This window comes from Manis pentadactyla, chromosome 1 (genome assembly GCF_030020395.1).
Source record: "Manis pentadactyla isolate mManPen7 chromosome 1, mManPen7.hap1, whole genome shotgun sequence".
NCBI lineage: Eukaryota > Metazoa > Chordata > Mammalia > Pholidota > Manidae > Manis > Manis pentadactyla.
Genome location: NC_080019.1, coordinates 168,733,489 through 168,805,577, shown reverse-complemented (window position 1 = coordinate 168,805,577; position 72,089 = coordinate 168,733,489). Strand labels below are relative to the sequence as shown.

At 40.9% G+C, this 72,089-nt stretch overlaps 1 protein-coding gene across 1 annotated transcript; it reads left to right on the top strand.

Moving 5' to 3' along the window:
- Nucleotides 1-34,620: 34,620 nt before the first annotated feature.
- On the top strand, nucleotides 34,621-70,020 carry CCDC80 (coiled-coil domain containing 80). Its single transcript, XM_036929600.2, has 8 exons — nucleotides 34,621-35,641; nucleotides 36,061-37,949; nucleotides 45,883-46,039; nucleotides 56,500-56,636; nucleotides 58,282-58,430; nucleotides 65,864-65,967; nucleotides 68,367-68,447; nucleotides 69,523-70,020. The coding sequence occupies exons 2-8, from the start codon at nucleotides 36,072-36,074 to the stop codon at nucleotides 69,870-69,872; spliced, it is 2,856 nt and encodes a 951-aa protein (XP_036785495.2). The 5' UTR covers nucleotides 34,621-35,641; nucleotides 36,061-36,071; the 3' UTR covers nucleotides 69,873-70,020.
- The last annotated feature ends 2,069 nt before the right edge of the window (nucleotides 70,021-72,089 follow it).

Here is a 72,089-nt window from a genome sequence, read left to right as displayed (position 1 = left end):
TGCTATTCAGTGGGCTAGCAGTTACCACATTCGTTCATTCATTCATCAACAAGATGTATTTTCAGCAATAAGTGCCTGGTAATCTTTTTCCAGAGAATTCTTAACAATTTTGTGTTTTTTTCCCTTATTTCCAGAAAGCTGTAAACAATTACAAATGGAGACTTCAGTATGAGTACTTTAAATAAATGTCACTCATTCTGAGATAAGGAGAGGACGAGAGAGGGGCATTCTCCACATTTTTGCTTTGCTCTTGGGGGAAGCGAGCTACATAAAAGGGTTTCTTCTGGGCAGTTTGAAAGATCATAACTTCTGACTCATCCTTCCCTTGGCCATGCCTGTCCTGGGCTCAAATTATTAGTGAAAAGGCATTTCTCTCACTCCCATCATGAACCTCTTCCCCACTTTATCCTGATGACTTGAGGCTTAAGTCTGGGAGACCCATGCTCACTAAATTGGACTCAGAAATATGTAAGTTGTCAAAGGCCTGTAGGTGAATGGCATGATACGGAAAGCTTTTCAAAATGCTAAAATACTCAGAGTAGGGGGAAAAAATGTAAGGAAACAAAACCTCAAAACATATGTGAAGATTTCGTTTGATGTCCTTTGAATTGGAGCTGGAGGAAGAAAGAAGACAGAGAGAATTGGCCTTTCCCCTAGGACATGAATTTAGGGGAGGGAGGAGAACTCAGAGATCTCAGATGGCAACTAATTTTTTTTTCTTGTCAAGAAGCTCTTCTGCTGGAGTTGACGATTTGGAGTCTCTTCAAATGAGAGCATCGTTTTGCTAACAAATTCTGGGGTGGGAAAGAGTTCTGTGGATTTGTTCCAGAATAGATAGTGTCAGTTTAACTAAGGCTCACTCTTTGATTATAGTTTCCCCTCAACCTGAAACAAAACCAGCTTCCCTGTTCTACCATGTCCTCTTGTCCTCTCCTCTAACTAGAAGCAGGGTGTGTGGCCAGCGATGAGGAAGGGAGCCAGCTCAGGGCTCCCACCCACATGGAGCCCTAAGGAGCAGGGAGTGGGCCTGTTCGGGATCATTGTCATGCCTGCTATCTCTACCTGTGTAGAAAGAGCAAGAAACCTGGTGCCAGGGAGAGGGATAAATTAAGAGGCCAAACATAAAAAAAAATTCATAAATGTTTTTTAATTAAAATTAAAGCTTACACACAGATTGCTTCTATAAAGACAAATGCTAAAGAAATTCTAGCTTAGTATATTTTCACTTTGCAGGCTACATTAGTGCCTTTTTTTTTGTAGTTACTCAATGTACCACTTGTTAGGCTGGAGGAAGGAAAAACAAGAACATGCAAACAGAACAGAGAGATGCCACAGGGGGAGAACAGACCAGACCCCAAGGTCCATGCCTTATATGGAAAGGGGACAGCTCTTCCTGAATTCCAACCTTCTGATATGCCAACTAAGACCCGGATGTCAGCCTCCTCCCTCTTAGAAGGAAAAAAAGTTTCTAGTTGTCTATTATGTCACCTTTAGCCAATCATACCTCTCCACACCCCCCTAGGATAGCTTGCCCACTCCTCCCCCTCCTAATCCCTTATAAGCCCCCACCTCCCTGACCGGGTGTGACTTCCCCGGCCTGTAGTACCCAGACCACAGAACATCACCCGGGAGTGGCATTCAAATAAACTACCTGGCCCTTTGTTGCCTCTCTTTGCCTGCTTATTTAGGCTAAAATTTACCTTACAACACTTCTCCAATTTCCCATTCAATTCCAATACTACTGCAGCCTGAGATTAAGATTTTACTACTTGAGTTTTGACTTTTGAAATTAGACATGTTTTTAAATATAAAATAAATGGACTTTTACCATCCAGGAGTAGGTGATACTGAGAATATGAGGGTTTCTGGGGCACCTCTGAATATGCCTCTGCTCTCTTCAGATTTTGCCCTCAGACCCATGGATGTTCTTGCCCACCTCTACTCTTGCCTGCTGCCCCTGGATGAAGCCTGACTGCTGTTGACACATTATACGATGGGTAGTGGAATAGTAAGACCACATTCGGAAGGCTTACTGCCTGAGTTTACATCATGGCTTGTCACTTCTTGGCTGTGTGACTTTGGGCAAGTCACTTAATCTCTCTGTGCTAGATTTGTCTCATCTTTCATATTGGGGATAATTTAGTACTTACTTCACAAAAATATTGTGAGGAATAAAATAAATTTCTATGTGTAAAGTGCCTAAACAGGGCCTGACAACAGTATGCCAATGTTAGGTATTGTTATTCACATTATTCTTCTGGGAGCCCCTGCTGGGTTGCTCCTTTCTGTGATAATCTAAACCCTTCCTGTGCCTTTTAACCTATGCTAAATCTCCCTTCCCTGTGAAACCATTGTCTGTACCATATATTTAATACACAGCATGTCCTACCTCATTAGTAAGGTATTTGGCCTTGTGTACCTCTTACTGCTTCCGTTGGAATGAAGTCCTCTAGGACAATAGTGCTGTGTGATGTCTTTTGGTATCTGCTGCGCCCTCTATGGGGTTTTACATAGGTCTTCAAGTCGTTCCTGTTATTGTGAAAACAATGACAGTGCAAAATTTGGAAAGAAGAACATGACAGAAAGAATAGAGAAACTCTATTTTGGGTATATTTGTTCCTAGGCTTAACACCAAAAAGGCAGAATTGTCATTTTTCTGGTCTGGAGAGCTGGGATGATCACAGTTTCCTTTGTTGATACCATGTGGGTTTTATTTGAAATGTCATCTCTGTGAACCACATGGGGATTTTCATTTATCCTCCAATTTGTCTGATAAGGGAAGGATGTTGGCACGCATTAGCCAATGCAATTCCAGTCCAGCATTTCTCTCACCACAGTCTGCAGGTCCCCCTGCAGAAAGCTCTGCAGGGCTCCAGCACGGGGTTGTTTAGCCCTTTGTCACCACATATGATTATCTAGAAGGCAGGGACTCTACATGGCCCAGTATGATGGGTGTTCCTGCTCAGATTCCAGTGGCAAGATGGCTGCACAAGGTAGGTGCAGGGGGAGGACAGAGGGACACGTGCATGAGGTGGCCTCACACTCTCTGCTGCTCAGGTGGAAGCCAGTCTAGTCTGGCTTCACTTAGAGGATGTGGGTTTGTCCTGGGGTGAACTTGGTGGGATGGTTACTCTAGTTCTGAGCTCAGTTCTTGGAAACTTATGCCAAGTTAATGTCGGTTGAATAAAGAAATGAGTCAGTGAGGGAGGGAGTGGCCTTTGGAAATCTGGGTTTGGTTCTCAACTCAAAAAATCAAAAAAGACTAGCCTGGTCCGTGTGTCTGTGCCTATGCCTCTGGCCCCTGGTGTCTCCCAAGTTTTAGAAAAAATGGCATCATTAACTCATTCAACCCACCCACTGCCTTAAACAGCCTCAAATCCTTTTTTAGTGTTATTTAAGATGCAAATGTGATCACATCACACTCACTCCATCAATGGCTTTTTGTCACACTGAGAAAAAGTCCAAAACCCTAGGACATCACGCACAGTGATCCATATTCTCCGCTTTGCCTTTTCGTCCCATCTCGTCTCTTACTGTGTCTCCATCCAGTATTCAAAATTCCATTTCTTGTCCTGCTACTATGGGAAGCTATATGCTGTCCTCCAGTGAGCCAGATGCTCCCGAACCTCCTCACCTTTCATAAGTGGTTCCTCTTCCAGGCATGCCCACCAGCCTTTTCTCCCCAGCTAACATCTACTTATTCTCCAAGAATTAATTCAAGTGATCCCTCCTGGATGCAGCTTTTTCTGATCCCTTTCTAGGCAGAGTTAGGGACCTTCTTTTCCAACTTCTTCCAACAACTTTTTCCAATTTCTACTGTCACACACTTTCTAGCTTTCCAAACACAGTGACCTAATTGAGGAAAAATATTGCATCATACCACTGAGCATAATTCTGGTAGAGAACTATTGTTGCCCATAAATAGAAAAGAATGGAATTGTAATATAGTATAATGATTATTTTATGGATATGGAAGTCAGTCTTGCCTGAGTTTGCATCATAGAACCTCTGTTTTCTGAACTGTGCCAGTTTGATAATCTCTCTCAGCCTCCATTTCTCCATCTGTAAAATGGAGATAATAATCATAGGCACCCCTTTGTTTTGTATGAGTATTAAATGAAATACTAACTGCAATGGTCTTAGCAGAGTGCCTCGAATACATTGTGTTTTCAAGATTATTGTGCAGTCACAGCATGCAACGGAGGGTGGTTTTGTTTTCTCTATTTCAACAAGAACCTGGAAAAACACTTCAGACTCCCTGAGGCCAGCCTTTCTTAGCTGGAGGTTGAGATGATGTTCTGTAGAATCACTGCAGGTGGATACCATTAGAAAGTGACTGCCTCATTATCTGGGGGCAAAAGGATGGAATAAGACTCCTTGAAGACTTTTTTTTGGAATGCCAAACCCTGAGCTAGAAGGAAGAAGAGAGGGTAGGGTTCTGGGTCGTTGCACAGGCAGGCTGCTGAGGCAAACCTAACTCTGTGCTCTGGGTCTGACTTGTGGGTAGATTCAGGGTGCACCTATCAAATGAGAAACACTGATGGAAGAATGCTGGAATTGAGAACTGGCCTGCAACAGAGTCCTGGGTTCAAGTATCTCAGCCAGTTTCTTGGGAGCTTCCAGTGCCTCAGCACCCAGAGCAGTGCGGCAAAGTGGAAGGGTGCTGGGCTACAACAGCCATGCCAGCTGGGGGCCTCTTATACTGGAACCAAATAGAGAGTTCGGGGTCTTGAATTGGCTTCCATTATGGGCAGGTAGAAGGATGTTCATCAGTTCTCACAGTTTGACTAGGTGATGTTAGCTGCACAAGAAAACTTTGGAAGGTGTTAAGTGTCCCCACATTACAATGTAGGCATTAGCTGTTGAGTGAATGGATGTTGTAAGATGGGGTTGAATTTGAGTTCCTTAGTGGTGTCCATAATGGCACAGATACACTACAAGGCTGTATAAGACAGTCCACTGAAGTATGGCAAGAAAATACTACAATTCTGTTTGTAATATTTTAATATATATAAGCCAAAGAAGTAGCTCTTTCCTCCTATTGAGTGCACAGATTGACACGGACTCCCTCAATATGTCTGATTGTTCGATGGGCATATGTCACAGTCTTATGTGAGCTATTCCAGTGGAAGGATGAGACCTCACACCCTGGGGAACTGACATAGGCACCACGCTGATTTGCTTGCTTCCAGAGGATTGTAATGTACTGTGGTTTGTGTGTGCCTGGCTGAGTGTATTTCTAGAATACAGTGTTTGGTTTGACCTAGAGAAGCCTCACAAAATGGTAAGTGGCATAAGAAACATTTCTGAAAAAAAAAAAAACCCAAAAGCCACAAAACAAACACTCTACATTTTGAAGCTAATACTGACAGCAGAATCACAAGGAAAGAAATGTTAAAATTGACACTTTTCTTACTTTTAGTTGTTCATAGGTAAACTGGGTCATGTTTAAGTTTTGAGTTTATTTGAGCAACAGTTGATTTGAATTGGGCAGCCTCCAACCTTGCAGATGACAGGAGCTCCAAGGAGCTGTACCAAATGAAAGGATTTTATATGCAGAAAGGAGTGGGAACAAGGAAATTACACTGGGCAAAAAAGTAGGTTGTTGGCTGCAAGGTTCCTTTCCTTTAGGGGATGGCAGGGGCCTGCCAAGCAGGGGATCTGGCGAAGGCTGGGCTAGAGATTCCTGACTGACTCCAAGAGTCCACTTCTGGGAGAGCCAGAACTGTAATTAGGTCTCAATTTGGTGACTTGGGGCTTAGCATGAGTGACTCCATTTGGGGCCTGCTGTCTTGTTTTTTAACATAATACAAACTCTTTGTCAACCACGAAATGATGTAAAAACAACGATGATTGAAGCAGATCTGATAGTATGCTACATTGCAGGTACTTTTTTCAAAAGTAAATTCAGTATTTTCTTTTCAGATAAAGAAAGTATGTTAATAATGAGTGATAAAATAAATACTTTTCAAAAGAAACTTTGTGAAAAGGCTTTGTGAAAATGATGCTTCCATTAGTCAGTGATTTTGTCATGGAAAAGTTCATGCTATTAGGTATTACTCTCTATATATATGCACACAGAATTTGAAAACAGAACTTTCTGAACTATTTTTAAAACTTCTGAGAAGATTCAGTGTCTTTTTGACCCATTTGCTTAAAATACATAAAAGTGCAACACTGCAATTCACTTGCAAGAATGAATGACATCAGGACAGGTGTTATTTTACTAGCTAATTTCACTAAAAGCTTTTGCTTAATTTTTGGTAATTTTATTATTTATTAAAATTTTAGCAGCAAAGAAGAGTAAATGGAGGTACCCTTCACTTCACTGCCTTTTTATTATTAAACACCTTTCAGTGAAGCAAAACAGAGTCTATCTCTCAATTGGAAGAAAATTTTGCTACTCCATCAAATAATTTTTTCCTTTTATTTTCTCCAAAATCATACATTTTTATTACTGTTCTCTGACACTAGTCAGATGTAAGCCACAAAGGAAGTATGACCACAGCTGATCATACTCTTTGCTCCCTAACAGGAAGTGTAGGTCACAATTGTGTGAATACTTTTCCTGCTGGGACTCCAAGTTGCTGGGGGAATTTGCCTTCAGAATAAAGGACCAGCCAACATTCAGTTAAAATTGAGCACATACCCAGAGGCTCAGGTATTAGGACTTCCTGTGGGTTAATCACTTACATTAAAAATATTAACACTGAAATTTCATTTAATCTTCACAAGAAAGTCAGAATTGTAGCATATCCAAAATTATACACACCCAAAATTATACACACTTTTGGAATTAAGAAAAGAAAGTAAATTTTACATCTATATATTTTACTACATATTTTATTTAATAGGGTAACAGGCCAATCCAGCAAGTGATCCAGAACCCAATTCCGTTTGTAGATAAACTGCTTCTTGTCCACCTTTTCTCTGGAAAATCATGCCTACAGGTTGCAGCTGTAATGAATGCCAAATCTTTTGAAGTTTACATGGGCTGTCCTAATTACTGGGCCACATACCTCCAACTTTCCCCCAAGCCCAACACCACATTACAGCAGAGTACTGGTGAGGGGAGAACAAAATATATCAGTTAGGATTACATTCATCTGAGGATAACATGGATCAGTCCTTCCCCTCCCTCTCCCACACAGAGTGCCCTAAAAAAAGAGAGCAGTGTCATTCCTGCATGTAAAATAATTTCAGAGATAGAAAGCCCAGGAATGATGGCAACCTCACAATCATCAGAGAATCATTCATTCTCCAAGGTTGTGCTCCAACATGCTTAGGGGGTGGTCCTTGTTCTTATGGCTCAAGATGGTTTCAGCAGCTCCAATCATCACATCAGAGGGAGGAAGGGAGGGAAAGGGAGGGGTTTTCATTTCAGGAAAACTAAAGTGTCTCACAATACTTCCCCTGTGCTACAAAGGCCAAAATAAATCACATGGTCAGTCTTAGCTGAAAGTGAGTTTTAAGCATATATATATATATATTTTTTGCTACATTCTAAGTTAAAATATGGCTTTCTTATTGCTACAGAAGGTGAAAAAGAATATTTTCTATTACCAAGGAAGAGGAAATGAAAAACAACTGTTAGTCTCTGCCATTCCTCTCATTCCCCCCTTTAATTATTTCATATTTTAGAAAAATAGAAAAACCTATCTCAGTTACATAAAGGGGAGCTTTTGGTACTAGGAATGTAATTGCTTTTGTCCCATTTCCCAAAGATTTTGATTTACTGACCCAGAAACCAAACTCCAGAAAGCTAAACTTCCATGGGAGGTGACCTCAGGGAGACCCATATCTTGGCTCCAGTCCAAAGGTCAGTGATTCCTCTAACAATTTTGGGTGTTGATTTTACTTCCTCATCATGTCATTAATAGCCACAGAAACTGTGATAATAGTTGAATATTCTTAAATATATTCAGATTCACAATTTTTTTTTTGTAGATAATTATTTTTTATTGAAGGGTAGTTGACACACAGTATTACATTAGTTTCAGGTGTACAACACAGTGATTCAACATTTATATACAAGATAATTCTATCAGCTATCACGATACCAAGTTGTTACAATATTTTGACTATATTCCTTATGCTATACATTACATCCCAGTTACTTCTTTATTTTACAACTGGAAGTGTGTACTTTTTTTTTTTTTGTGAGGGCAACACTCATATTTATTGATCAAATGGTTGTTAACAACAATAAAATTCTGTATAAGGGAGTCAATGCTCAATGCACAATCATTAATCCACCCCAAGCCTAATTTTCGTCAGTCTCCAAACTTCTGAAGCATAACGAACAAGTTCTTACATGGAGAACAAATTCTTACATAGTGAATAAGTTACATGGTGAACAGTACAAGGGCAGTCATCACAGAAACCTTTGGTTTTGCTCATGCATTATGAACTATAAACAGTCAGTTCAAATATGAATATTCATTTGATTTTTATACTTGATTTAGATGTGGATACCACATTTCTCTCTTTGCTATTATTGTTTTTAATAAAATGCTGAAGTGGTAGGTAGGTACAAGATAAAGGTAGAAAACATAGTTTAGTGTTATAATAGAGCAAATGTAGATGATCGGGTGTGTGTCTGTAGACTATGTGTTAATCCAAGCTAGACAAGGGCAATAAAACATCCACATATGCAGAAGATTTCTCTCAGAACAAGGGGGGGTGAGGTTCTAAGCCTCAACTCTGTTGATCCCCAATTTCTCACCTGATGGCCCCCCTGCGACTGTGCCTGTCTTAGGTTGTTCCTCCCTTGAGGAATCTTACCCGTCTCTGGCTAACCAGTCATCTTCCAGGGCCATACAGGGAAATGTAAAGTTGGTAAGTGAGAGAGAAGCCTTATTGTTTGAAAAGGTTAGCTTTTTACTTCTTTGCATATTTATGCCCTGTGGCTTCTATGCCCAGCATTTGTCTTGAGGTATCTTTACCACTTGGAAGAATTATGATACTCGGTAAATTCTATATGAGGCACGAATTCTATTTAAGGGTTGTAATTAGGAAGGAAGAAGAAAAGCTATAGAAGTAGCAGGCAGCAGAAAACATGGGAAGATTGATTATTTCTTTGACATATCTTCTTGTAGAGTAACTTCAGCATGTATAGGTTTTAAGCTACTACTTAAATTGTGCACACACATTAACATAATAGGAGTATAGTTACATAACCAAAGCATATCTGTAATTACCAGCCATCTCCAGTGAAACCAAGAAAACCAGTTAGGCACCTTAGGCATTTGTGAAAACTTATCTATGATATGGTGGATATTGTCCCACTGAACTTGAACAGTCTGAGAGAAATCAGACAATTTAAAACAACCCTTTCCTGGGGACTGTTCACATCCCATATGTTCTTTTAACAGTAAATAGTCCGTAGTTGTAAGATTTTGGAGCGCTACAATTTGCACTTCTCCTAATTCTTGGTTGAGTTCCAACAGTATAGATCCAGTCAAATTTGTTGTTTTATTGTATGCACAGGCCAGCTTAGATATCTCCTTCCTCATTCCCATGGCAAGTCCAGGAACTGGTGGGATGAGTGCATCTACAGCTGTAGCAGTGCGTGGATCTTTGTTGGGGTTTTTTGATGATCATCTTCTGGCATGAATCTTCCAGAGAGTGCTGATGTTGGAAGTTCTTTTTCATATTGTATCTTAGTTCATTTTCGGGGAAGCCAAATTAGGCTTTGATCCTCTGTATAAACACAAACAGACCCTTTCCCTACACTTTTAATGCCCTTTATACCCTTGTGTAGAACTCATTGGAGGTCACCACACAGGAACTCCTTTTTTTTTTTTTTTGTTATCATTAATCTATACTTACATGATGAATATTATGTTTACTAGGCTCTCCCCTATACCAGGTCCCCCCTATAAACCCCTTTACAGTCACTGTCCATCAGCATAGCAAAATGCTGTAGAATCACTACTTGTCTTCTCTGTGTTGTACAGCTCTCCCCTTTCTCCCATCCCCCATTGCATGCTAATCTTAATACCCCCCTTCTTCTTCCCCCCCTTATCCCTCCCTACCCACCCATCCTCCCCAGTCCCTTTCCCTTTGGTACCTGTTAGTCCTTTCTTGAATTCTGTGATTCTGCTCCTGTTTTGTTCCTTCAGTTTTTCCTTTGTTCTTATATTCCACAGATGAGTGAAATCATTTGGTATTTCTCTTTCTCCACTTGGCTTGTTTCACTGAGCATAATACCCTCCAGCTCCATCCATGTTGCTGCAAATGGCAGGATTTGCCCTTTTCCTATGGCTGACTAGTATTCCATTGTGTATATGTACCACATCTTCTTTATCTATTCATCTATCGATGGACATTTAGGTTGCTTCCAATTCTTGGCTATTGTAAATAGTGCTGCAATAAACATAGGGGTGCACTGGTCTTTCTCATACTTGATTGCTGCATTCTTAGGGTAGATTCCTAGGAGTGCAATTCCTGGGTCAAATGGTAAGTCTGTTTTGAGCATTTTGATGTACCTCCATACTGCTTTCCACAATGGTTGAACTAATTTGCATTCCCACCAGCAGTGTAGGAGGGTTCCCCCTTCTCCACAGCCTCGCGAACATTTGTTGTTGTTTGTCTTTTGGATGGCAGCCATCCTTACTGGTGTGAGGTGATATCTCATTGTAGTTTTAATTTGCATCTCTCTGATAATTAGCGATGTGGAGCATCTTTTCATGTGTCTGTTGGCCATCTGTATTTCCTTTTTGGAGAACTGTCTGTTCAGTTCCTCTGCCAATTTTTTGATTGGGTTATTTGTTTTTTGCTTGTTGAGGCATGTGAGCTCTTTATATATTCTGGACGTTAAGCCTTTATTGGATGTGTCATTTTCAAATATATTCTCCCATACTGTAGGGTTCCTTTTTGTTCTATTGATGGTGTCTTTTGCTGTACAGAAGCTTTCCGCTTAATATGGTCCCACTTTCATTTTTGTGTTGTTTTCCTTGCCCGGGGAGATATGTTCAAGAAGAGGTCACTCATGTTTATGTCTAAGAGTTTTTGCCTATGATTTTTCCAAGAGTTTAATGGTTTCTTGACTTACATTCAGGTCTTTGATCCATTTTGAGTTTACTTTTGTATATGAGGTTAGACAATGGTCCAGTTTCATTCGCCTACATGTAGCTGTCCAGTTTTGCCAGCACCGTCTGTTGAAGAGACTGTCATTTCACCATTGTATGTCCATGGCTCCTTTATCAAATATTAATTGACCATATATGTCTAGGTTACTGTCTGGATTCTCTAGTCTGTTCCATTGGTCTGTGGCTCTGCTCTTGTGCCAGTACCAAATTGTCTTGATTACTGTGGCTTTATAGTAGAGCTTGAAGTTGGGGTGTGAGATCCCCCCTACTTTATTCTTCTTTCTCAGGATTGCTTTGGCTATTCGGGGTCTTTGGAGTTTCCATATGAATTTTTGAATTATTTGTTCCAGTTCATTGAAGAATGTTGCTGGTAATTTCATAGGGATTGCTTCAAATCTGTATATTGCTTTGGGCAGGATGGCCATTTTGACGATATTAATTCTTCCAAGCCATGAGGATGGGATGAGTTTCCATCTGTTGGTGTCCCCTTTAATTTCTCTTAAGAATGACTTGTAGTTTTCAGAGTATAAGTCTTTCAGTTCTTTGGTTAGGTTTATTCCTAGGTATTTTATTTTTTTTGATGCAATTGTGAATGGAGTTGTTTTCCTGATTTCTCTTTCTGTTGGTTCATTGTTAGTGTATAGGAAAGCCACAGATTTCTGTGTGTTGATTTTGTATCCTGCAACATTGCTGTATTCCAATATCAGTTCTAGTTGTTTTGGGGTGGAGTCTTTAGGGTATTTTATGTACAGTATCATGTCATCTGCAAATAGTGACAGTTTAACTTCTTCTTTACCAATCTGGATTCCTTGTATTTTTTTGTTTTGTCTGATTGCCGTGGCTAGGACCTCCAGTATTATGTTAAGTACCAGTGGGGAGAGTGGGTGTCCCTGTCTAGTTCCCGATCTCAGAGGAAAAACTTTCAGCTTCTTGCTGTTCAATATAATGTTGGCTGTGGGTTTATCATAGATGGCCTCTATTATGTTGAGGTGCCTGCCCTCTATTCCCATTTTGCTGAGAGTTTTTATCATGAATGGATGTTGAACTTTGTCAAATGCTTTTTCAGCATCTCTGGAGATGATGATGTGGTTTTTATCTTTCTTTTTGTTGATGTTGTGGATGATGTTGATGGACTTTCGAATGTTGTACCATCCTTGCATTCCTGGGATGAATCCCACTTGGTCATGGTGTATAATCCTTTTGATGTATTTTTGAATTCGGTTTGCTAATATTTTGTTGAGTATTTTTGTATCTATGTTCATTAGGGATATTGGTCTGTAGTTTTCTTGTTTGGTGGGGTCTTTGCCTGGTTTTGGTATTAGGGTGATGTTGGCTTCATAGAATGAGTTTGGGAGTATCCCCTCCTCTTCTATTTTTTGGAAAACTTTAAGGAGAATGGGTATTATGTCTTCCCTGTATGTCTGATAAAATTCCGAGGTAAATCCATCTGGCCCGGGGGTTTTGTTCTTTGGTAGTTTTTTGATTACCGCTTCAATTTCGTTGCTGGTAATTGGTCTGTTTAGATTTTCTGTTTCTTTCTGGGTCAGTCTTGTAAGGTTGTATTTTTCTTGGAAGTTGTCCATTTCTCCTAGGCTTCCCAGCTTGTTAGCATATAGGTTTTCACAGTATTCTCTAATAATTCTTTGTATTTCTGTGGGGTCCGTTGTGATTTTTCCTTTCTCATTTCTGATACTGTTGATTTGTGTTGACTCTCTTTTCCTCTTAATTAGTCTGGCTAGAGGCTTATCTATTTTGTTTATTTTCTTGAAGAACCAGCTCTTGGTTTCATTGATTTTTGCTATTGTTTTATTCTTCTCAATTTTATTTATTTCTTTTCTGATCTTTATTATGTCCCTCCTTCTGCTGACCTTAGGCCTCATTTGTTCTTCTTTTTCCAATTTTGATAATTGTGACATTAGACCTTTCATTTGGGAGTATTCTTCCTTTTTTAAATATGCTTGGATTGCTATATACTTTCCTCTTAAGACTGCTTTTGCTGTGTCCCACAGAAGTTGGGGCTTAGTGTTGTTGTTGTTATTCCATATATTGGTGGATCTCCATTTTGATTTGGTCATTGATCCATTGACTATTTAGGAGCGTGTTGTTAATCCTCCATGTGTTTGTGAGCCTTTTTGCTTTCTTTGTACAGTTTATTTCTAGTTTTATGCCTTTGTGGTCTGAAAAGTTGGTTGGTAGGATTTCAATCTTTTTGAACTTACTGATGCTCTTTTTGTGGCCTAGTAGGTTGTCTATTCTGGAGAATGTTCCATGTGCACTTGAGAAGAATGTGTATCCTGTTGCTTTTGGATGTAGAGTTCTGTAGATGTCTATTAGGTCCATCTGTTCTACTGTGTTGTTCAGTGCCTCTGTGTCCTTACTTATTTTCTGTCTGGTGCATCTGTCCTTTGGAGTGAGTGGTGTGTTGAAGTCTCCTAGAATGAATGCATTGCATTCTATTTCCTCCTTTAGTTCTGTTAGTATTTGTTTCAGGTATGTTGGTGCTCCTGTATTGGGTGCATATATATTTATAATGGTTATATCCTCTTGATGGACTGAGCCCTTTATCATTATGTAATGTCCTTCTTTGTCTTTTGTTACTTTCTTTATTTTGAAGTCTGTTTTGTCTGATACCAGAATTGCAACACCTGCTTTCTTCTCTCTGTTGTTTGCATGAAATATCTTTTTCCATCCCTTGACTTTAAGTCTGTGCATGTCTTTGGGTTTGAGGTGAGTCTCTTGTAAGCAGCATATGGATGGATCTTGCTTTTTTATCCATTCTATTACTCTGTGTCTTTTGATTGGTGCATTCAGTCCATTTACATTTAGGTTGATTATAGAAAGGTATGAACTTATTGCCATTGCAGGCTTTAAGTTTGTGGTTACCAAAGGTTCAGGGTTAGCTTCTTTACTATCTTACTGTCTAACTTAACTCACTTGTTGAGCTATTATAAACGTGATCTGATGATTCTTTATTTCTCTCCCTTCTTATTCCTCCTCTTCCCTTCTTCATATGTTGGGTGTTTTGTTCTGTGCTCTTTTTAGGAGTGCTCCCATCTAGAGCAGTCCCTGTAGGATGCCCTGTAGAGGTGGTTTGTGGGAGGCAAATTGCCTCAACTTTTGCTTGTCTGGGAATTGTTTAATCCCTCCTACATATTTAAATGATATTCATGCTGGATACAGTAGTCTTGGTTCGAGGCCCTTCTGTTTCATTGCATTAAATATATCATGCCATTCTCTTCTGGCCTGTATGGTTTCTGTTGAGAAGTCTGATGATAGCCTGATAGGTTTTCCTTTGTAGGTAACCTTTTTTTTCTCTCTGGCTGCCTTTAATACTTTGTCCTTGTCTTTGATCTTTGCCTTTTTAATTATTATGTGTCTTGGTGTTGCCCTCCTTGGATCCCTTGTCATGGGATTTCTTTGTACCTCTGTGGTCTGAGAGGCCATTTCTTCCCCTAGTTTGGGGAAGTTTTCAGCAATTATTTCTCCAAAGACACTTTCTATCCCTTTTTCTCTCTCTTCTTCTTCTGGTACCCCTATAATGCAAATATTGTTCCATTCTGATTGGTCTCTCAGCTCTCTTAAAATTCTTTCATTCCTGGAGATCCTTTTATCTCTCTCTGCATCAGCTTCTCTGCATTCCTGTTCTCTGTTTTCTATTCCATTAATGGTCTCTTGCATCTCTTCCATTCTGTTTTGTAGTCCTTCCAGAGCTTGTTTTATTTCTGTATTCTCCTTCCTTAGTTCTTGCATATTTCTCTGCAAGTCCATCAGCATTGTTATGACTTTTGTTTTGAATTCTTTTTCAGGAAGACTGGTTAAATCTATCTCCCCAGGTTCCTTCTCAGGGGAAGATGTAGCAGATGCCGACGCTGTCTGGGTTAGTCTTGTCTGGATCATATTTTTTTGCCTTTTCATGTTGACAGGTGCTATTGACTGTCAGCTGGGAGGGCCAACCTTTTCACTTGCTACTGGCCTTTCTTTACTGGGACAACTGCGATCCCTAGTGGCTTGTGTTGGGTAATTGCGTGTAGGCTGGGTCTTTGTGTCTTGCCCGGATGATATGGATGGATCTCCCTTTCTGTGGGTGGGGTTTGCCTTGGGCTCTTTCTCTGCTTTCGCAGCGCCCGGAGGGGTAATGGACGGGGGAGCTGTTTGGTTGTTTACCTCCGTGAGGGATCTCAGAGCTGTTGCCCAGGGGGTTAGTGCACCCGGTTTTCCCTGTAATTTTCAGCCACTGGGCTGTGGCCTGTGTTATTTCTGTCTAGCTGTTAAGTCCCTGTCCGTTTAAGACTTTCAGAAAGCACTCACTTTTCTTTGTCACAGGGGCATCAGCTTCGGAACACACTCAGAGGTCTTGCTGCCCTATTTCCCTATTTTCCAGCCCTCCACGCATGCACTGTGTCTGTGCTCTGGTACGGGTGGCTGGGCTGGGTGTTTAGCAGTCCCGGGCTCCCTCTCCCTCCCGCCGGGAGCTGGGGGGAGGTGTGCTTGGTTCCCGTTGGGCCGGGGCTTGTATCTTACCCCTTTCACCAGGCGCTGGGCTCTCACACGTGTGGATGTAGTCAGGCTGTTGTCCTGTGTCTTCTGTTCTCTCTTTTAGGATTAGTTGTATTTGTTGTATTTTCAAAAATATATATGTTTTTGGGAGGAGATTCCCACTGTCCTACTCACGTTGCCATGTTGGCTCCGCCCTCCAGATTCACAATTTTTACTCAGAAGTCTGGAAGTCTAAGTGGTGCTACTCAAAGTGTGAATTATTGTTTCTTTTTTTTTTAAATGAAATTATAAGGCCTCCTCCTAGAGCCTCGGGTTTGTATACGGATATAGGGGCCTATCAAAGAAGAGACTACTTACTTCCCTATCTTAAGAAGAAGACCTTCTGTTGCTACTTAAATTGATGCAATTATTTAGAAAACTCTACTTAAAAGGGGTACATTTTTGTTTTTTTACATTCGGCATTTCAATATCTCTAACTCTCTGTGCAGATGTCTCTTTCAAGGGGCCCTTTGCTGTAAAAGTGCCTGGCAACTTTTATGGTGAGACTGTGAAGAAGGGGCAAGAAGACATGAGGTGGTATCTTTTCAAGAGTTTTTTTTTTTTGTACTGCAAGAGTAGTTACGGGAACAGAAATTTCTGCAAAAGATTTTGTGTGATGTCACTTTTGGATCACAGTTTGAGAGTCATGGTTGTATCCAAGGCTATGTTTTTAAAAGCTTTCTTAAAATCCATATTGTAAGGATAGGAAAATGCTGTGGATACCAAGCTAGACTTATGGGAATGCATTAGAGTACAGAGATTTGGCCTTAAGATCTTTTGTTTTGATCCAGTACACTTTGTAATGACTAACTGCTTACCAGTAGTTTAATAACTGAGGTCTACACAGAAACATAGAAAAGTGCATTGTCACTAAGGCACAGTAAATACTAAAGATGCAAATTAGGTGATGGGTAGTAAAGGTGGAATAAGGTAGATTTGTAAAAATGAGTACATTGAACTCCCTCATAGAAATCATATGAACCATATTACCTTTCAAAGGAAATAGTTTCAGACTTGGCTTCCCAAATGGATGTTGCAATGAAGTCAATTGATCCAATTATAAAAAGAAAACCAACTCTTTAAATAAAAATAATCTGTAATCAGATACTATTTGACTCTCACTTTTGCATGTTGTGTTAACCAAACACAAAGTTTCAAGCCCAGTGACTTGACCACCAAACACAGTGTGCAAACACCATGGAAGAAAGCTCAGAAAATTGCCAAGTTAGTTTTCCCCTTTGACTTTAGATATGAAGAATGTTAAATCAGAAGAAAATCTTTCCCCAAATTTCACATTAAGAGAAAGCAGATTTGGACAACTCAAGGATAAATTCAATTTTTCATTTGAATTTCAATAGATATAGAAATAAACCATTCTTAGAATAAAAGCAATAATGTCTTCCTTTATCAAACAGCGGTACTAAGAATACTTACCTCATCAAGCTATTCACCTAAATAAAGTCCTGGCGTGAAAATAATGCTCAACATATGTTTTCTTTATTCAAAGATAAGGATCAGAATGTAACTACAAATGTTCCTCTGAATCACTTAAGACAAAGTAAATTGTGATAGTAATTTAATTATTTTCACTCTTAGATCAAAACTCTCTTTCAATCTTAGTTCATTCTTTTCAAAGAAAGCGAGAGCTACAATAGACGTAGAGCAATCTTTAGAAAATTATTTCCTCCCTTCCAAGAGTGCACACCCCTCTACCCTCACACAGTGATGCTACTGGACTTTGCAATTGCGACTAATACCTGCTCCACTATTCTGTAACTCTGATGCCTGTAATTAACAGAGATAAATATTTAGGAGTTAAGGTAACTCTTGAAAAATGTCTTTATAAAGGGTACAAAGAGTAACAAAAGAAAGACAACTTAAAAGCACTTCCTGGAAGGCTGGTGGTAGGATGGAAAACACATTCTATAATCATGAGATTGGGGTTTCAGCTTCAGCTGCAAACACAAGCACTGTGTGCACTGGAGATTATATTTCCTTGCCTGTGAAATGGGGATGGTACCTGCTGTGAGGTTAAAATAGTGTATATGGAATATTCAGCCCGTGGCTTATCTTACAGTATTCATTCATTTGTTCATTCACTCAGCAATGTTTAATGTGTTTTTGCACTATGTCTGGCAACTTGCTATGCACTGGAGGACAACAGTGAAAAAACAGACATGGGTCTTGTTCTAAGAGGGCTTAACAATATGACTGAAGGGGCAGACATTAAGAATGACACAAATACTAGTTTGATTAATAAGTACAAGTTAATTCTGACTAAAATTTAGTTTCCCTTCTCATTTGTAATAAACAGAACACTTGCTCTTTGTATTCTCACTTATGATACTTAAGTTAAATTAATGAATGTGAATCAATAAATGCTAAAGCCCTCCACAAATGTCCATTGTTACATTGGTAACAAAATTTGATCAACCACATGCTATTATCTGCAATATTCTAGGGGAAGAACAAAGATTGACTGTATACCAGTTCTGCCTACTGATGAAGACTGGAAGGAGATCTGGCCACAGAGAGCTGTAATTGCAGTCAGTAAGTGCACGTGTATCTCAGATATGACATTCCAGTCAAAGCTTTGGTACTAAGACAAGTGTTTTAATTGGTTCTGTCACAAGGAGAGCCGATTCTTATTGAACTAATGCAAATAAAAATATTGCCATAAAATGTAAAAGTAGTGAGAGTTTCTAAATTCTGGAGGGATTAGGTAGAGAGGAAAAGATATATGCTTCAATTTTGTTTATAAAGGTATAATTTACTAAACTATTGTATGCTAGCTTAAGGGAAAAAGTTTAAAACAGACACTTCATTTTCTGTTTAAGATCACAAATACTTTAAACAATATCATAAAAATTAAAATCATCCTCTTTACTTAATCTTATGTAATTAATTATTGCTTTGCATGAATCTAGGTTTTTTACTAGTTCTGGAATAAAACAGCATCTATAAATGACAAAAGGCTTAGAAATGGCAATGGTTAAAGATCTGATGAGAGCTTATCATAACACAATTGATAAGAAAATGTGGTTATTTCTGTAACATGACAGTTTAATAATCTAAAGTTTAGCATTATTCATTTGGCAATGCTTCCCAAGTAATTGTATATCAAATCTACAAGCCAAATTAGCTAAAAAGTTCTCCTGTATGAGGAGAAAATCTTCTGACCTCTGGAAAATCTCATAGTTAGCCAGAGGTAAAAGTATCTTTTGAACTTGATTTTGGGAAGAAAGAAACTTGCTTAAATAAGATTATAAGTTACTAAGAAATAATATTTAGTTATTCATTTCACCAAAGTGATAATTAGATATTTTAAAGAGACACAGAAGGTTACATAGTTGTTGGCAATCCTTGGCTCTTAATTATTTTGTTTTCTTAAGCACTCGAACACCTTACTGAGACATTAAGCACAGGAGTAAACTATTGTAAACTTACGCTAACATTCTTTAGCTTTGTCTTTTTTGCACAAGAGGAAGAGGTTCTTTCCCACAGAGCATCTTTGTCATTATAATTTCAGTTAGGATCTACTGAAGGAACAGCAGTCTCTCTAATGGGAAACTTAGTATCAGACAAGTGAAAGCTGCTAGGAAACTTACAAGCCTCTTTAATAAATCTTTTGCTCAGCTAAGGTCAGCTTTAAGCTAACATTGGGGCAGAAGTAAAGTAGGGAGAGGAGTAAAGAGAGGGCTGTATCAAGTTTGCAAGCTTGGCAGAGTTCTTTTGGCTTCTGAGATAAAAGGAAGCCTGAATGTAAGGGACTTCTGCCCAATTGCCCAGTGCTTACAGTTTGACTCTCAGGGTCTATTGGGATCAGTGGGAGAGAAGGCAGCCCAATGGTATGGCCCATCTAGGAAGGAAGAGGTTAGAGGGCTTGGCATCCTAAGACATGAAACTTAACTCTTTCTGTCCCAGACATCTGGGACAGCAGGACAAAAGGCAATAATCCTGAGGAATGGGTTTGAGAGCCAGTATCCCAGGGCCTATCCCAGAGGTCTTGGCAAAGCCAGCTGCCCAGGACCTTAACGCATCCTGCCTCAGATGTCCCAAGTGCAATATTGTGGACTAGAGTCTTGTAGCTTCCTAGTGAAGGTTTAAAGGGGGCTTACTGTGGTGGTCCCATGAGACATGCAGGTGATGACAAAGGCTGACAGGAAAGTCCTTAAGGGAGCCTGAAGGAGGCTCAACCAAGCCAGGCAAATAGCTAGAAAGCCGAAGGGCAGGTGAAAGATGTGCTAAACTTAGGAATCCCAGGATACTGGCTTCTATTACGAGCATCTCAGAAGTTTAGAAACTTCTCTTCCAGTTCTGTTTCTCTGTCCAGAAGTGTGCATGCCATGGAGAGACAGCAAAGGAGAAAGAGGGGAGTCAGGCAATGGCACCTTAGTCTGGGGTGAAAAGGGAGATAAGGATTGAAGTATGAAAAAATACTTGAGTGGACTTGTAATAAGCAGGTGAGGGGGAAAGGCTTATGAGAGGGGGACAGTGAAGGAAGTGCAAGTTCAGAGGAAATGGGAGAATAGGATTCTAGGGGAGAGATCTTCAAGGAAACTTGGTCTTTATACTTTCTGGGTCTCATATGGTGAAGGTTTTGGCAGGAATTACAGGTGCCAGGGTAAAGGTGGAAGAAGAAGAAGGAAGGGGCTCTCAACTGAGCTCTTAGAGTCAGCAAAAGGCATAAAGGGAGTGTTCTGGCCAGGCAGGCCTCCTGGAGATCCGAGAGCCTTGCCAGAGGAAAATAGGAAGTCAAGGTTGCTGGAGAGACTACCGAACTAGTTAGGAAAGATCATCTCTGGTTGCCTAGGTTGCCTAGGATGAGGCAGTCAGCTGTGAGTAAAAGAGTACTGCTGTGCTGAGGACGAGGTTTTGGCTATGGCTGTGGTGCTCTTGCAGGCTGCCTGCTAGGCAGGAGAGGTGGGTTCTCAGTGGGAGCTCAGAGTTAAGTCAGACTTGCAGATCCCACCAGAGTAAAAGTCTCTGTTTCCCTCTAAATGGGGAAAAAAAAAAACAAATAGAGCAGACACGATGATAGAAAGAACTCAGTACAAAAAAGACAAAGGGTCATAGAATCAAGGTAAGAAAAGGGCTCTTAGCTCCTGCAGGGAGCCACTGGAGAAGAAGAGAGTAAAGGGAGAAATCTCCTGGCTGCTCTGGCTGACATTCCCTAGGACCCAATCATGGCTCGCCTCTGAGGGAGGAGTTCCCCAGCAAGGCGAGCACAAGTGGGTGCTGCATCCAGCTGAGTCTGTTGGAAATGAGATGAGGGTCTCTGGGGATCGCCCCAATTAGCTGACCAGAAGATAACACAAAAAGCTTAGAGGAGGGAAGAAAAGAAATGCAGCAAGCAAGAGAAATCTGAGAACACAGAGAAGGAAGTCTCTGCAAGGACATATTCAACTGTTTTTCGTCCATAGTAGACAGAGAAGAAGGGAAGGATACCCAGAGAAGAGGTAGATAGTGAGTGACAGCCTCCAGCCAGAGGCGAGGCACAGGCTTACCAGGAGTGGAAATCCGAGTCACAGCATCAAATATGTTAGGGGGTGATTGTTTATTTTCTTCCATTCTTGTCCCCTCCACAACAAAGAATTGAAGGGCAGAAACACAGTAATGAAGCAGAGTGAAAGTTTTATTTAAAGTCATGCACTTAAAGAGAGAGGAAGTGTAGGCATCCTCAGAGAGGAGGAGAAGCCCTGAAATGTTGAAGTTTTATTTAAAGTTGTTGGAATGAATTCAGTTTGTAGATGCAGGGAAGTCAGAGCATAAGGTGAGGAAGGAATTCATTCAGGGAATGACAGAACAGAGTGATAAAGAACGTTAATTGAACTGTAACTCAGCATGGGGCACAGCCCCTGCTAACTCCTTAAGCCAGTGTTGCCTGGCATCCAGTGTCTGCTTGGATCTGCATGATGTGGAACTGAGTCCCTACCACCCCAGGATTTTGGGGGGAGCACAGAGCACTGAATGGAGTGAGGTTATATTCTGTGAACTTCCTAGAAGCAAAGAAAGGAGACTTTTAGGCAGGCCACTATAGACTGTATAGCTGCATTTCCTGTCCAGCTCACCCAAGTGATGGTAATTTTAGCCCACATCTGAGCTCTCAGTAGCTCCTCCCTACTTATCTGAAACAGGGCAGAGAGAGTGAAGATTTGAGCTTAAATCCAGAGGATTAGAATGAAATAGCAAAGTAGCAAAGACACTTATCACTGGAAAAATGCAGAGACAAAACATTAGAAGTTAAGCGGTAAGAAGTTTATTTAAGGCAAAAAGGTGCACACTCAAAGAAAGGGGAGTGTAGGCAACCTCAAGAGAAGAGGCATTCCAAGTTCCCTGTTCCAAGGATTTTTCAGGAATGTGACAAAGGGCTAGGGGATATAGACTTGTCAATGGTCTCAAGATGTTTACCTTTGGTGAGAGACATTGTCTCTTCTCTTCTATTATCAGTCCTGTAGGTGAATCTTCAAAATTAACACAAAAAATTTACTGATCCAATTGTTCCTCCCCAGGATGGTGGCTTCCCTCTGGGAACATATCAATCAAGAATGCCTACCCTGACCCCAAGGTGGGCTTAGTTATTGCCTGTTTGCTAAAGAACATGTTAGGAATCTTACTTCCTAATTTCCTGGTTTTTAAAATGCAACCTTAGCTTTAAGATGGAATATTTCCTGTTCTTACTATGCTGTTTGTATCTGGGTTTCTTTGGAAAATTAATTGTGATGCATGTCTCCTGCCCAGGCTGCAAATTACTTGATTAGTTGCTGGAGGAGGAAAAAAACAGCATATAGGTTAAGTTAAAGAATAAACTGGGCCTTTTAACAGGTTAAAGTAAATCTTATAATGGCATGATCTAACTAACACAATTAAGACATGGGCTGTGCCCTGATGCTTTTCTTCATCTGGGGAATATTTGGACATTCCAAATTACCTTTGGCCTTTGGCGCTTCAAATGATTAACTCATTAACTCTGTGAGTCTTTTCTGGCTCTCTAGTTTTATCTGGTTAACTCTTTGAGTCCCTTTTAGTGGGCTTTAATGGCCTTATTCTCTCTCCACCCTACTCATATCTATTTTTTCTGCCTAAAAAAATTACTAAAAGATGCTTTGAGAGAGGGAGGGGAAAGTAACTGGTTATATAGAGGAGACAGAGATGGGCTTGGTTGGAAGGGCTCAGGGAAGACGTTATAGAGCAGGTACACTTGAACTGGCCTTGACAGGGGCATTTGGACTTGAGATCAGGAGACAGTAGGCAAAAGCATGGATGAACAAGGGACAAAAACAAACAAACAAAAAAACAGTAATGCAGTGTATAATGCATTTTGGCTACACTGGAGGCAGTAGTTGGCAATTTGAGTTTGGACAAGTAGAGATCAGATAATAAAGAACTTTGAATGCCAAGCTAAAGAGTGTGACCTGTCCTTTTGACAGCTGCAAGCCATTAAAGGAATTTGAGCAAGACAATGACAGGACTGGAACTTTGAGTCAGGAAGGGTAATCATCTCACAATAGTGTTTTGGATGGATCATTATAACTATCAATGTAATTTTGCTGAAGCGTTTGGAGAGAGAGCCTTTGAAGTCTTCCATTTTGGTTGCCTTGAAATCCAGGGTGTCTTGCCAATGGGTTTCAGCCCCGGGCATGTTCGCTATAGATTTAATGTGACCAAAGAAATTGACAGCAAAACGTTCTTTGGGGTGAAAGGGTTTATTACCCTGCTTGTTCTCTGGGAGGTAGGTGGAGCACTACCGTCTCTGCCTCCTCCCAGAGCACAATGCCGAGCTCTCTATGTAGCTCAATAATAGCTTATTGCCTAAAGGTGTGGAAGCAGTAGCCTAGCAACAGACCAGTTACATCATCAAGTGGTTTAAGTTCAGTGAGGATCCTGGCCATAGGAACCCTAACTTCCCCACACAGGGTCCTAAAGCTGACAGAGGTGGAGTGGTCTAGGGAACTTGAAGTATTTTTGTAGCTGGTGGTACTGGGACAGACAGAAAATAAACTTCCTTGTCTGAATAATATGGAACTCATAATATAGATCTGTGGGTAAAATTTCAATATTTCTAGAATCTCTCACGTGGCCTTAGTGCATCTGCGTATCAATAGCTGTTTCCATATCCATAGGTAATTACAAGGGGGAGCGAGGGCATATCTGGACCGGAGAGGTTGGGTGCGGCCCCTTTTTTCTGCAGCTGGTTCACAAGAGACACGGGGGAGCAGAAGTGGACGACTGCTTGTAAGCAATAAACAGGTTTCTCTCTCTTTATTTCTCTCTTTGACTGATTTCAGTTCATATGTATTTTGCCCCAGGCTGGGAAAATATTTACCCCCAGAGTTACAAGGTCCAAAGAGCATATTTTCTTTGGTGGAAATAGAGCACTCTTTATAAGTGTATATCTCATTTTCCTTAGCACAGGTCACATTGTCTATAAACTTATGTAGAAATAGAGAAGAGAGATATTAGGAGGCAAAAACAATTGCTCTAAAAACTAAGCTGCTATGACTCAATTCTAAAAGGTTCTTGCCAGAACCTCAGTCTGCCTTACACCCACTCAAGGCTGTGACTCCAGCACAGCTGGTTGTAATAGCTTAATGAAATAACCCTGCTTCTGGAACTCCCATGGGCTGTCTGCACAGAACAAGCTGACCCTGACTCCCTCCCTCCACACCCAGGAGCCTCTCAGAGCTGAAACAGCTGTGGGAGATGAGTGGCAGCTGGTCAGCCAATCAACAAGCAGCTGACAGATAACAGCCTCCATTTGTGACTCCACAGAGGTGGTAGAGGAAGCCAAGTTGCCTCACCCAGTTGGGTTCAGAACCTCTCGACTGAAAGAGAATAACAGATGTTCATTTAAAAAAATCCAACTACAAACCTCAAACATAATTTTATTGCACAAATACATGCCAGTGAATATTTGGAAAATAAGAGCATTTTTTGCTAGTCCTCACAGAGAAGGGTCTACATTTTTCTAATTTCTATCACAGTTTCATGATGAATTCCAGAGAGGGTGAGACACTGTCTTGGTATGTTCCACAGACAAATTCTCAGGGTTTGTGCTAGGTATGTTTGGAGCCAGGGGAAAACATGGGGCTTCCTATTCCCAAGACAAGGAGAATTAAGTAGGAGCAAGATAGGTAGGTTAAAACTTTGTCCTATTACTTCATGTAAAAGTCATCACATGAAATAAACACACTTGGCATGAATTTACCAATTTAGAACAAATAGAACCAAGCAATCCATATAAGCTTTTAAAGAATTCTTAGTCCAGGATTTAAAATTCTCTTCATCCAAATAAACAACCAGCAATTACGGTTGAGCCCTCGGTGATGAACAGGTTATATAATAAAAGGAAGCAGCCACAGGTTAAGCCCTTTCTTCCAATTATGGGGAAGAATGTAAAAGAACTCCCATAAAGGAGAATGCTAAAGTTATCATTGCAAATGTGCAATAAATTCTTAGGATGATGAAAGAATGACTCAGCTGTTGATTTGGAGAAGAATAAAATTTTCCCAACAAAATTGCATAACATGACCTAGTACCCATCACTTCACAACTGGACATTTTATAGCACAGTCCCAATGAAGATCACATTTTTTAAGCTTATTCAGTGGCTTTTCAGTGACTTAATTGATTTTCTGAAAGATGTTTCCAAATAATTTTCATTTGAAATACCACTAATTTTTTCATTCTTGTTAATTTTCTCTTCTGCCAGATCCATTTGTTAGTATATTTGCCTATAATTTCAGCAGTTCTTCAACATTTCTTATTGGATAAAGGTGTTAATTGATTGGCAAAGTTGTTACATGGAGAAGAAGGTTAGGAACTAACTTTGTAAGTACACAGTCCGCTATTTTTGTGTTATGATGATACTTGCTTCCCTACCTTGCATCTTTAGATGGCAACTCTGATGACAGGTATTTCATGTAAATTTTTTTTTCCTCAAAAGAAGACTAGAACAATTACTGCATCAATTTGTACCTGGTAATTATAGTAACCATAGGCTCCCAGAATTCTGAAGACTAAACATTCACCTGGGTTAGCCATGCACATAATGCTTGCATTCTCTGCTAAAGAACCCTTATTTTAACACTTTCTCTAACAAGGAGCTTACTGCCTCCCCAGACATCTCTCTTCATCTTTGAGCAGCTTTGATATTTATAACATTTTCCTTATAGTAAGCTGAAATATATTGGGCATATGAAAGTATGGCTGTCAGGATGATGGAAAAACACAGTGCAGAAAATGGAGGAAAATAATCAACTGGGTTATTTTTTCCATTGAAGTAAATTGAGTTTGAAGAATGAGGTGAACATTTAACTGGCTCTACCACAGTTGAAAACACAGGAAAGAGACTGGTTCTTTAAAGCATCAGATTGTCACTCTCTGATTATCTATACAATAGTTTCAAATCTCTAAGTACTTGTGTCATTTCAATAAACTGAGTGAACATTATTCATTTACACATAAAATATTTGTTTTTTAAAAAAACTCTTAACCTCTAGATTTAAAATATTGTGGGGTGTTTTTTTGCTATATTTCCACCTAAAATCTTACTGATCCAGAAATCTGGATAATTTAGACATACTAGCTCACCATGCATAGGTGTATATGTGTCCACCTATTTTGAGAAAACATTAAATTAAAAATAAAATTAAAGCCACAATCTTCTAAAAATAAAATACATTATTTTATTTCTAAAAATAAAATTAAAGCCGTGATCTTCTCTCCTGCCTTTTTTCTTTTTTAAGTTCTAAGTATAGCCAGGTTAATTTAGGTCCAACATAATAAAAATAAATTATTTCCATCTTATTCCAAGTTTACACTCAGGAAAACCTTTTTATGATCAAATTGTTAAAACCCTGAATTATGGACTCACCGTTCAATTTCCAAATCCTGCAATTGCACTCCTCTTTAATTGGAAGCAGAGGCACTGGGGCTCTGCCTGCCTTTCATGTATAGAGATGTTGTTCCCTTTCCTGCATACCTTTTGAGATGGTTCATAGTTCAGCACATTTTGTGCAACTCATGGTCAAACTGTCAAGTGGTTTTCTCCTGAAGACCATGGCCCTGAGGCCACACATTCCTTTGCTCCTCTAGGGCATCTTCTACATCACACTCACCTGTTGCTTAGAGTTCATACCCTTCTTTGCAGGAGGACAGCTCCATTTGAGTGTGGTATTGCAGATACTTTCACAGCTCCTTTCAGTTGACCCAACTTCACACCATCAGCAGGTTTCCATGGTTACCTCTGGGACCAGCGTTTACTTCCCAGCTCACTTCTAGGCCAGAGGAGTCATGTTTTCTCTCTGAAGTTCTCTGCTTGCCTTTGAGGAATTTGCAGCAGGAATTAAACACTGTTTGAGGAAAATTATACTGGGAACCATTTGAGGGCTGGACTGGAGAGGATGGGTCTGGTGGCATGAAGTCTAGTCAGAAGACTGCTGCAGCCACACAGGTGAAAGCCAACAGGAGTCGCACAGCATAAACACTGTTGCGGCTTCTGGCATCATGATGGGTTGGCATGAAATACTTAATAGGTGACTCTCCTTCCAGTATTTAATCATTTCTCTCTGCATCTGTTACTTAGCACCCCTGACCCTTTAGCTTCCTCCCACTCTGTTTCAATGGCCTCTTGTCTTAGTCTAAAGTCTGAGGTCATGACTGTTCTTGTGCAGCACCGCTTCCCCCCACCATTAGCTGAGCATTCACATAGTGGTAGGCACATCTCAGACATCAAAAATAACCATCCACAGTCCAATTCATAGAGACAGAAAGTAGAATAATGGCTACCAGGGACTTAGGAAAGGGAGGAATAGGGGATTATTGCTTAATAAGTACAGAGTCTTCGGGATTGTGAATTTGGGATGGTGAAAAAGTTCTGGAGATACACAGTGATGATGGTGGTTGCATGACAGTGTGAATGCACTTAATGCCACTGATCTATGTATTTAAAAATCGTTAAAATGGTAAATGTTATGTTATGTATATTTTACCACAATAAAGAAAAAAAGTTGAGAGCTTCAGGAGCAAATCTTTCCAGAAGCGTGACTCACTTTGAGACATCTACTTGTGGGAGCTGACAATTTCCCTGTTGTTCACAACAGTTAGCTGTGTTCTGCTATTTGAATCATGAAGCAGTCTAATAAAATCATAGTTAGAAAAAAATTTAAGCCTATTATGTATATACAATAATAATCATTCACATTTTTATAGATGAAGAAACTGAGGTTGTGAGGTTGACAGTTTGACCAAGTCACATAACTCGTGTGCAGTGAAATGGGGATTCCAGTTTAAGTTTGCTTGGCTGTGGATTTTGTGCTGCCTTCTCAGAGGCAAAACAAACCTTATCCAACAAATGAATGAAATCTCCATTAGTGTGAACTGCTCTCCAGCCAGGAATTTTTTTTCAACCTAAACTGTTTTTGATGTGGTCACTTATCAACATTTATTTGTACCAACTCTGAATTTTCCTGATAATTAATGCCTAGGCTTCTGCCAAAATCCACCCTTATAAATTATTTGTAAAGGGACCCCATGCCATTATTTTATAACTTAACTTTTAAATAAAGTAACATTTAAAACTTTGGGATTTTACCTACCAACATATTCAGAACAAATTCTGTTTTGACCTTTGAAACTCACTTTGAAGACCTCAGTGTATTAGATCTTTATTCTAGAATTTTTGCAACAGACTTTGGTTAAAAGCACTTAAGTGATAACAATATAGTTTTCAAATAGAACTTTTTGAGATGTGATTACAAACTAATCTGACTGAGTTTTGTATTTTTTTTTCTCCAACAGCAGAATTCAAATTAATTTGAAGTCATTGACTTCAAAGCAGGCATCCTGGGAAACTGCAGACGGTGTTCTTTTGATTATTCATTTATTGAAACACATAACAAGTGCTTATTCTATGCCAGACTCTCAGAATTTTTAAAATTATTTTTTCATATTTCCTTCAAAGCCAGTTAATGCAGGAAACTTGTTACTTTATAGTCATCTATTATTTTGACTCCAACTAGAATGATTAATTTGATCATCTACCTTATTTAATAGGCGTGGCTTCTAGTGATATCAGACTATGACAAAAACACAATTCCAACTTCAAAGGTTGAAGAACTGACAAAATTAAGCATATGCCAAAGATCCCTTTACAATGCAGCATATAGCATACTTTGAGAAGGCTAACCTTGTGGCATCTCATCACCCCATCTTAAAGAGGACACTTCTTCCTTCATTCACTATTACCTTTCATGGCTTTGTTTTCTTTAGAGTGCTTATCTCTTGCTAACAGAGTTGCATGAGAGCAGAGACTTGTGTCTGCTGCTGTATTCCCAACACTGGAATAATGTACAACACAGAAGAGATGCCACATAAGCAGTTTGTGAATGAATGAATGAATAAAATGATTTATGTTACTTTATAGAAAAAGTTTTGCCTCCATTTCAAAATTCCACAATTAAATGCAAATATAAAGTTTAACTCTGATGATTGATGTTTTCTGTTTCTACTACTATTATTTGATAAACAGAGCTGAAGAGTCCCTCTGGTTCATTAGCAGTATAGAGGTTTTTCCTCTGTCCTTTCACTCCTACAGTGATGAGGGATGGTTTTGTTGTCCTGGGGTTTTGTCATTCCCTTTTTAACTGCATTGGATTGGCACACATGTACCACTGCTGGACCTTAACTATATGCAGGGTGCTAAGAAGGATGAAAATAAATGTAGGGCTACTCCAAGTTCTTCAAAACTTAAAGACCCATGCAGAACAAGATGTGTGTTTGAAGAACAACACAATCAGAAGAGTGATGGTCTCCAGAACACCTTCTAGAGGAAGAGAGTGGTTTGTGTTGGAGCTTCTGGGGAACCTCTGTGGAAGAGAAAGCACAGGGCCTAGACATTGAAGAATGAGCAGAACATGGACATGTGCGGTAAGGACCTGTGGAGAAAGGGCTGGGGGAATGTGGATCAGCTGTGGGGGCAGGAAAACCCCTGTAACTCCTGCCTTCCCCCCACCACACCAGCCTCTGCTCCTCCATGCTCTTTATTCTCCTTCCCATCATCTAAATATTATATGCTAGACTGGAGGACTCTTCATTTTCAACTATATTCACTCTGTGATTTCTTCCTGCCTCATGCTTAAAACACCCAGATTTACAATTCTAGCCTCAGTCCTCCCTCAAGTTTAGACTTATGTACTAACTGCCTCCCAACCTCTGTGTGACTTTCTAACAGGATTTCAAGCACATCACTTGACTGTACCTGCCCCAAAAGACTCCTATTGATCTACCTTCAAAATACAAAGCAAAAAGGATGACTTATGTGCACCTGCGCTGCTCCCGGCACCCTTCTGCAACCTACCCCACCATTCATGTGCACGAGTGCAGTATCTTCCTCAATGGTCTCGCTGTTGCCCTTCTTGTCCCCATACTCTATTCTCCATGTGGTACCCACAGTGATCTCTTTAAATCCTGTCTCAGATCTTGCCACATTCTTGCTTAAAATCCTTCAATGCTGTTCTTCAGAGACACATTTGTGAAATGATTCTTGCTTCAATGCCTATGTGCTTGCTGCTCCCTCTACTTAGAATGTTCTTCCCCTCTCCCAATACTTGTGTGACATGCTCCCCTAGATTCACTTAGGACCATTATCCTTGACCCCTACCTAATATGACCTCCTTTTCCTCATCACTTTTTACTCTCTTCCTTTTAAAAAAAAATCTCTTCCAAGCACATCTAGGTAGAGGTATATTTCTTTGTTTATACTGACATTGCCTGTTTCCTACCACTGGAATATAAGCTCCATGAGTAAGGAAGTGCTCATTGCTGTATCCGTAATGGCTACAACACCACCCAGCATTGAATAAATATTTGCTGAACGAATGAAATGCCAACCCCTCCTTATGTAAGGTGATGTCCTGAGTGATGTGATCAAAACCTGGAGTGCAGCATTATACCAAGAAATGAGTGAAAGGCAGCTCAGTCCCAGCAGGGCAGGTGCGGGAGGCCAGACCAAAAGGAAGGTTGGGAAAGGAAGAAGAAAGGCCTGTCAGGCAAGCCAGAGCATCCTGCCAGACACCATGTCTTGGACTCCTGCAGACTCTAATGGACTCTAGAGCCAACAGAACATACCAAACAAGATTTTCCAGGTGCCACACAGTGGCTGCCATGGGAAGCCTATTTCTGGGTGCAGCTGGATCCAGGAATCAAAGGCTAATGTTCCAACAGGAATGGACTCTGTGCGTATTGGCTGTAGCTGTAGTCGCACTGAAATTCTACATGGAGAGAAAGTTGGCAGTCCTGATGTAGAGAGAAGAGTTGAGTAAGGATTGCTCCAGTGGGTTGTGAGCTTCTGAAGGGAAGAGAACGCCCCGTTCTATATCATTCCCATTACGAAGTCTGCACTCTCAGTGGACATGTGAGAGAATGGCTGAAAGGGGTGAAAGAAATCCCGTCATCACTCTCTTGTTGGTTGTACCTCAGGACATGGAGAACAGCATAATCAGCATTTCCCCCTTTAAACCTGATTGATAACAATCATTTGTGGGCATTAAACTGTCAGTAACTTTGAATGCAGGACTGTTACCCTTCCAACCCAGAACTAGTCTCCCAAGCAGCAAACTGATAGGTTCACAAGTTTACACCTCTTAGCACAGAATAGCATCCAATAAAGATCTGAACTTCAAATCATGGATATTAAAGATTTTAAATGAGCTATTAGGTCATTCACATAGCTCCCTAATCTCTGTAAGGGCAAGATCCTTCAGTTTGTTCTAATTAGGAGTTAACATTCTCTTACTTAAACAGTTTTCTACCTGGAAAAACCTGCCTTCAAGTTTCCCCCAACAAACCCTAAAGTTATTAAAACATAAATGAATTAAAAAAAGATTATGAACCATTCTTCCCAATAGTTTTGGCCACTATCCTATCAGGTAACTTTTTATTTTTATTTTTTAAAGTATATTTATCCTCAGTTTTGGATTAAACATGTGACCCTGTTGACATTTCAGTGACAATTTCACATTGTTTCTGTTTTGGGGATTACCCTCTCTCAAAGCCTCTCTGGGTGGGCTGCACCCTGAGTTAATAGTCATTGCCAGCTTTCCCCTTGACCTGGCTGTTTATTTCTTTGGTTTGTCCTACACTAAGAAAAAGGAGAAGTTCTTTCACATTCTGAAGGACATAAATGTGGTCTTCATTCTTAAGACCAAGCATTTACGGACTGCAAATAAAAAGGAAAAACATGTAGCAATATCCTCCATGTGCATATCGTTTGTCTCTCTTACAAAGGCGTGATGAAGTCTCTGCTATTTTCCCTGCTGGGGCAGCAGCTTATCACAGAACAGGGGTGGGGGTTTCCCTCCAAGACCACACTGATGAACTTGTATTCCCCACCCCTCTTTTCCTTCTTGCTTTCTTTCTGGTTTCCTATTAGCAAATGATTTTTTCAAGCAACAGAACAATGCTTGCAATCCAGTTCAGTAACATCCAAGTGTTACTCTGTGGAAGAAACCCAACAAAACATGACAGAAAACAAAACAGTCAGAAACCATGGTTTCTCTAGTTTGCCTGGGACAGCATGTTGTCCTGAGTCCATGGCCCCAGGTTGCTGAACTCTTAAGTCATTGTGAGTCTGACCAGTTAGCACACCTACTCTAGATGCCTCCTTTCATTCACTCCAACTTTCATCATATAACTACCTCCCATCCCAGTGTCTCCGAAGCAGTTTTGTTTTGCACACTCCTTCCTTCCCTCCCTCCAAATTACTATGCAACCCATGTCAGGCAGTTTCAACACAGTGGTTCCCAAATTAGCATTTCTAAAGTCTACTTTTAAATTTTATTCCTTTTACATTTCTTTTTCTCTCTCACAAATCTCTTCCTCTTCTCTGCTAATTAGTTAATGCTTCTTAATTAGCTTACAAAAAAAAATGGAAAGATCTAAGTAGGGAACATTTTAATGCAGGGCTTTTAAATTTGGACTAGAAATTGAGAATCACTACAAACCACCTATCATTATAGGATTTTCCAAGAAGGGGTGGATGCCAACTTGTTTCCTGATTGCTCTTATTAGGCATGTACTCCCCGGGTTTGCCTGGGATGGGGTGGTGGTGTTCTTTTCTAAGGCCCCAGGGAAAGATTTAGGTATCGAGATTGAAAAATCCTTTGCCAGTGCTGGTATGGGGGTGTGGGGGAACGTGGGACCGGGAGGTGGCAGTCTGCGGTCCTCTCCCTCATATGTGTTTAGAACGCCATCTAGTGGCTGAAGCTCACGGGAGGGATGAAAATCTGAGGACCCCAGGGCAGACACAGCTCAAGGTTGGGCTGGCTTCCCCTCTGGGTCATATGGGGCTCACTAAGGCAACTGCACTTCCAGTTAACCAATGCACAGGTGACAAATGTGCACATCATTGGGAATTTTGTGGAAGCCATGGGAAATTGAAGAAAGAGGGTAATAGACTTTAAGGACTTCCAAGAAAGGCAAAAAGTACTACAATTATTCCAGAAAGTAGGACTTTAAAAGTATAAGTGCTGTGGCTGATCAGATAAAAAAGACTTTTCTATGAATATGAAAAACATAAAAAGGAGCTGAAGGAAGAGAAAATAGAAGGTGGGGGAAGAAAATGAAAGGGGAGACAGATAACATAATGCTTTATAGACAATTCTAAACCTGGGTTCAAATTTCAGAGTTACCAATTACCATTTGTGTGACAGTAAGTGACTTCTTTAAGCTTACTAAACCTCAGTTCCTTTGTCTGTAAAATGGGGCTCATCCCACCTATCTCATAGTGATGCTGTGAGGATTAGAGAAAGGAATCTATAAATGTCCCAAGCCCAGAGCCTCACACAAAAATACCTACCAAGTGATAGCTGTTATTAGTAGAGAGAAGAAAAAAGAAAAGAAAAGGGGGAAGGAAGAAGGCCCAGTAAGGAACAGTGCAGAATACATGATGATGCGAAAAAAGAAGGAGCATTTAGGGTTGTTCAACTTAGCACAACGTATTTATTTGATCAACTTAATGGGCAAATCCTATGAAAGGGGAAGTCTTCTCTGACTCTGGTGGATGGAGGTCTCTGTCTGAAGCCCACATTTGGTGCTGGTGACTTAGAAGTGGCTGAGAGGGCTCCACAGGAGGACCTTCCCTCTTGGCACTCCCTAGTCTTCAAGCTGTGAGCTGAGCAACCCTACACTCAAGCCCCTACAGGCTTTCAGGTCAATGTTGGGAGCTTATGTGAAAGAAAGGCCAATGTGACCAGTCAGAGATGGGGTTGATCAAGCAGTAGCAACTGAGGACCCAGTTTCACCCAGCAAGGACAACCATCACCATGGCCTAGCTTGCCAGGAGCCTTCTGAGAACCCTGGCTTAGCACTGTCTCTGACAGTTAATACTGACTGAGTGCTCTTGGGGAGGCAGGAAGAAATATCTCTACAACCTGAGGCATCTTTCCTCTCCACCGAAAACTGAATCCCCAGGGCAGATCCAGTAGGTGGACACACACAGCTACCTCATTCTCTTCTTTGGAACCTGATATGGTTATTTCTAAGTATTGCCTAAAACCTCCAGATACCGGAAGTCCCTGGAGGGCAAAATACCACACTGCACACATATCCTCCCACAACAGCATGCTGTCCCAGGAGGCTTTTAGCCTACCACCTCTAGCTGGAAGCCGCAACTGGAGAGCACAATGCCCTTTCTCTGATGCAAAGGCTGACTGCAATCTCAGGGGCACAGCAGCCATTGCCCGCATTTCTAACCTTTTACCAGCTTTCTTCCATGCCAAGGAGAAAAACCAGGAACAAGAACACAGTAATATGATCCCCAATTAGCATAAAATGAAAACAACCCAGTCATGTTTTCCATGGGCTTTTCCAACCACAGACTAAATGCATGAAGCAGGGAGAAAGAGATAAAAATATACACATAGACCTATAAATATATATACTGTCTGTGTAAGCACAGACTGGCATCCTGGAGCAAAGGCAATCTGTCTCTAGGAAAACGATGAAGCCAGTGCAGACAATCTGAGAATTTTTCCTTTCCAAAGGGCAGTGTGTGTACAGATGGGAAGGCAGAGCATCCTGGTTGCTCAGTATGGAAGGGGTTAAATCCCCAGTCACTCTATTCTAAAGTGATTTATGATGATGTGTAGTGTTTCAAAACTTCCCCCCACCCCAAAGAACAGACCTCTCCTTCCCTACCTAGTCCACTCTCAATGTGCTGAAATGGGAAGGAGGCGGTGTTTTGCTGATCTGTTAAATTCTTAGTGAAGTTTCCTTGATTTCCAGTGGCTGCTGTTGTTTGAGTTTGGTTTGGATCAAAACTGAGGTTATCCTGGCATTTCTGGGACTGGATCCAGGCAAGAGGAAGAAGGAAAAGAAGGAGAAGGAAAAGAGGAGAGAAAAAGTGGTGAGAAATAAAGGGAGGAGAGAAGCATAGAGAAAGAAAAAAAAAGTCCTTTTTCAACATCACATTCCTGTGTTTTCCCTCAGCCTGGAAAACATATTAATTCCAGTGCTTTTACACTCTCGGAAACAAAGGGACTAAGCCAGTGTGGGGAAAAGGGTGATAAGAAGAATCCTGGAACTCTAAACAGAGAAAGAACAAGATTCAGAAATAACTGGGACTCTGCTTTGAGGGGCGTCCTGAGTCTGTCGGCACAGGGGACTGGCACACACAGATACACAAGACCGAGCTGCAACTACAGACAAATGGAGATGCAAAGACTTAAAAGGACAGCTCCTTTCACCTCATCCTACTTGTCAAGAAGGTAAAAAAAGACACAGCCAGAAGGAAAAAGAAGAAAGCGGCTCAGCCCTCAGGTCAGGACAGGCTGTGGGGCTGTGGCGCGACTCTGGGAGCTGGAACGGCAGCATAGCCCCTTTGTAGCACTCAGCCTCCCTCGCGAAGAAGAAAGAGGGTTGGGAGGAAAAGTATTTCATCTAGGAATCTGTCCTGGGACCAAACTTCAGACTGCTTTTTAAGCCCTCTGCATTCCATCTCCATGAGCCACAATGTAAGTGTGTAATCCTTTCTGTCTTTGGTGTGTTTGCTTTTTTGTTGCTTATTTGAAGAAATGAAATGGAAATGTTGTCATAATTAATATACTCAGTGTGCATTTTCTCTGGAGCATCAGAGAATCAATTGAAACAGTGCAAGCATGCTGAATGGAGGACGGAGTAGGGTTTCCAGCTTAATGTAACTGTCTCTGCTAAGCACTGACAAATTACAGGGGTTTAAAAGCAACAGGATCTCATCCTCTTTTCCATTCCCTGACCCTCCTCCTCCTTATTTAACCACCCCTTCCCCCACCCCTTGGCCAAGATAGAGAAAAGAAAATGCCCAGTTCTGTTTGCAATTAAATGATTTTCTTTCTTTTTTTCCATCCCCTAACCCCCACCCGCTCCTGTCTTTTGACCCTGCTGCCTCCCAAAGTGGATTGCACAATGACATGGAGAATGGGACCCAGTTTTGCCATGCTGTTGGCAGTGTGGCTTGTGTGTGGATCAGAACCCCACCCCCATGCCATGAATGGAGGGAACCCCCGAGGGCGGAAAGCCCCTCTGGTTTCTCCAGTCAACAGGAGGCCAGCTCGGTTTCTGAGGCACATGGGGAGGTCTCAGGGAACTGAGAGAACCACTCTGGAAGAACCAAACCTTCAGCCTCTCCACAGGAGGAGAAGCGTGCCGGTGCTGAGGGTGGCTCATCATGCGACAGCCGCGGCAGCCCCGCGGGGCCGCGCCGCGGCGCAGGGGAGACCCGAGCAGAGCCTAGCCGCCCGGAGCTCTCCCCGCGAGATGGTCCGAGATGAGGGGTCCTCGGCCCGGTCCAGAACGTTGCGCTTCCCCTCGGGGTCCAGCTCTCCCAACATCCTTGCTAGCTTTGCAGGGAAGAACAGGGTGTGGGTCATCTCGGCCCCTCACGCCGCAGAAGGCTACTACCGCCTCATGATGAGTCTCCTGAAGGACGATGTGTACTGCGAGCTGGCGGAAAGGCACATCCAGCAGATTGTGCTCTTCCACCAGGCCGGCGAGGAGGGCGGCAAGGTGCGGAGGATCACCAGCGAGGGCCGCGTCCTGGAGCAGCCCCTGGACCCCGGCCTCATCCCGAAGCTGATGAGCTTCCTGAAGCTGGAGAAGGGCAAGTTCGGCATGGTGCTCCTGAAGAAGACGCTGCAGGTAGAGGAGCGCTACCCTTACCCCGTCAGGCTGGAGGCCATGTATGAGATCATCGACCAGGGCGCCATCCGCAGGATAGAGAAGATCAGGCAGAAGGGTTTTGTCCAAAAATGTAAGGCCTCTGGGGTAGAGGGCCAGGTGGTGGAAGAGGGGAACAATGGTGGAGGGGCAGGAAGGCCAGGCCTGAGCAGCGAGAAGAGGAAAGAAGACCAGAGGAGAGGCCAGGTCCCACCAACCAGGGAGAGTCGGGTGAAGGCGATGAGAAAAGCGGCCCCCACCAACCCCGCTCCTCCCCCGCCTCCCCCAACCCCGAGGGCCACCACCCTGCCGCCTGCCCCAGTCACAGCCGCGACTCGGGCAACCTCCCGGGTGGGCACTGTGGCCGTGCGGCCAACCACCAGCACCTTTCCAGCCATGCAGAGGCCCTGGAGCCCCCGGGCGCACCCCTCCTCAGACGCCCACAGGCCCCCAGCAACAGCCGAGGCGACCACGGCCTCAGAGCATCTCTACCCTCCCCCCAGGAAGGAGCAGCACAGGGAGAGGCCGCAGAGCACCAGGAGGCCCAGCAAGGCCACCAGCCTCGAGAGCGTCACGGCTGCCCCTGCCGCCGCCATCTCCGAGCACAGCGCCAGGGCCGGCGCGGGCCGTTTCCGGGACAACCGCACCGAGCGGCGCGAGCACAGCCACCGGGACCCGAACGTGGTGTCAGGTCCTCACAAGCCAGCCAAGGGGAAACCTCCCAAAAAGAAGGCCCAGGACAAGATCCTTAGCAACGAGTATGAAAATAAGTTTGTCCTCAGCCGGCCCACTGCCTCTCAGCTGGAGGAGGGGTTGCAGTTGGGGAATATTCCCGCACAAAAATCAAAGGAGTCCAAAAAGCACGAGAAGCTTGAGAAACCCGAGAAGGAGAAGAAAAAAAAGGTAAAGAATGAGAAAGCAGACAAGTTCCTCAAGACTGAAAAGCAAGTGAAGAAGGACAAGGCAGAAAAAAAGAGCAGGCAGGAGAAAGAGAAGAACAAGAAGCAAAAGGCAGGCAGACCAGAGCAGGATGGCCACCTGAAAGCTGCCACCAAACATCTCCCCCAGGGCCCCAGGAAGTCGGCGACCGACCTGCTGGGCTCCTTTGAAGGCAAAAGAAGGCTCCTTGTAAGTAATCTTCTCCTTGGCCTTGTTCTTCGGGCCAAGGCCGGGGGTGTTAACATTTGGTTTGTTATTTTTCCAAAGCCACATCACTACATGGCAGACTGTGGCTGAACCTGCACTATGTCAAGACGATCAGGCGGTGTGTCAAGAGAGGGCCACCAGGGTAGCAGCTCCTTTTGGTTTAATACTCCGTGAACCTCCATCCACAGAACCGTGGCTCTAAGATATAGAGTCAATGGCCAGGGACCCTAGACATGAGCCCTGGGAAGCACCTGTGGTCAGCTTCTCTGCACCTGTCAGTACCTCTCCCATGTCTTTACCACTCTCTTCCAAGGGATAGTTCTGGATATTGAGTTTAAAGAATGAAAGAGTCCCTAAAATGTCATGCACTGACTCTGGTCACAACTTAGGAAAAGTTCATCTCTTCATGAACTTAGGAACTGGAAGCATGTATATAGGGAAACGGCAAGAGTTCTCCTTTCCCTTCTAGTAAGATCTGTATCAACAATTGGAAGTCTTAAAGGGGAAAACAAGGCAGTTTGGGTGTGGAATGGATGTGACCAGAGTGTGGAAAGGTACTTGCTGATGTGATTTTCATAAACAGTTTTAAAACCGGCTGGCCAAAATCTTCTCCCCTTAAAGGCTGCCTTTCCCATCATTGCCCAGCTACCAGTAAGAGGCCAAAAAGATGGAGTGTGAGGAAGTGGATTAATTGTTCTAATTTCCAGTACCCTAGAGACACATCTGAACTTGGAGTCCAGATGTCAGTTTCTCCCGAACCTCTATAAAATGAGTGTGCATGTGTGTGTGTGAGAGAAAGCACTCAAGCAGCACTTATTTCCACTTTGCCTGCATTCCTGAACATGACTAGCATTGAGCAAGTCACAGGTCCATCTCGGAAACTGTCTCTCATGGCCATTACTTGCCACCATCCAAAGAATGGTAACAGAATCTAGTCAAACCCAAGGAAGGCTTGGGACAGGAATAAGTTCCATCCTAAATGAAAGGGTAGTTCTTCCCAGCGATGTGAGAATGGCTCCTTCTCTTTGTGTCCCCTGGTCCCCCCTTTTAAAGTACCCTTCCAAGATTTCTATCCCCAGCTTCTTAATGCTATCATTCTGCTCTAGGCTATCAAGGAGGAAAAGGGTGTGATACAATTACTTCAGAGAAAAAGATCAGTAAATTAATGTTGGGTAATGTGAGTTGGGAATGATTTTCTCTGGTACCTGGGTGGGAGGGTGCCGCCTCATCCACTGAGGACAGCATCTAACCTACTGAAGGCACGAGGTGACTCTATAGCCTGCACTGCCCCACCAAAAGAGATAGGCACTGTTCTTCCTCCCAAGGCATCTCTCTGAGAGCTTCTAGTTTTTCCAATCTGCCCTAAATTTGGATTAATGATCTCAGCAGAGTAATTCTGGTATTCATATATCTCTAATGGTTTCAAAAGTTTAAAGGTACTTTTGAAATGTTATTCAGAGCAGAGTCCTTTGTGGGACATGGGTGGGGCATGTCCCAAAATTCTCTTAGCTGTTCCATCAGTTGACTATCTGGGTATTAGAACAAAACCTAAGTTTTGATTGATTTACAGGTGTGTGTGTGTGTGTGTGTGTGTGTGTGTGTGTGTGTGTTTTCTATGTTGCTCATTTTTAACCAAAGCCTTAAAGTAAGTAACTGTACAAACTTAGGTTAGCAGAGGATAGGCTGTTAGTGTAGTGTAACAGTTTCTTGGTTATTCCCAGCATACATAAATTTAAATGGAATGTTCCAGTCAGAGCCAAAAGAATCACTGATTTCAGAGTAGAGCTCTCCTTGGTACATGAATGTTTGTTAAAGAACCCATGGAGCAAACCGCTGTCTTTCGAGTGTGAGAAAGCGTTAGTAGTGTATTTCCTTGCCCTCCTCCGAAGTACCCGGGACTGTGTCCAGCCCACTACAGCACATTCACCCAACCCTGACCATTTAGCTAACGGGTAGGCAAAGTGTTCCTCATGGTCAGGTTTTAAGCAGGGGAAAAATAATCATGGGCAAAATGTCAGGATTGTAACTGTGCACCCATCTGGCAAATACTTCCATTGCCCCTCATTTGTGAGTCAAAAGAAAGAGGTTTTCATGCTATATGCTTGGTATTAATCATGGCTTTCATTTCTCCCTTTTTCTCTCCACTCCCTTTAGTCAGGGATTTGAAAGCCCAGCTGGGTCTTTTCTGCTTTTAATGGTGTCCCTGATCATAAATTCCCTAGCAAAAGAAAATCAAATAACAGTTTCTGCTGATGTCATGTGAGGCAAAACAGAAACCAGCTGGGACTGCTCACGGCAGTAGTATTGCTCTTTGGGGCTGACAAGAGAATCAGGGTTGTTATTAGAAAGAAAGTACTAACAGGAGTCATTTCAGTCCTGCAATCCCACATGTGCCCAGCTGAAGCTCATATCAGAAATGTGCTGTCTGAAAGCTAATGCTATCTAAAATAAGAATGGATTAGAAAAAACAAGATGAAATAAACATGATATAATATTAAAAGAGAGAGTAAAGAATCTGTTTCACCAGAAATAGAGGAGACTCATGTTTTCTGGGTGAAAGACCTTGTTGGTGCCATTTAATCTTTTTTCCACTCTTTCTCCCATCACACACGGCTGTTGTTATTCAGGCAGTTTGATGATTCCATTAATACTCATTAAGGCCTAGCACTCTCCAAAGCTGTTCTTGTAGGGCCAACAGACTTCCAAATGGTCTCAGGCTAACCGAGTGCTCAAACTGAAATGAGGTTTACGGTCCAAGAAACCAGGCAGGCCTTTTAGCTTATCTTTTCCAGTTTCTCATTAACCTGGTGCCCAACTCTGATTTATTTTAAACCCCTAGTGCTTTGTATTTATTCATATAGTTCTTTGGATGTGAAAACATCACATGGCCGCTACTTAACCAATTACTTAGAGAAATACTGACAGTAACGGCACAGGTTGTGGTTGGGTAAACAGCATCCTTGAGGCCTTCAAAGGAACTGCAGATAGAGCAAGATGTCCTTCCTCTTAGACCAGAGGTCAATACTTCAATCCTGCCTCTGAGCCTGTTGACAGAAAAGGGCACATCCTGCAAGGTGATTTGCCAAAACCGTGTGGCTTAATTTTCACAACAATTCCATAAGGAAGGACCTATGGCCTCTGTTTTCTAGGCAAGGAAACAAAAGCTTAGGGAGGCGGAGATGTTTCTCAAGGGGTAGAGCTAATTTGCAGCAAAGCCAGATTTAGAACTCAAGTCCATTTGATTTTAAAGCTCATGTTCAAGCCGCTCCCCTATTTTTCCTTCCAGTGGGTGAGAGCTTCCCATGGGCATATGCCATAAAGTGAAGGGAAACTGAGAGATTATCCTGTTAATTAATCAATACAAACATTTTAAAATTCAGCCTCAACTTTGAATTACTCAGATAAATGGTAAAGTGTATCAGTTGTCAACATTTGTAGGGTTTCTGCCTTGAATACCCAGCTGGTTCTCTGCACCTCAACTGAGAATAACATACTGAATCCCAGTTACCCTATTCTTTCAGGCTGATTGGTGTCAGTCTGGGGTTGACAGTGGTAAGACTATATATATAGTAAGTTGTTTAGCACTAAAATACTGGGCTGTGTGGATTATAGCTGAAAAGCCATCATTTTATGCCTTGAGATCTACCTACTTTAAATTAGCAAGAAGCCTCGTAATGCTAAATTACAGATTCAATTTCAAGTTTAAGCATTCTTTGATGACTGAATCTCCTGTAATTCAAATAGATTAACCCTTAAGCTCCACTCAGAAATTTGGATATTGGGTCAACAATGTACTTATTTGGCTTAATTTTAGATATGGACATAAAGCTCTGTTTTACTAAGGCAGACTACTAGCCTGAATGTTATTTTTGGAATCCTGTAAATATCCAGTGTTTTGATCCTGACAAAGATTTAGAATAAGCTGAGACTTAAGATATCTTCTGCCTAATGTATTTCCATTCTTATTTGCTATATTTGCTTATGCAAAGTGACTTCATTATACTCTGAGGCTCCTTGTGCCAACTACACACCAGTTGGACAAAACATAAAAAAGAACCACAACACCATTCTGATTCATGATACATGCCCTGATTTATCTCCACTAAACTGGAAGGAGGCCAAGTGCCAGACAGTAATGTTTATTGACAAACACAATAGGATGCTTTTCTCTAGGGAAGAGGGGACTAGAAATGTTTGTTACCATTTTAAACACTGAAATATTGCCAGACTAGAAAACGCATGGGATGGACATGTCAATACACAGGGAAAGAATCTTTGAAATATGTTCAGATGATCAGCCGCCTCTACTTTCCCTGAAGCAAACTCAAGAAGCAGATTAAATGTAAAGGGAAGTGTCTTTACCCATTGGTTTGTGGGCTGTATCTAGACATTCATGACCAGGGGACCAGTCCTCTGGGTGGAGTGATCTATGTAAGCTGAGGAATGAGGGCCAGCCCATGTGCTTCCACTGACATAGGCCAGGCCTTCAGTGCCTTGAAGAACTTACACTCTAGTTGGGGAGGTGTTACATAAACATGAAATGTACTAGCAAATCAAGGAAATACATAAAGTCCAGTGAACAGCAAGAACAGTAATTAGAAGGAGAAAATGATCATTGTGGGCTAGAAAAGACTTTAAGAAGAATGCTGCATTTGAAGAATGGCTCAGATTCAAAGATGAAAGGGAGGGGAGGGCTTTCTGGATGATATGGGCAAAGGCAGAGGAAGGAATGTGAGTGAACTATTCAGAGGCAACACACACACACATGTATGGTGCTAGGGTGGCACACAGCCTGAGTGCATATATACTTATTTTATATACAGAATATGTATTTATATTATATATCATGTATAGCATATGTTAATAATATATATAATAATGTATATTCATATTATATCCATAATGTACATTTGTATTTTTTCTTGATTTTCACTACTTTGTGAATTGGCAGGGAAGTTGTTCCTCTGTAAAGCTGAGGAAGCTAAGGCTCATAAGGTTAAATGGCAATTGTGGAGGCTACAAAGTAGCCAAGGGTTGAACTAGGGCCAAAATGCGGGTCCTCTAACTTTGACTGCACTCGCCCTTTGTTGGTGCCACTCTGCCAAGATTCCTTTTGTTTCATCATTTAGAAGGTCTGGTGGCAGGGCGAAGAGATCCTGTAAGGGAGGAATAGGAGGGAAAGTTAGCAAGAGAGAGCCTGGGGCCAATGTGGAGAGCCTGACGCAAGGAAATGAGTCACTCGAAATTAAGGCATCCTTGCGCAAAGGTCCTGAAGTGAAAATAAACATCAGAGCTCTTTATTTATTTCAGAGTGATTCCCACTGGCTTTCCACAGCCTAAGGCTACTGTGTTCTGAGATACTGGGAGAAGCTGCCTGGCAGCGGAGGATGAGGTTCTTTGTGATTAGTATTCTCTGAAATTCTCAGTTAGGCAGGAGGGGAAGGAAGAGACCAGAGGGAGCCTCGAGGACTCCTGAAATTCTGCCCATCACGCTCTGGCCATAGAGCTTAAGGGTCCACAGCAAAGTAGGTGATGAGTGAAATGGAGTCTATGTATGGATTTGAAGGTACAGGGCAGATAATTTTCAATCTTCTAGCATCTGAGCAGGTGTGCAATATGGACTTATTCTTCATTTAGAATAGGGAATCTGAAATCACTGTCAGTATACTTTACCTTTGCTTTTGACTGTTTTGTGTTCTCACTTAAGCATTCATTTTCTTTATTTCAAAGTGGTGTGTTTGTGAGCAAATAGCCAAAAAGAAAAACCTGAAGCATTGTAACTCTGGCAGGGGTTGAGGGGGGGGATAAGTTCTCAGCCTGGGGCAAATTACCTTTGAAGCCAAAATCAGTCAAAGGGAGAAATAAAGTAGAAGAAACTCGTTTATTGTTTACAAGCAGTCGTCCATGTCTTCTTGCCTGTGTCTCTCACAACCTGGCTGCAAAAAGGGACCCCACCCAACCTCTCTGGTCCAGATATACCCTCACTCCCCGCACCCTTGTAATCACCTATTGATATGGAGACAGACTACTTCTCTCCACCCCTTGGAAACACCTATTGAGGCCAGCCGAGAGATTCTGGAAATACTGCAATTTTACCCACAAGCATAGCAACTGAAAATAAAACTCCAAGATACAGACCACTGTCAAAACCTGCAAACATATTTTCAAATGTCATAAAGCTAATTAAAAACTAACAAACAAAGCAAAAATACCACCACCATATCTTGATATAGCCACCTTAAAATTTTTTTAAGGCTAAGGATGAACCAATGAATACATGTGGGGAAATTGATTATTTTTCCTCATGGGAAATTACATTTCTAAAATAAGCATTTTCTACCTACCCTGTCCATCTGAACAGGCATATAAACAGAAAGTCAAACATCAATGAAATCAGGTCTATTTAAAACAAGTAACAACCTGAGAAAAAAGATAACTTCATCCCAGAAAAACCTTTGTTAATGTTACACTCAAAAGCTATTGAACCCATTTTGATTTCCAGGGGGGATTTCTCAGAAGGGAAAGCCCGAAGGCAGCAATAAACACACCTCTGAAAGAGAAAAATAAACACTAGGATCGAGCTGGACCAGATTTATTAACCATTTTGATAAGTACTTTAAAGAGGTTAAAGACGGTGACTTCATCTTGGAAAAATGCCACGCTAATAGCCACGAAATTCAGAAATATTTTGCAAGGTTAGATAGGTAAGTAGAAAATTGGCTGGTAAATCTGTGGTCAAAATCTCTGAGCACCTCTCTGAGCTCAGAGATGAGTCAGCAAAGGGTAAACAGTGTTCTCTGCAGACTCAGTCTAGTGAGCTATTTGGGGTCAAAGAGATCACGAAGACCTGGCTATCACCCAAATAAAAATCCACATCCCTCTACCTCCGGGGTGGACTGCACCAGGCCCACCCACTCAGGGCATGTGGTACACAGTTCTGGCTTCTGCTCAGGAAAAGGCGGTGAAACTGGAGAAGGCTCAGGAAGAGGCAACAATAATAATCAAACGAATAGAAAAGCTTTTATATATGCCTAGATGGAAATGTTGAGACATTCTTAGAGCATTCAAGAGGAGCCCTAAAAAGTAAGGGTAGCTTTATTTTACCCCAAATAATGAAATCGATGTTTTCTCAGATGGCTGGTGACGAAACACCTCTTTGTCTTGCTCTGTCTTTCCTCTTTTCCCTCAGAAGAAGTGTGAAAGTAGGTGGGAAAACCACAGGGGTGAGGTGAAAAATATGAGGTCTGAACTGGGGGGTGGGTTGAAAGAGTAAAACCCATTCTGTTGGGGAGCTCCAATATCAAAGATGCCCACCACTCTGTACAGGCCCTGTGTGACCATGAGTGTATTTTAATGTGACAAAATGTAGGTCACAGGGCCATCCTAAAAGCTTTCTGCAAGGTCGCCTATAAAAATTCTGTCATCAAATGTTCCATAGTGCCCAGGGACTGGCTATGAAACTGTCTCAACCCTGTGGGATGTGAAATAATAGTAGCCACTGAATTCAAGACCGTCTGAGCAGCCAATTAGGACAACGAAGAGCAAAATGAGAGAGGGGAGGTAGCATTTGCTGACTGATTATGACATGCCAAGCGTTCATGTAATGCTCTACCAGCCTTGCAAAATAAGTATTCTGTGTAGAGTTCACAAATGAAAGATTAAGACACATGGAGATAATAATAAAAGTAAATTATGGAAGTGAGTAGAAAACTTAAGCTATCCGCAGGCTTTTTAAAAAAGGGTCTTTCCAAATGGCCTTTTTTGGCCCTAATTATACTAACTGTCCAACAGAACAGTTTAATTAAGGTTAGTTGTCAGTCACCAGCCCTCTCTTCTAAATCACCCCTTTGGATTTTTGCCTTGGTGTGAAAGTATGACTTTGAATTAATATTTGCTTGCCTTCACCTACCTCCAGCTAATCACTGCTCCTAAGGCTGAGAACAACATGTATGTGCAACAGCGAGATGAGTATCTGGAAAGTTTCTGCAAGATGGCCACGAGGAAAATCTCTGTGATCACCATCTTTGGCCCTGTGAACAACAGCACCATGAAAATCGACCACTTCCAGCTAGGTTCTCTTAAACGTTTTAATTCTATTATTGTTTTTCTTATATCTAAGGTTGGACAAACTTTATGGGAAAGGTTAGGGGGTGAAAGGAAAATTCATATATCCAGAAGGCTTTTTCTTTGTGGTAACAAAGGTCAGTTTGCCTACTGTATTACATACCCATTCTGCATGATTCTGGTTTAAGCTTTTGACACTTTAAAATGAAAAATAAGCAGGCACTGTATGGTTTGAAAGTCTGTCAGGTGGAGAAAAATAGAAGTAATATGGTGGGGAAAGAACCAGAGAGGTATTCAGACACTTTTTCTGAATCTTGAGTCTCCCCACCTGTGAGCAACACCATCTGATCTTCCTGCAGCCTTTATACTGCGGGCAACTCACTCACAGCCTGGGACCTGCCAGATCCTTGGAAGTACTTGACTCTGGAAAGACTGGGAAGGGCTGAAAGATGCTGTTATGCCAAATGAAAAGTCGTTGAAAATATGGACTGAACTGCACCCAAGTCCTTTTGGAGAGCAGGAGAATTTGGCTGGATGTAGAGTTTTCACAATTTTTCATATTAATGATGCGTGTGAGCCTCATGAGGCATACAGCGCAGCCCAGAGCAGCTGAGATCTAACTCACTGCAATTCTCAAGGGAAATTCTCTTGCAAGGCTTGCTGTGAGGTAGTTAAGCCTCATTGTCAGAAGCCCCAAATCTGACCCACCCAGCTTCTTTTATAATTATTACATCTTTAGGGCTTTATTTATTTATTTTTTTCTTACATACATTCTCTATTTTTTAATTCTCATTTTAACTTTAAAGAATAGCCTTCATATTCTGTTTGAGTATTCTGCATATTTTTCATAAAATATACTTAATCTGAAAGAAAATAAAATATGTTTCCCTATTAACCTTTAATTTTGATATATATAACAGTTTATCTTGCAGATTTTTCTATCATATGACCTGGGTATAATTGAACACATATCCATTGTAATTATGTAGGCCATGGTAATGTCAGTATAATTTGAATATTATCTAGTTTCTAAATCATATTTTATTTTTTATTGTGGTAAAAACACTTAGCAAGAGAGCTACCCTCTTAAACTAATTTTTAAGTGCACAGTGTTGTTAGCTCTGAGCACAGTGTTGTATAAGCACGTCTCTAGAATTTACTCAGGTATGAGATTTCAGTTATACATTCTCCATTTTTATTAGCTCACTTTCCCCTGAGATAGCTGCAAAGGGAAATAAAATACCATCCTTCCCAATGTTCCCTCATAAATCACTGTGGATCGGTGATTTAGTTTGTAGACATTGATCCCTGTGCCGTATGTATGTTTGGGAGGGAGAACCAAAAGACAAATACAAGTCCCAAAGCAAAACAACAATAAGCATACAAACAGAAGGTACCAAAGAAGTTCTAGAGAGTCAGACCAGCTCAAATCCACTGCTACAACTTACTTGTTATGTGACCCTGACCGAGTTGCTTCTTAAATCTCAGCTTAGAAAATAATCATGTGTCTTCAGCTATGTAAATGTAATCTATGTAAATACCTGTCACATTATAAGTACTATTAGTGTGTCATCATTACCACCGTTTTTTTCTGGCAGGCATCTGTAGCTCACTGAGCTCACAGGGATCAGAACAACTATAATTGAAAAATATTTGCAATTGCTTGACAGTGAGCCCTCACAACTGCTTTGCAAGGTCAGGCTGAGCTATTACTCCTGGTGATAAACTGAAGCCCAAAGGCTAATACTACAAAGCCACATGTTTAATGGTTAACTGGGATTCAACTATTTGCTTTCTGGATTTTCAAATAGTAGCCTGAGCCAGTGAGCTTAATTAAAATCCAGATGTCTAGAGAGGAAGTAGGTATTCGATCCACTGTAGAAACTGGTACTGGCTAGTGGTGAAAGCCCTCTTCCCCAAGGTGTTCCTGATGTCAAATGTGTTACGCACCAACCCTTACACAAAGGAGTCTCACTCCTTATATCAGAGAAGCTTGGAAAAATCATTATATCTTTCCTCGGCTCTGTATGGTCCTAACTGTTATAAGCATCTGGCGCTACTTGGCAAATTTTGAGCATTAATCCTGCTGTTGTTCAGACATCTGGACTGAGTATAAGACTGTGGAGAGATGGAGGTTTTCTTTTCTGCCTTATTGGAAACCAGGTATTGTGACTTGGGCATTTGCCTCTCACTGAATGGCAGCTTGGACATGATTTAGAATACCTTTTTTTTGTTCCTCATCTAATTTCTGGAAGACCTTTCTCTCCTTGTATTGTGTCCCAGGTTACCCTTATGGGAAAGGCTGTAGAACTTTCAGCCAAGATTGGGAGTCAGCCATGGGAAAATAGGAATTGGCATGCACCATGGTTTCAGTGAACAAAAAACTCTTGCCTTGACCAATTTTCAGCTGGAAATCCATCAGATGGCCTTACTTTCCTTAAAAATAAATCAAACACCCTCTGCCCTTCCAGACTTTTGCTGGGCCTTAAAAGCAGAGGCGCACATCCAACCACAGTGTGGGCTGTACTCACCAGTTGGTGCATCTTGCGAAATGTATTTGAATAATAGATAATGGACCTGTAAGTACCAGGAAACTTACGTTAAGATTTCAGGCATTAGCCTAATGAAAATGATTCATGCTTGAGCAAATTCCAGGGCAGAATAAGCCCATCCGGTTTTTGCCAGCCCAGAGGATAGTATCCATGAGGGTTTAGGATGACCTAACATGAAGGCATTCTTATTTGTTAGTGGTATTTAAAATATCAATATGATAGGAATACTAGTTTATGTGCTAAGAGGATGATGGATTCTAGACAAAGTTTGTTAGCTAGGGAGAAGTTGCTAGCTAAAGGTGCTTTATGGCAGAATGAAAAGAGAAATGAGAGGAAAACATAGCAAGCATGTTTCTTTCTTAGCAAAATCCAGGGATGAAAAATATCTTGACACTAGTGTTTGATAACCAAATTTTAAGGGTTAAAATACACAGGACATTTTTCTGGAGCAAAGGAAGTTCTCTTATAAGTTTCTTTTGAAGGGAGAAGAGTACGAGGGCAATTAATCAAAAGAGGTGGAATGTGGCAACAAGGAGAGAGGGCTTGTTGATTCCTTATTTGTAGGAGTAAGGAATTCATAGATGAATTTATTTTTGTTGTTGTTTTATTTTAGTATCATTAATCTACAATTACATGAGGAACATTATTTTTACTAGACTCCCCCCATCACCAAGTGCCCCCCACAAACCCCATTACAGTCACTGTCCGTCAGCATAGTTAAATGCTGTAGAATCACTACTTGTCTTCTCTGTGTTGCACAGCCCTCCCTGTGCCCCCACACACATTATACATGCTAATCGTTATGCCCCCTTTCTTTTTCCCCTCCCTTATCCCTCCCTTCCCACCCATCCTCCCCAGTCCCTTTCCCTTTGATAACTGTTAGTCCATTCTTGGGTTCTGTGTTTCTGCTGCTGTTTTGCTCCTTCAGTTTTTTTCTTTGTTCTTACACTCCACATATGAATGAAATCATTTGGTACTTGTCTTTCTCTGCCTGGCTTATTTCACTGAGCATTATACCCTCTAGCTCCATCCATGTTGTTGCAATGGTAGGATTTGTTTTCTACTTATGCCTGAATAATATTCCATTGTGTATATGTACCACATGTTCTTTATCCATTCGTCCACTTTTGGATGTTGGCCATCCTAACTGGTGTGAGGTGATATCTCACTGTGGTTTTAATTTGCATTTCTCTGATGATTAGTGATGTGGAGCATCTTTTCATGTGCCTGTTAGCCATCTGAATTTCTTCTTTGGAGAAATGTCTGTTCAGCTCCTCTGCCCATTTTTTAATTGGATTATTTGCCTTTTGTTTGTTGAGGTGCTTGAGCTCTTTATATATTTTGGATGTCAACCCTTTATTGGAGCTGTCATTTATGAATATATTCTCCCATACTGTAGGCTCAAGTGCTTCTGATTTATAGCTAGGTTTGGTCTAGAGCAGAAGGTTGAGTGTAGGATAGGGAAAAAGACAGGGCTAAAATTGTGGGTTGCACCAGATTTTAAAGGATTTCAAATACCAGCACAAAGAATTTAAACTTTATTTGGTAAACCATGTGAAATCTCTAGAGATTTCTGAATATATTTTTCAGTAAATTTCAAATCACTTTCAGGGTTTAGTAGAGTCAGTCTGTAGGACAGAAAAGAACCTGGCAGGACACATTCTTCACAGATCAAGTTGCTCTTTCTAGGCACCAAGAGCTGCAACTTTGTGATCAGGAATGGCCGGGCTAGTGCCAACTATCAATTTAATCCACTAATCCCACAGTGGAGTGGTAGGCAGGCAGCCGACCCTCTCCTAGAGTAAAATAGGAGCAAGGGAATCAACTACAAAGTCATTTAAGCAAATCTCATAGCTTGAGTCTAAGACTATCCTCACTGAAATAATCTACAACAGACTGCCCAGCAGTCCTGGGGCTGTTCTGGAGATCAGAGCGCTTTGGCTTCTACTGGAGCCTTTGCCTTCGGATGAATCCAAAGCAGAGATGAAAGATTTTTTGGCCTGTACTGACTTCTTGAATAGGATAGTTATATTTTAAAGGCCTTATAAATATGTTTTACTTATGTTGTATGTTACCCCAGGACAGGGCTTGTTAAGGTCTGGTGGTAAATGGTGCAGCACAGTAAATCACACTCAGGAGGCCAGAATGCTAAAGGAAAATGACTTTATGCTGGTGGGTTCCAGAGAGAAAACTGTAGCACACTTCACAGAGCCACAGGAGCAACACCAGGTTTTGGTCAGGAAACAGAGCAAGAGCTACCAAGGGAGAGGTTCAGCTACTACTTTTATTGGGGTTTCCATGGGAAAAGCATCAGGGCTGGATGACCATCTAGTCGGAATCATTTCAGCAGGCTTTGGATTATAGGGGTGGCCCTAGCTGCATGGTACTGGCCCTGGGATGATTAAGGCAGAGGAATATTGTTTCCTGGCATGCACAAAGGAGGTAGGGCATTGGATCAGTTGGTTTGTGTTTCAGATACCCGCTCCAGGCTGGGCCCTTTGCCATCTCTAAAACTTGGCTGGCTTTGGTGGAGGGTGGGGAGCAGTCTCTCCCCAGTTAGAAAGGTTTTCTAAGATGTCAAAACATCATAATATATAAAAAATTAAAAAAATATGGTAATACAATTATAAAAGCTCATACATGAAAACCCAGATTTAGAAAATAAATGTATATGACATTGTCTTGCCAATGGGTTTCAGCCCCGGGCAAGTTCAGTATGGATTTAGTGAGACCAAAGAAATGAAATGACAGTAGAATGTTCTTTGGTGAAAGGGTTATACCCAACTTTATTTCCACGGTGGCCGGTCAATCACTAAAATCGCAACCACTCACACTCAGCAAGCTGGTCTCTGCCTCTGGGCCTCTCTACCTGCACAGCTATCCTCTGGGCCTCTTGGCCCACACAGCTGTCATCTGGGCCTCTATCCTCAGCGTTGCCACCACTCCAGCCTCATCTCTGCTCTCCTGCCCCTATAGCCATGCCACCATGTCATGCCCAGAGCACTGGGCAGAGCTCTTTATATAGAGTCAACAGCCATGTATTGCCCACAGGTGTGCAGTGCGCTAGTCAACCAGGGCCAGGTCAGAGTCCTGGCCACAGGAACTCTCATTTTATCCACAGATGTGTTTTCTCAAGTTACATTTAAGACTGGATATATTTCAGGCTCACAAGATAAAGGAAACAGTAAGGGTTTGATGGTGGGTTTTCTATACACACCCAGAATTGCTCACCTTCTTGACTCTATCCTGAATTTTTCAGGGGATGTCTTTCTTAAGAGAGAGTTTTGTGATGACCACATCCATACCTAGTGCCTTTGTGTGCCAGGCTTCAAGGGTTTAAAAGGTGACCAAGACTCAGTCCCTGTTGTTGAGTTGTTCATATCTAGTAGGAAGATAGACATGTAAACAGTTTTGATGCCAGGTGGTAAGTATTATTTCAGAAGAATGTAAAATGGGAGTGCACAGGTGAGGAAATGACAGATAATTAGGACTTCCCATGTGGACGAGGGCAGGGACAGCATTCCAGAAAGAGAAGGCATTCTAGAAACTGAAAATAGAGGGCTGGAGCATAAATGTATGGAAGAGTTAAGAGATAAGTTAATTAAGATAGGCTGAGTCCAGGATGTTAATGGCCTCTATGCTATGTTAAGGATTTAGATTTTATCCCATGGGGAAGTAGTTATCTGCCCTTGGAGTGCATAATAATCACACCCAGGAAACTTGTTGAAATGCACATTCTTGGCAATTCTGGTCCATTTGTCTGGATCCAAAGACTGTAATTTTAATAAGTGCTCCAGGTGATTGTGATGAAGATAGATAGTGGATCATACTTTGAGGAACTTCTAGAGAAGATAGGATACTTTTGAAACAATGGGAGAAGCTGGAAGTCCAGGGACGTTGGTGTTATTCCTCTCTTAGGGAAGAGATGTTGGGAGAGGGAGAAACCATGGGTATTACAGAGAAGAAGCAGTCACAGAATGAAGCTTTGAACACAACGCCTGGCACATAGGTGGGGTTCATAAGTTGTATGCAAACCTGAATCTTCCTGCTGTGTCATTGCTGTCTGTAGTCAGACATGGAAGAAAAAATACAGGAAAAAAATCTACTACCACCACTGACTTTTGGAGTTGGGGTTCTTAAAGGATGGGAACCTGGGCAAACATCCCACTTGCAGGGCTAGTCCTTACCAGCACGCAACAGAGTTCACTCCCCACCTGTCCTTCCTTGAGAATCCTAGGTCTAGGGCAGGCTCTGTAGAATGACCAAAGGGTCTGGATCTGAATCGTTTTATAGCTAGGGCAGGACCCCAGGGGCATTCTACAGGCTATGGCCTAGAGAATGTCCATGTCTGAACCCTGCAACCCTTGACAAGGACTAGAGAGCTTTGTAAATGTAAAAAGAAGCTGCAAATTTATGTTGCTTTTCTAGACTGAAGAAAACCTACTGTTCACCCAGCCCTACTTTAGACAGAATGTAAAGCATAACAGAGACCCTAGTGGGAACGGGCAACTGGAGATAGGAGCTGGCCTCACCCACACTTACCTCAGACTTTGGTCAAAGGTGAACTCGGTCTTGCTGGAAAGTTACCCCCATCCTTGTTGGATCCAGTATTGATCAGAATGCCCATTATTTTTCTTTGATTGATTCTCCTACTCAGCACAAACATTCATTTGGGATGTAAATATTTCTATAGTCTGGGGTTGCAAAATGTTTTATTTCTTATGTTTGGTCAAAATGTTTCAGAAAACATTTTAGTTGAAGGGAGAAACCAAACCATAAAATTGGTTTCTTGCCATATCCTAGTAGGACAAAGATGGGCTTGAATCTTCATCCTAGGTCCTCTTTATCTTTGATTGTGACCTATTTTGGTAAAGTGGCGAGAGCATTAGACAGGAATGAGGTCATATTGCCTGAGTCCTAACCCTCACTCTGGATGTACTAGCCATGTGAACTTGAGCAAAGTGCTCTCTTTGAGGGATCTGTGATAGGCCGGTTTCCTGGGAAACAGACACTGAGACTTGAGATTTGCATGGTGGAAGTTAACAGGGGTGTTCTCAGGAATAATGCCTATGAGGGGTAAGAGATACAAGATGACAGGGGGAATTTGAATTGTAATGCATTGACCTCTCAGAGTTGTTCACTTTGAGGCAAAGGTTACAGATTTTGTATCTAACCCCTCCCCCACTGCATCAACCATGGAATGTGGGCTGTCCTTTATGTGACATTGAATATGGGCTTTCCCTAGTGTGTCATGGGGAAAGGCAGCTCTTTTCTAAGGAGAGCAGTTTTCAGAAAGGATACAGATGTTCACATTTACTACTGTAATCTTTCCTCTTAGGTCTTAAGGTAGGATCTGGACAGCACACCAAATATCTATGACAGTTCCTTAGTTTTATCCTCAATATTGTGATAGGGTTGTGCCAGATAACGGCGTATCAGTTACCAATTGCCACAAGAAAGCTATCTAATAAAGACCCACAAACTTCAGTTGCATGTTACATTAATCATTCAGTTAGTCCCAAGTCTGTAGGGTTCAGCTGATCTGGGCCGGGCTTGGCTAGGCTTGCTCATGTATTTGCTGTCAGCTGGAGGTTGATGAGGTGGTTCACCTGATCTGGATTGGGCTTGCACACATTTAATGAGTCAACTGGCTGTCAACTGATCTGGCATAGCCCTGGCTGGGGTGAGGCCGGGGTAACTTGGCTTGACTTACACTTCAGAAGGCTAGTGTGGATATTGTTCTTATGGTGATGGCAGAGGCAAAAGCAATCCCAGATGTGCAGGCCCATTCCTAGGCTCTGTCACTTGTGCTAGTACCAGCTAACCCTGGCCAAAGAAAGCTGCATAGATGAGTCCAGCATCTAGAGGCAGAACAGCTCAACCTTTTCACCATAACAGGGGTAGTTGCTGGGCAAATAGTATAGGTATAAAGAGGGATGAAGAATTGGGACCATTTTTGAAATGTAATACAATCTCCAACTTCCTTCTGTCTTAGCCATTCAGTGTTTTTTTGTGACTTTATCTGTTAGGCACTAATGGTCTAATTTTTCTGCTAATTAGGAAGTTGAACTACAGCCAAGTTACTTACCTCTGAATCCAGCACCCAGCACAGAATAAACTCAGGACATTGGCAATAATACTTTATTGAATGAATGAAAGCAAAAGTGAAAGTGTTGGTAATTTAAAATAGTACTTCCTAGGTCCAAGATAAAATCCAGTTTGTAAAGTCTTACAATCAAAACATTAATCATTAAGGACATTTTAAAAATCATTCTTTAATGATTTGCTTTATTATTATTATTAATAACAAAGTCAAATATGCTCCTTGTTAAAATTTGTATAATATAGACATGTGTAGAATAAACAGTGACAATTTCCCCCTCATCTCTCTCACTCCCTGGGGCAACCACTGTTACCAGTTGTATGGCTTTTTGGACATTTTCCTATGTCTATTCCCATATGGATGTGTTTTCTTTTGTTTTATTTCCTTTTAACCAAGGATAAAGTCTACTATGCTTTTTATTCAACAATTTGCTTTTTTTACTCAATGGGACATACAAAACAAAAATCAACAACATGAATCTAGCATTACTTTTAAATTAATTTATATTGAATTAATGATAGCAAAAGTATACATTGAACATTAGTTTACATGTATGAAGCATATTTTTCATTTTACAGGCAATGGTTGGTCTTCATATAGGCTCTCTGCTCCCATGCCTTTAAACCATGTCTATGGCAAACTGTTACGGCTTCGGGGAAGAAAACAGATTCTCTACCCTTTCACATTGATCTGCAGGGGGGAAATCAAGCTCCCCGTTTGAGTATTTTGAATGATCCTAATTAAATAAACCAAAGTAGTAGTTAAATTGTGATTTTCCCTTTTTTATCAATAATAGAATCTGTTGGTACTCAAGCTGTATAACCTCTGTATCTGTACAACTGTGGTGTTCGTACTATAGCACCATTCACTGGGTAGCAGTGTGGATAATAAGTGATAGGTTCTCTTCACTGACATATTGTCACATATTTGCTAATTTTAATTTTTCATATTTTTTAAAATACAGGGTATTAGTTTCTAGCAGATAAATATTTTGGTAGGGTTCAGGAACACACTGTGACCTATGTGGGAGGAAAGATGCAAATAAAGCTGTCCTACCTTCAGAAATGTTAAGCTGCTTACCAGACATAGGAGGGGCCGTGTCTATACTTCCCATTATCCCAATGACACCTTCAGGAACCATTCTGAATTAAAATATTTATTTTCAAGGCTTGACATTTGAAAAAACCCATAATGGCTTAAAACTTCCAAATTCAGTAACACTTTGCTTGAAACTGTTTTTTCACTTACAAAATTTTTATTATGAATAACTACATTCTTGGAGCCAGAATGAACCTGTGACCAGATTTTGAACATAGACTTTTTTTCTATAGCAATGACATGGTTCACTGAGTCCCAAAGTGATTAATAAAAAGGAGGAACAGATGCAGATTTTAGACTTAACTGAATAAATAGCTAAAGTTAAAATAAATTTAGAAATGAAAGTGAGCCAAACATAGACACCTGGGTCCAGCTCCCTGGAATTACTGTGGTGACTCCTTCCTGGGATGAGTCAGCAGCCTTCACTCACTTTGCTCCTGATTCACTACAACCAGGGTGGGCAGAGATGGGGCTTGACCATCCTTAGGAGAGTGAATTTCAGCATGAGTTTATTTATTTATTTGTTTCTACATTTATTTATTCACTTTGGAAACTTTTGTTCAATCAAAATAAGTGCAAATTTAGCCGAATATGTGCAAATAATGAAAGCTGGTCTAATTAACTCAGGATGGAGGCCCAGAGCCTCCACCTACTCAATTCCCAATGCTTTCTGTCCTGTCACACCCGTATTTATTCACATTTTATTTGTCTTAAGACAATGAGAAAACCATGCGAGTGGTGGATGATGAGGACCTGGAAGACCAGCATCTCATCAGTGAGCTGCGAAAAGAGTATGGAATGACCTACAATGACTTCTTCATGGTGCTCACAGATGTGGACCTGAGAGTCAAGGTACCAGTTCCAGTTTGGGATGACAGGATGCCATCCCTTATAATAGAGACTCTAAATTTTTTTGTCAAAGAGTCTTTTAGATGTATGAGTAAGCACAAATTATTTCACAGATGGAAAAGTTTTGAAATGGTCTAGATATTCCATTGTGTCCTATAGACTTCGTGTCCAGAAATGTGGTCCATGGAAAAGACTGGATTGGATGACCTTCTATGGCCCAGCTATCTGACTCAGACTAAATTCTTCTGTAACATCAGTGTCATGCATTTATGAGACACTTGCTGACTAGCTATAATGTGCCAGACCCTGGGGATAAAAAGTTAAAAGAGTATTTGACTTCTTCTTCCAAGAAAGTCATATTTAACACAGGCTTACTTGGGAAGGGCCTGAAATTTACCTCCTGATCCAACATGGACAACACAGCCGATTTTACATCTGCTTTCTTCCTATGTTTAGGGACAAAGGTTAGGAACCATGAAAAAGTGTACAGTGCAGTCAGAATAATAGTAATATTAACAAAAATAGTGAACTGTATTGAGTGCTTTCCTTATGCCAGGCACTCAACTCAACTCTTTACAATCCTTATCTCAAACATCTAAGATAAACAAGAAGTATTATCTTTGTTTCACAGCGGAATAAGGAGAGGCCAGAGTTGTTAGGTAACCTACCTAAGTTCACCCAGTTAGCATTGGGCTTCTAGTCACACAGCTGGCTCCAGATGGCACTGTCTTAACTATTCTAGTATGCCAACAGTATACTATGTTTACATGAAAATCCTTAGGAAAAAGGCTGCCTGGGCTATCAGAATAACTGACTCAACTTAATAGTACTTTTCTGGATCTGGAGAGAAGTCCTTTCATTAATTCATTTCTCACTTACATTGCCCCACTTCTAATGTGAGAGGTTAATTCGATAATCTCTAAGTTTCCTGCTAGCTTTCACATTCTATGGTTTACTAAATTCCCATTGGGGGTATAGCTCCAACCCATGTCCAAACTCTCTCCAACTTATGCTGCTTACACTCAACCAGCCCCCAAATCCATCTCAGGTTGCTGTAAGTCCAGACAGTGTGATCCTGGAAACAGAATTTCATTATCCTTAAATTGGATCCCAACTTTTTTCTGAGAATACATAAAAACACATGACCTAATTTTAAGTGATGCTCACTCAATAAAATAATCTCTGGGAATCTCAAAGAGTTTATGTAGGTTCCAGATAACCACAGAACAGAACTCCTTCTGGTGGAAAATTACCCTTATTGCTCAGGTCAGTTACTCTAGCATTTTATTTATTCCATTCCTGTGTTAGATATAGTATTTCTCACTTTCTCTCCAGTTGTGTAGTGGACAGAAGCTGGTCCAGAAATAGGAAAGTGAAGACATGCATGGTAAGAAAGGCATGGACCCTTTCCAAAAAAAAGGAGTGCAATTAGGAAGAATTCCTCAAGAAAGGTTAGGGGTAGCTGTCTCATGGGTTCTGAACCTCAAAACATCAGCAGAGGTACTATTGCCAGAGAGAGGTTATAAGTCAGTGAGCCCTCCATGCTCTGATTTCCTGAGTGCCCCTGAGTTTTCCCAGACTCTTTATCCTCTGAACAAAGGGAAGCACACCCTCCTACATTATATACTTTCTATTGTTTCTCAAACAGCAATACTATGAGGTGCCTATAGCAATGAAGTCTGTGTTCGATTTGATCGATACTTTCCAGTCCAGAATCAAAGACATGGAAAAGCAGAAGAAGGAGGGCATTGTTTGCAAGGAAGACAAGAAGCAATCATTGGAGAACTTCCTATCCAGGTATGCCACCTCTGGCATCTCTGAGGAGGCAGGTGGGAATGTGGTCAGCAGGAGCTAATGAAAACGCCAAAGAAACACAGCAGATGTGTGTGTGGAGCATGACCTTCCCTGGCGAGAGGCTGTCTGCTTCACAGCCTTTTGGCCACTGGGCTTACTCTTTTCCTGTTGGAAGTGTCTCTGGTCCCAGAGCTGGCTGGCTGGGTCAGCTCCAAACTTGAATGTTGGTTTGGTGGCTTTTCTCTCCTTTCTGGTCCTTTTTGAGCACAGAACTAAGAATTCTGAACTATGAGGGTCAATTTATTCAGTCAGTGAATTTGGAGAGCTTTGAATACAGCATTTTTATTTTATGTATTTACTTATTACACCCCTTCTGGTTCCAAACAGGATCTGGAGCACTGTGCTTCATTTTCTGCTTCCTTCCAAATCTGCAGAGAACAACAAAAATCATACGAGGACCTCCAAAGGAGAAATCCTCTTGACCCAGCTCCCTGATTCCCTGGGGAGTATGGTTTATTGAAAACCATTGTAGAGGAATTCTAGTACATACATGGAGAAAATTGTTAAAAAAAATCTCTCCACTTTTTCTCTTCTCCAGCCCTTCCTCCATGTTGGATGAAAATTCTATAGGGCCTTTGAGACCCTAAGAGGTGCAAAGCTGCAGAAATTCCACCTATAACAAATAATTCAGAGAGACCTCAGCATAACATGCCCCAAACTGTACTATGTGGCTGAGGGGCTCCAAAAATGAAGCAAACATTGGCTTGAAGGCTCATTGTTAGCTGGGTTTTTACTCTAGGCAGAACTGCCTAACTTGTATCTGTAGTGCATATTCTCCACATACGGATTGGAGAATCAAGAATTCTATGATTAGTACGTGAATAATCTGCATTTCTCTAGATTCAGGAGGCTTGGATTCCTTGAGAGATAACCTCATGATGTGTAAAGAACATAGCACTTTCCTTCAACCGAGTTTTGGGTCTGCACTTTACTAGCTATATTACACCCATGTTTCTCAATTAATCTGCCTTAAAAATCTCTCACCCACAAGTGATGACAGCAAGTAGCCCCCACCTCCATCCCATGGTTTCTGTGATCACTTTTTGTATGCTTACCTATGTGCCAAGCACTTCATCTTCCTTATTGAGTTTAATCTTTACAACAACCCCATGATCTAAATACTGGAACTATTATTATGTTGCAGAGACAACTGAAGCTAATGGAGATTAAGTAATTAACTTTTTCTCATCAATGAACTAATGTCAGCCCTAGGACTCAGTGGCCCTAGGATAATCTGACTCCCAAAGTCCACATTCTATGTAATTCTTCTTTTGAAAATATATGAATTATTTTTAGTCTTTGATCCAGAGGCCCACAATTTGAAATGAAGGCAGATACTCCAAAATCCACAGGATTTCACAGTCAAAAGGAACCTGAGGTTCATCCTTCATACAAATTTTCAGTACAGTGCAAGTATCTGGAATGGAGATGAAAGGCAAATGCCTTATAAGTTCACAAAGTTCAACTCAGTCTTCAGGTCACTCTCTTGGCTGAGAAAGGGCTGTAGGATGCCACTGGGCAGATGTCTCTTTGTCCATTTCTGGGGACACTGACCATCAACTTCTGATCCAGCGACATCCCTCTAGATGGCAATGGCTTAGAAAATTGACAATAAGAGCTTGCTGTCTTTGAGGTGTGTCTTTGTCTTGCCAATGGGTTTCAGGCCCGGACAAGTTCACAATGGATTCAGTGAGACTGAAAAATGACAATGGAACATTCTTGGGGTAAAAGGGTTTACACCCAAATTTATTCTCGTGGTGGCAGGTCAATCACTAGAATCCCATCCACTCAGAGTGAGTCTGCATACAGCAAGCCAGTCTCTGCCTTTGGGCCTCTCTGCCTGCACAGCCATCTCAGTCTCTGTCCTCAGCGCAGCCACTCCAGTCTCTGCTCTCCTGCAGCCTTGCAGTGTGCAGCCAGGCTACCGTGTCACCCAGAGCACTGGGTGGAGCTCTTTACATAGAGTCAATAGCAACGTATTGACATATTGCCCACAAGTGTGTAGTGAGCTAGTGACTAGGGCCAGGTGAGAATTCTGCCCACAGGAACCTTCACCATATCCACAGTCTTTCTCTTGCTTTCTTTCTCTCTCTCCTTCTTTCCTTTTTCTTTTTACATTCTTTCTCTTTTAAGGCAGAAAAGGTTCTTTAGAGGTTTATTTTTTATTTTAGCAATTAGTGTTAAATATATACAAGCTATAAATTCAGACTGCAGTTCTCTCTTAAACTTTTAATTTAGGCTTTTAAATCTTATTCCATTTATAAGCTAGTGAGTTTTTGGTTTTTTTGGATTTGAGGTATCATTTTATTATTTGCATGTGGCATCAACAGTACCCACAGCCTATGTTTACCCATTTATTAATTTTATTTCAGAAATAAACTAACAGTACATGGCGGTGAGGAAGTTAGAAAGACAGGATTTAAGCAATGAAACATGGCTTTACTAGGGAAAAACATATACATTTTACTGTCAGTGATAAGGAGTTCAAAGTTTTATTAAAATAAATTGAGGTGATTTTCTCTCATTCAGTATAAAATCACTAACTATAAAAAATTCCACCCACAAATGGGAAAGTGACTACAAGTAAAATTAAACAATTCAATAAACCTATTTTTTTTTGAGAGGGCATCTCTCATATTTATTGATCAAATGGTTGTTAACAGCAATAGAATTCTGTATAGGGGAGTCAATGCTCAATGCACAATCATTAATCCACCCCAAGCCTAATTCTCGTCAGTCTCCAATCTTCTGAAGCATAACGAACAAGTTCTTACATGGTGAACAAATTCTTACATAGTGAATAAGTTCTTACATGGTGAACAGTACAAGGGCAGTCATCACAGAAACTCTCAGTTTTGATCACGCATTATGAACTATAAACAATCAGGTCAAATATGAATATTCGTTTGATTTTTATACTTGATTTATATGTGGATCCCACATTTCTCCCTTTATTATTATTATTATTATTATTATTATTTTTAATAAAATGCTGAAGTGGTAGGTAGATGTAAGATAAAGGTAGAAAACTTAGTTTAGTGTTGTAAGAGAGCAAATGTAGATGATCAGGTGTGTGCCTGTAGACTATGTGTTAATCCAAGCTAGACAAGGGCAATAAAACATCCACGGATGCAGAAGATTTCTCTCAAAACAGGGGGGGTGAGGTTCTAAGCCTCACCTCTGTTGATCCCCAATTTCTCACCTGATGGCCCCCCTGCGACTGTGCCTGTCTTAGGTTGTTCCTCCCTTGAGGAATCTTACCCGTCTCTGGCTAACCAGTCGTCTTCTGGGGCCATACAGGGAAATATAAAGTTGGTAAGTGAGAGAGAAGCCATAGTGTTTGAAAAGGTTAGCTTTTTAGTTCTTTGCAGATTTATGCCCTGTGGCTTCTATGCCCAGCATTTGTCTTGAGGTATCTTTACCACTTGGAGGAATTATGATACTCGGTAAGTTCTATATGAGGCACGAATTCTATTTAAGGGTTGTAATTAGGAAGGAAGAAGAAAAGCTATAGAGGTAGCAGATGGAAGAAAACATGGGAAAGCTAGTGAGTTTTAGCTATCACTTTTAGAAGGCTTTGAATAATGTTTGTTCTTGCTTACATACCCAATAATTAAACAATGTCATTATCTCAAATAGCCATTTCACATTTCACATATTTCTTTGAATTGTTTTAAAAAAAACAAATAAAGCCTTTTGAGTACTTAAATAATCCATAAATTGAATAAGTTAGTCTTCTAAATACAGTGAATCTGAAGTTCTCTCAGATGTTCTAGTAACTGCATACCTTTAATAAGATTTCAACCTAAAAACCATACACCTCAACAATTACTCAATTATACATTCTAATCTTGAGGTTCAAGGTTGCCATTATATTAGGCCAAATCCTCCTAAGTTTCATAAGAGCATAAAGTATATATATAAGCAAAGCCAGGATCCTTCTTAGAAAATATATATTATTTTGGTTCTTTGAAAACTTTCTCTTTGGAATTCTCAAATTTCCGGAACTAAAGGATTCATATCTACTGAACCATCCCAGTAAACTCAGGTTGCCCAACCTCCAAAGCAGTTACCATCCAGTTCATTGAGGTTGTTTGTAACCAAGGATTTGGGCTAGCCCTGAGACCTGCGGCTGCAGATACCCTGCGGGATTCTTACCGTCCCCAGACAGAGTGTCTTTTTACCATCACTGTGTCATGAGTTCCAAAACTTGAAAGGGAAAGCTGACATCATATCAGTTTTGTTTACTCACGAGTTTGCAGTGCTCATTCATGATCATCACTGACTTGAATTTGGCATATCTTTGATTTTTAAGACATGTACACACATTTTGTATCTAAAGTCTTTTGAACTAGATAGGGCCGTATGATATGTAACTGTATTTTCCTTCTACTGTAAGAGCCTTATGCATTCTTATATTCATGAATATTTCAGGAGCATACACCTCTTAGAGATATTCAGAATGTATATGATTATAATTTAGATGTCCTATGGCTATGCACACCTTGTGGTCATGACTCATGAGATCACTGTGCTGATGGTTATCATTGATCCTAAAAGTTAAAGTCAAATAATGTGTTACTTAAAGGCATGAGTAAGACTGTCCTAAGTTTGATTCCTGGTGTCTTCACTTAATAGCTGTGTGATCTTGGGCTAATTATTTAACCTCTCTGGGCTTTATTTTTCTCATTCACAAAATGGGGATAATAAATATACCTATTCTTAAGATTGTTGTGAAAGGTAAATTCAATACTAAAGGTAATGATGGCTCAGAACTTGGCACAAAGTAAACATCCAATAAATGCTGGCTATTAGTAATTAGGGCCAGTTAGTTAGCATCTGGCTAGAGAACTTTGTCATCAGTGGAGAGGTAACAGAAGGAGATTTAGTAAATACCTCAGGACTGAAACCCAGGCAGAGAGAACTGAAAAAAAAATTTTTTTTTGAATAATAATTCTATAAATAAACCTGGGTCCAAATGGAAATTTTCCTTCAGATTTGCTGAGTTGGTGGGTCTATACAGCCTGGTTTCAACTGACCAGACTCTGAAGTCAATCCAGTCTTTAGTGACACTCATCTGGTTCAGGCTATAATTAGCTTTCTCTGAGACAGAAGCCCCAAAGAGTGGGCACATGCCCACTAATTTGGGAATGCCAGCTAAGAGAAGCAGACACATGCATAGCTCATAGAATTTGTATTTACTGAGAAGCTAAAGTGACAGAAAACCAATTTGTTCAAAATAAGGATCTGGGCCACATTGACAACTCTTGTTATGTCCCATGGAAGTTATTTCCTTAAGTGTTGTGAGCCAGGGCCTTGTATCTTAATGTGAAGGTCTGTGAGAGAAAGAATCATTTCTTAGGAGAAATGGCCTCCTCTTGGTTGCGCCTGTGATAGGGAGTGTCCGATCCTATTCCTTCCCAATCAGAACAGCATTCAGTGGTTCAACAGGTAAACAAGCTAAAATATATCTCACCTGAAATAGATCCCTCCTGGATACCTAGAACTCTGTGTGAGGCCAGGAGGGCCGGGCTGGGCTGGGTGCTGGCTGAGGAGCCAGAGCTGGTCTGGCATGCCTCCTGAGGAAGCCGGGAAGCATAGGAGGCCATGACTGTGATGCCACAGCAGTCACTGCTCCCTCCCCAGGAATCCTCGGACAGTCTCAGACACTCCTCTCCCCTCCTCTGTGCCAACACATTCATCTCCCTATCCTCCATGGAGATTTTAGTTTTTCTTTCCCTTTGAAGAAAAACAAGCAGAGGAAGTGAATGAATGTCATAGCAAGCAGTGCTTGGCAAGCTTTGCTACAGGCATCCATTCAGAGGTTGTATTTCATCAGAATATCATTTTCCCTCATTTGCTCAAACCACTATTCCCCCAAGAGGCCATTTTCTTTAGGGTTGAAACCTCTCATGTTCACTCTGAGTCTAGAATGGGCACAAGGAGAGAAGCCATGAGTAAAAGGAACTGGCCTGCAGCTCGGTGGGCATCCTAACACCCTGCTGCTGCCTGTGCTGAAGGCAGAAAGCAAACCCCTTCTCCAGTGAAGCTGGAGTTTGAGGCAACTCCATGCAGTTGCCCCGTGGATGTACACCCTCTCTCCTTCAGACCCTCTTGGGAACCCTGACTGCACCAGTCCAGTATAAGGATTTCTGAGCATGGTAGACTAGGGAAACCCAGGAGTCAGAGAAATCTGTATTTTGGAACCATTGCTGAGATTTCCTCGTCAGGCAAGTTACTTCACTGCTCTAAGTCACATTTTGTCATCTGTGAAATGGGGACAATAATCTGAGCCCTCACTGAGCTCTGATGAGAAACACCTCTGATGTAGATGAAAATGAGCTGTAAAATGATACCTCAGCATAAGGATTAAATCTGTTATCATATTGCATTATGATAGATAAATGTCCAAGGTCGGTGAATAGACGGAGTTCTACATCTGGAAGCGCGCAGACTGAGGCACAATCTATATTCCATGCCATCACATGGATAATTTACACTGATAGGTTTTAGTTTAATTCTTATAATACCTCTTTGAAGTAGATGCTACTTTTGATTCTAAAGATAAGGAAAAACTAAGAGTTAGATGAATTCAGTGACATGCTCAAGGAACCTGAAATGTAGCACTGACAAAATGTGAACTTATTTCCTGGCTCTAAGACAATAGTTCTTTCTACTACCCTACTGTGTTGGTGTTGTAAGAGCAGAAACAACTTTATTATATATTCCAATATCCTACAGTTCCAGGTTTAGCCCCATTGGATTTCATAGGGGTACTCTTGTACGTATTGGCCCTCACTGATGATAATAGGGTACATTTTAGAACTTTCATTGGCCTCTGGAAGAACCAGCAGCTCCTGAGGAAAGTACATAGGGCTTTGTTTTTCCAGGAACTTTCCTTAACCCTTTGAGCCACATCCCCATTTTCCTTCTTTCTGTCACTGCCATCTAGTTAAAGTTCAGTTCTCTTTTCTACTCTATTTCCTGTCCATATATTCATTTCTTAATCCCCTCCAACCCTAGGAAACTCTATTAGAACTCAAGTTTCCTTCAATTCTTTTCTGCTTCCCTATTTCTCTTGCTACAGCATAACATACATTTTTAGCCAGTCTTCAGTCTTCTGGGAGCTTCATCTCTCTCTCAAGTGACCTCATCAGGCATGGTGGCTGGACTCATGCCTAATGCATCATGTAAATGCCACAGTAGGCGGACTGGGAGGTTACAACAGAAAAAGAGCAAGAAATGTGGAGATGCAGTTTATGGCTCTTAGGAGCTATGAGACATTACTAAGTGTCAGTGATTTTCTTTCTGGACACAGAAAAAACGACAGCCAGAGTTATTCTGCTTTCTTCTACTAGTCTCTGCTTCTTTTCCAGGTTCCGATGGAGGAGGCGACTGCTGGTGATCTCCGCTCCGAATGGTGAAGACTGGGCTTATTCACAGCAGCTGTCGGCCCTCAGTGGTCAGGCATGCAATTTTGGTGAGTGGGAAGCTTCGTCATCACTGCTTTCCCATACTGCTCTCTTCTTCGGCAATTCTAAAATGGAACAGAGAAGCTTAGATCATGCAAATATTCCTCAGTCCAGACTGTGGATTCCCAGACACTTACTCAATTATATTGAGCACAGAGTTGCTTTCAGACTGGAGCCTTAGTCAACTGGGGATTTAATTTTTTTTCCTCAATATTCTTCCCTCTCAGGTTCTTCAGTGAAGTGTTTGAAAATACATGCTGCTTTACTTTCAGTGATCTGTATTATGTGTCTTCTTGTTTTGTGTTTTTAAAACTTGTCTCAAGATCATAAAATTCAGGTATCATCATTTACTTAGATAATACTTAAGTACGAACATCGGGTACTTCTCCAAAGATAACATATTTGTAAAACAGGAGTGGCTTTGGGAATTTATGTTAATTGAAGCACATTGTGCTCTATTACCATTCTCTTAAAAAGGATTTTGCCCTATGACTGGGCACCAAGAGGACAGCTTCTGTTAAACAGAATCTTACCTGGAAGATGAGTAGGTCAAAGAGAAACAGTGTATTATTATTGTTGTTGTTGTTATTATTATTATTATTTGTAGTACTCAGTGTTTTGAAAACTAATGTATACTTTCCTAACCAAACATTATTATCCTAGTGGCCTGACAAAGCTAATACCATTCTGAATATGGATGTATGGAAAGGAAAATACATAGAAACGACATTCAATGGTGAACCTAGGAGATAAAGGCATTTTCAAAAGAGAAATTCACAATTGAAATCTCATTTAAGATAGGCCCCTGCAGAGGAGGAATTTTGAGTCATTGGGGTAGGGGGAAGAGGAAAGGTGGGGCTTCTGATTTTTAAAATTCATAAATGGACCATAGATGAATCAGCATTATTTAGATACTTCTATTAGGAAGAAGATTCATTTGATTCTACAACTGTGCTTGATTTATAAAGGAGGAGGGGATACAAGTTTTGGAAAACTTTAACAGCCTGGGTCCTTGAAATGACCCAGTACCTATAAATTATAAATACATTTCAGTGTTAAGATGTGAAATAATTCAAAAGAAAACAAGCTAGTAACAGTAAGAACAACTAGGAAACTCAGGAAGTTTTATTTATACTGCTATTATCAAGGTTAATAATTTAAGACTTTATAGCAATATATATAAGATTTGATTGTACCAAGTATTAAGCATATTTTAAATTATTTAAAGCCATAAATAGTGCTAGGTAAGACAGAAGTTCTTAGAGCAGTTCATCACTTCACATAAGAATATAAATAAAATTATGGTTTGTTAATTTTCTAAGGATGTCCTGGCAGCCACTGTTGGTGGTGTTTCACTTTGGATCTCTGCACACAGGGCCTAAGTCACATTCATGTAAGCAAACCATCTGTAAAATACAGGAAATATAAATAGTCATGTTTTCCAGAAACAATTGAATTCATGACCTTCCTTTTGAAAACATGACTTAACAACACGTAGAACAGAATGCTTCACTTCTCTGTGAGAAGAGTAAAGGTCATGAAATATTTTTGTGAAGCTGCATTTGCCTGGATATTAGCCTCTCCTTAGAACAGCCCTCCCACAGCAGCTTTCAGTTTTCTCCCCTGGACAATAAACACCATCAGTATTCATATTATTAAATCCACGTTATTGCCTTGACTAGGCTGGCATTTTGACTCAAGCATGAAATCTTGATACAGGAGTTGACAGCCCCCTGCCCTGCGCTCTCTCTCTCCTGAATCTTATCACGTGTCCTTCATCTTCAAAAGAATTCCAATGAGCTACCAACGCATGACCTTCTCTCCTTTCCTGAAACTCTAGCTGAGGGTGGGAAGCCATCTGTGCTTGCCTAAGTGTTTCTCCTTTGAACCCTATAACATAGTGATAAGAACCTGCCCTTCTGGTAGACAAACTTTTGTGCAAGGAAGCCAGAACTATTTATTGAACAATCTCAATGGATGGGGGCTGAGTCTTTTCCATGAGAGAAAGTTAAGTTATCCACGTAAGCTGTTACAACTTCAGGTGTAAAACTTTTTTTTTCAGAGCATAATCAAGTTAGATCATCTCAGATATTTTAATAGTCCAATGGCTGCATTTTTGTTTTGTCATTTGAGTGAGAACACAACTTAAGAGCAAATTCTTCTATTTCGATCTACAAACAAAACAAAACCACATCTAACCCTGTTGTTAATTCTAAAATCTGCAACTGGTCCTTTTCAAAGTTTTCAAGGTATTACTTTTTTATGGAAATTTTTTGAAATGGGTTATTTTACCTAGTCAGGTTATGTTCTATGTTCTTTTTAAACTTAGAGATTTCTAATTGTCAGACAAATGGCCTTTGGAAGTAACAGAGGGTTTACTAATTCTGTGGCTTTCTTTTTCTTTCAGGTCTGCGCCACATAACCATTCTGAAACTTTTAGGTGTCGGAGAGGAAATTGGGGGAGTTTTAGAACTGTTCCCCATTAATGGTAAAGTGTTGTTATTTTAAAATAGTATGAACTACAGTTAAGTTCAGTTAAATTATATTAAGCTATATGCAAGCAGTGGTTGTACTTCTAAGGTGAACAATATTCACTGAATCCCTCCCTCATATGTATGGATGTATGAAGTGTGCGTGTGTGTGTATGCGCGCACAGGCACGCATGTGTGTGCGTTGCCTGGCAAAGTGGAGCACAAGCACAAATATTGTTTTTAATATAAAATCATTTATCAGTGATAGTAAAAATTTCCATTTTCTTAACTAGAATAATGCTTTTTGTCTGCATAAGACATTGTGGTTTATAAAGCATTTTTATCTACATTATCTCATTTAATTCTCACAAGAGTTTTATGAGTCGCATAGGTCATATCTTATTGATTCCCTTTCAACAGATGATGACATATACTAAAAGGCTCACAGAAGGTCGAAGAAAATGACTAGTGACTAAAGATTTCAAAAAGTAAATCCAGTCCTTCCTTCCAAGATGAAGCTCTTTACATGACATAATGTGTATAAAATTGCTGGCACAATGCTGGTCAGGGCAAGTGTCCAGAAAGCGTCACCACCCACCTCCTTCCTTCTTTTCACTAAACATAATAGTTTGATACGTTTATCCAGATATTGCACAATTAGTATTTTTCATCCTTGACAATGAAATAAGTTTTTTGTTATAGGGACATTATCAAAAGGAAAGCATAATTAAAAGAAGCAACTAAGCTAACTGGAAATGAATTTAGAAATAAAAACAATATAATCTTTGTTCCTGACAAATTTTAAAGAAGTTGATCTCACTAGGATTAAATTAAAGGACTGGTTTTATATTTTGTAACATTCCTACAAAAGTCGTTCCTACCAAAGTAACATCATGACACAAATGCTTGACGAACAGCAGGGACGTTTAATTTCTAGCAGAAAAAAAACCAGTTAACTTCTTGAATTAGATCTTGAGCTAAAGAGAACAGACACTTGGGTCTTCTCTTTATTCTTACAGTGATTTCTTCTCACTTAGATGTTTGAGCGTTGACTCTTTAATCCACTAACAACTTTTTATGATCCTACTGTAGGGAGTTCTATTGTGGAGCGAGAAGATATACCAGCCCATTTGGTGAAAGACATCCGCAACTACTTTCAAGTGAGCCCAGAGTACTTCTCCATGCTGCTAGTTGGAAAAGATGGGAATGTAAAATCCTGGTATCCTTCCCCAATGTGGTCCATGGTGATCGTGTATGATTTAATTGATTCGATGCAACTCCGGAGACAGGAAATGGCCATTCAGCAGTCACTGGGGATGCGCTGCCCAGAAGACGAGTACGCAGGCTATGGATATCATCATAGTTACCACCAAGGATACCAGGATGGTTACCAGGATGACTACCGTCATCACGAGAGCTACCACCATGGATACCCTTACTGAACAGAAATATGTAACCTTAGCCCCAACCAGTTTCCCCTGTAGCTGCTAAAGCCACGTGTGGCCAGCTATGTAAAGGAGTTCTTCCACACTGCCTACATTCCCTGCCTTTTTCTTTCAGTGTTCTTCCAAGATTAAATACATAACAAACCTTTGCCTACTCATGTGTTGCTACTGAAGCCTTGAATCATAAAGATGTTTAAAAGAACTGTTCATTTCTCTAACTGGTAGGGATCTGGTGCTGAATAATGGTACTAAAATAGCTATTTTCCTGGTCTCACATGATAGACATTATTTGGGATACAAATTCTACAGAATAAGTATTTATATATCTCTTGTGGTTTTTTTTTTTTTTTTAGTATTCACTGGTAAGTAAAAATTATGATTGTTAAAGAAATTTAAACAAAATTATGATTGTTAAAAGGTCACAGCACAGATGTTTTCAGGAAACATCTGAACAGAACAAAGAAAATAGCTTCTTAACACTTTCTGAAGTGTCAGTCTACAAATAATTAAGATGGCTCTACTTTATAGCATGAGTGTTTCTCATGGAGCTTGAGAGCACAGGGCAGAGTGATATTTGCTACCAAAGCCAGGGTGAGCACCAAACTCCGCTTCACTATCATAGCCACTTCCTGCCTTGTTTATGTTGCCTTTAGTATCTTTTCAGAGATAGATCAGGGGGGCCAGAAAAAGGAATCCTGAATCATCATCATAATCCAGTGGTGATGCTTCCAGAGTTTTTAGCAGGTGCCATGGAATTCCTGACATGGAAAACCTTGACCCCTCACACTTGATCCTTGTACTTACTTGCAAATGGGCCTATTGCCATACTGGCTGGCATCTTATGTAAGAAAATTACAAAGAGATTATATCCAAAGGGATTTTTTTAAATTAATTTATTTTTATTGTTTTTATTATTATTATTTTTTTACATAACCAAAGCAGATCTATAATTACCAGCCATCTCCAGTGAAGCCAAGAAAACCAGTTAGGCACCCTAGGCATTTGTGAAAATTTGTCTATGATATGATGGATATTGTCCAACTGTACTTGAACAGTCTGAGAGAAATCAGACAAATTAAAACAATCCATTCCTGGGAACTGTTCACACCCCATATGTTCTTTTAACAGTAGATAGTCTATAGTTGTAAGATTTTGGAACGGTACAACTTGCACTTCTCCTAATTCTTGGTTGAGTTCCAACAGTATAGATCCAGTCAAATTTGTTGTTTTACTGTATGCACACGCCAGCTTAGATATCTCCTTCTTCTTTCCAATGGCAAGTCCAGGAACCAGTGGGATGAATGCAGCTACAACTGCAGCATCGCCTGGATCTTTGTTGAGGTTTTTTGATGATCATCTTCTGATATGACTCTTCCAGAGAGTGCTGATGTTGGAAGTTCTTCTTCATATTGTATCTTAGTTCATTTTCTGGGTAGCCAAATTAGGCTTTGATCCTCTGATAGTCCATTCTTGGGTTCTGTGATATCGCTGCTGTTTTGTACCTTCAGTTTTTCCTTTGTTCTTATACTCCACAGATGAGTGAAATCATTTGGTATTTCTCTTTCTCTGCTTGGCTTATTTCACTGAGCATAATATCCTCCAGCTCCATCCATGTTGCTGAAAATGGCAGGATTTGCCCTCTTCTTATGGCTGAGTAGTATTCCATTGTGTATATATACCATATCTTCTTTATCCATTCATCTACCAATGGACATTTAGGTTGCTTCCAATTCTTGGCTATTGTAAATAGTGCTGTGATAAACATAGGGGTGCATCTGTCTTTCTCAAACTTGATTGCTGCATTCTTAGGGTGAATTCCTAGGAGTGGAATTCCTGGGTCAAATGGTAAGTCTGTTTTGAGCATTTTGATGAACTCCATACTGCTTTCCACAATGGTTGAACTAATTTACATTCCCACCAGCAGTGTAGGAGGGTTCCCCTTTCTCCACAACCTCGCCAACATCTGTTGTTGTTTGTCTTTTGGATGGCAGCCATCCTTACTGGTGTGAGGTGATACCTCATTGTAGTTTTAATTTGCATTTCTCTGATAATTAGTGATGTGGAGCATCTTTTCATGTGTCTGTTGGCCATCTGTATTTCTTTTTTGGAGAACTGTTCAGTTCCTCTGCCCATTTTTTAATTGGATTATTTGATTTTTTTTGTTGAGGCGTGTGAGCTCTTTATATATTTTGGACATCAAGCCTTTATCGGATC

Coding starts and splice junctions, on each gene's coding strand:
- CCDC80 (XM_036929600.2), top strand. CDS start 36,072: ATGACATGGAGAATGGGACCCAGTTTTGCCATGCTGTTGGCAGTGTGG. Junction 56,637..58,281: donor ATGTGGACCTGAGAGTCAAG/GTACCAGTTCCA, acceptor TTTCTCAAACAG/CAATACTATGAGGTGCCTAT. Junction 58,431..65,863: donor TTGGAGAACTTCCTATCCAG/GTATGCCACCTC, acceptor CTTCTTTTCCAG/GTTCCGATGGAGGAGGCGAC.